Below are 71,472 nucleotides of genomic sequence, written 5' to 3'. Positions count from 1 at the left end.
GTATCTACACCAGTGTTCTAAGCTTGATCTACTACGTCCAAATCATGTTCCATATCCATGTCCTGCGTCTTAGTTTTGTAAGCAAAGTCTTCATCAAGACTCTCCATAGTTTTTCCAAAAACAAATGACTTTGTTCCCATTGTTGTAAAGGGCAACAAGCCCAATGCTCGAGCAGTTTTTATCTCCCTGGCAACCTTTCTTTGAGCCTTTGCACTAATGCCGGTCTATTCAATGATCAAGAAGAAACAGTGTTAAGATCTCACAATATATAACAAGTTTATGAATTCTTCATTAATACTTAATAGAGGAAGAAATGAGAATTTTTTCTCCAAAAACTAAAATCAACTTATACACAAGTTAAAACTATCATGATTCATGAAACAACTTGTATAAATTGACTTGCACATTAACTAATTTTAACTTTTGGAAAAAAATATTATTATTTTTTATTTTCTTCTTCTATAAATGTTTATAGAAAATTTTATCCAAACAAACTCTCTATATATAATAAGCTTGAGTAGGGGAAAAAATACAAGAGGAATCACTGCAGTACTAATTCTGAAATACCCATAATTTATTTTTCCTCCATCATTCTTACAACTTTACTGTCAATATAGTTTTAGAACTTACCTGGCTTCTCTTGATAATAATTCCTGCCTCTGTTAAGAAATTTGCCAGGAATCTAACATTCTGCATGAAAACATAAATACTACTAAGCCATTCCAAAAATAGCATTAATATTTAATAGGAAGATACTTTGTTATAAAGGGAATATGTTATCATAGTTTCACTAGCAAGAATGAAAGAAAAGCTACGGTGACTAGACAGAGTTGCAACATACATTTACCTCGCCTTCATCTGCCTTCACTCAATTTAAAATTGACTAATCCATAAATCGATTACAACTTAGCATACAGAAGCGGGAGAAAATTTTAGGCTTGAGTTGCAAGTGAAAAACTTAACAAGAAATTTTCATACAACTTTATCAAATTGGTTCTAAGAATGCACAGTATTTAGAGCCATGGATCAAAGCAAACTGGAAGGATAACTTTCAGCTTGTTCAAATGAATCTGTAATCTATATCAATTATCTTTTATTTTTATAGTTAACATACAAGACATCTGATTTAATATTAACACACATGGAAGAGGTCATGATGGTATGGTTAAGGTTGACTTAAACACCATTCGCATAAATCCTAAAATGAATATATATGGTGAGAAATGTACACAAACAACCTGACAATCTACATAAGATAGTTGTGATAATAAAAATATTTTTATTCATTTCCAGTTTTGCTTTCACCAAAGACAATGCAACAAAGCACACACGGATTAACAAAACATTTAATGAGATGCGAAAGTGTCTCTCACTATGAGAACGTGCAAGTCGTGAAGTTAGTTTATTTTATCATAATAGTAATATGCAAAAACAGAATATTCATGCAAGTGACAATTTTCACTGCAACACAGAAATCAGAAGAATACGGTAGATGCATTACTATAAAGAAACTACTCTGACATAAGTGCTAACCCTGAAATCTGCTTTCCTAAGAACTTCTTTGGTGGTTACACTGAATTCCCACCTTACGGGAGGCTTGCGTACACCAGGTTTTGTAAGATCCAGATCCTGTATGAAGAAAGATACTGCACAAATTAGAAAACTAATATGTACCACATAATACAAAATAAACATTAACAGAGTAAAGGTTGAGATATCATGAAGTGAATGGGATATCGTAGCCATAGTTGTTTAAAGCAGACAAAATAAGACCGGTGATAGGATCCAAAGCATTTAACATTATTGGTTAATCATACATACCATTGTATATGAACAATCAGATGCTGATAAAAAAAAAAAAAAAATATGAACAATCAGATGTGTATATGTTAATTGATCTAATTTAAACCCTTCAATTCAATAGACTGAAATTATGTGTAAATTAAAAAGGATAAACAAGAGACAGCAAACAGAGTAACAGTATTCTGTTCTGTCAAACGACCTTCTAAAAACCACTGCAACAAAAAAATTCTTTCATGAGGAGAACATCATGAACACCCATTCAAAATTTCCCAAATGCGTATTCCCTCCATTTTTAATTGATACAATCAATAAAGATACCTCCAACACATAAGATATCAAGAAATGCAAATCTCTTTCATTACTATCCAACCATATTCACATGCCTTTATCTTACCCACTCGCATGAGCTCACCTAATGGATTGCTATTTCCAACCATTCCCAACATTTTCTGACACCCACATACTGGTTACTAGTGTCTCTTGCTACTTAACCACAATCACACACTTCCTGGACCATTACAACTGTCTGTTGCTACCCAGTCATAGCTTGCAAATCTTGTTCCTTTTTTTATCACCCTCTATTCTGCTACTCATCCAATCAATACCCATCGTTCTTGTTATAATTATAGTAACGAGGAGCATATCCTATATAATCAAGATTATATATGTATTATTAGGAACGTTATTATTTATTCTTGTACTATATCTTTATTGTTAGAAGATATCAATGTTCTTCTATTTATTGAATAGATTCATTTTTCACAATAGGCATCCGTATTGTCTCAGAAAATACAGTTTCAGCTTAATACCTCTCTTTCTCCTAGAGTTTAACAGTTTTTTTTTTCTTTTAGAATAACTTGTGAATATCTCTTTAATGTTGGATATTTTTTTTATTTTTCAGTATATATAATATACATTATGATTATTTACATCAAAGATCTATAATCTCAACTTTATGGCCATCCTGCTATTCCATTATAGCATTATTGGTGCCAGTCACTTCGTGCTGCTATCAGTATTGAAAAAAATACTCTTCACTATATTTCATTCAATACCTCCTACCAAACATGTGTATAATTTATCACGACATCAATCATCAATTCAGACATACAACATTTGATGCCCTCATGCATATGACAGAATTAAGCACAAACAAACATATAAAATTAAAGATAAATATAGAAAAAAGATAACCAAGGAAAATAGGCATTGTCATTCAACTTACCTTTGTATCATATGTATAACCAAGTGGAAAATTGGCATCATATCGAAAAGCATAATCTTCTTTGTCAATTTCTTCCTCATCAAATTCAAAGTATGAGGCAGCATTCTTCAGTCTTCCATCCATTCCATCAAGTAAAGTGTCATGATTTTCTTCTAGGTTATCCATTATATCAGAACCAAAAGCATTTCCTGAACCAGATCTTTGTCGACCCATTCCCTGTTGGTCAATCTTTTCAATAATGGAATCAAATTGGGCATATCTACCACGATTTTCTCCAAACTTCCCAAACTCCTCAGGAGACCATGACTTGTTAGCCTGATGATCACTACCTATTCCCTGTTGGTTAATCTTTTCAAGAGCGGAATCAAATTGGGCATATCTACCACGATTCTCTCCAAACATCCCAAACTCCTCAGGATACTCTGACTTGTTAGCCTGCTGATCACCAGTTCGATTATCTGCTCAAACACAGGGCAAGAATCATAAGGAATAATTTTAAATCCACAGTACAGTTATGAGAGACAGATAAAAAAGATAAAAAATTTAAAACATCGGTATAAAATTTGGGAAATTGTGATTCTAGCAACAGACCACATACTATTGAATTTATACTTACATGAGTTCGGTAAAGTAATAAATGCTAAAAAATCCCAAATGATATGTTATATGTAACGTGCAGAAATCTGCTAGGCCTATTATATAGAACACATGCAATTCTCATCTGATTAAAGTTTAAATCCATAGAGATTTACTATATAACATTTTTCTTTCCTTCTTATTCCAAAGATTATGTGAACCTTCCCTGATTGAATATTCAATAGAAATATATACTTCCTGTTTGGCCTACTACATACTGTGAAAAATAAAAATTCAGAAGTGGAGTTAACTCTTCTCAGCACTGGAAAACATGTACAAACAAAAACCTAAGAACATGAAGAGAAGCAATTTGCCAGGACCCTACTTCACACGAAAAAAACACAAGATGTGGGTGATTAATCAACTTTAAAAAGAAAAAAAGAAAAAATGCTGCACCTTCAACAAGATTGTAACTCTATTAGAACCAACTCAAGTCAGGCCCGATCCTCCATGTAAAATTTCTCTTACACTCTAGGAGCCCACCTATTCCCCTCCCCTACGAGGTGCTTGCATTTTCCTTCAGAATTACAAACAAATCTCGATCCCAAGAGTAGGATTTTAGAAAAAGGATGAATACCCTCCAAAGAATAAAATTTTCACATCATATACAGAGAATCTTCAAAACTAAAGGCAGTTCATTCAATATTTACCTCAGCCTCAGTGACTCAGGATGGTAATTCCGTATTTTGCTTTTCTCAATATTAGGTTATTGGATCCAGGATGTTGCAATTTCATGCTTTTGATCATATTGTTGATAAGTTGGTAATTCTTCTATCATCCCAATTTTATCTCACAAAAATTATTTAACACCCTTGCAAATGGCCTTGAGATTAAAGCTACAGGCATTGGTCAAGAACTCTCTTCCACCCATACCTTTGGATTCAGTTCTAATCTTTCCTGATTGTCCATTAAATCTAGCTTCAATCAGCCAACTAACCCATTTCCTTAACTGTTAAAATGCCATTTTCTCTAACTCCTTTGACATTCAGGACCAGAGTATGGAAAGATGATTGGTGCATGTTTTTAATCATTCATGCAGACTAATCTCCTTCTGTTGTTACTACTGACACTGAATATAAATCTCCACATTATCTGAACCTAATTAAGTACTAAAGAAGGGCTCTCAATCTCACCCATTTGTAATATTTTGAAATGTGAATCATGTGAGCTAAATAATCGAGCTTGATCTTCTTTTCCAAATAAAGAAATTAGTCAGTCTAAATTTCAACTCAAAACTGTTTATTCAGATGTTAGGGACCATGACATGTTAGTTCTATCATGTGTTAATATTGTAATAGTTAGTTTAGCCCAGTCAGCTGGCATGCGACAACTGGCTGCAACTGTTTCTGTTCCTTGTAGAGCAAGCTATTTGTAGTTGTATAACCTTTGTTGTGACAGAATTCTAAATGCAATGAGAAATAAAATTTCCACTTTTAACAATGGTGAGAGGCAGGCTGGCAAGCCTTGGCCTTGACCTTTTGGTTCATAAGCAGACTTCCAATCATAGAGGAGTTAAGCATAAAACATTCACAAACTCAAACTTCATAGAAACCAAACACGTATACAGCCAAATCATCAAAATCAATTACCAAAATATCAGCAACAAGGTTGAACATAGCTTCAAAAGGAGACAATAAACAGACCAAGTACCTGTAAATCTCCAAGTGGAAAGACTTCTGAGCGTATGAGTCTGATAAAACTGATGTGACAAATTGACACTTAATGACCTAACTGCAACTGCAACAATCTTCATTTTCTTCCTGCTTTAAACAATTGTTTAACACTGTAAATTTATGAGCTTTGCGCTGGATTTTACAGTAGCTAAAATTATAACACCACACAAATCAAAGGGGAAAGTATCTCACTTCGGTTACCCTGAAATCTAAAACCATAAGAGATGTCTCAAATATTTCCATATCCAAGGAGATTGTATCGCAACTTTCAAAATAAAATAATATCTTTCAGTTAAGTACATTCGTAGTACATTTAAGATAAAACCTCTTGCACATCAAAATTTAGCTAGAGAAAGAAGGGTTACAGGTAAGTTGTTTCTAAAGTCAGCATTCAGAAAACACCGATGCAATAAACTTAAATAAATGATATTATCCACACGAGCATTAAGTTCTTATAAGTGTAATAAACCTCAGAGCCAATCATTCTTGATCACACAAGATCAAACATCACCACCCCACCAAGATAATGCATCTTTTTGAGTACTTGTAAACTGCCAATCAAGTAACAAGCTAACCAATTGCTCTACCAGACGACTGAACTGTTTCTAATATCATACAAAAAGCAGTGGAGCAAAACTAAATGTAGTTTCACAAATGCCTGCTATAAGTCACAATTCCAAAAAAAAATACATTTTGAAATATGAAATTTTTTCCTGCAACGCTACATCCGTTTAACTTGGCATGTCTCCTTAATCAAAATTTCCAGGTATCGGACCCAATATAAAAGACACTCTGATTCTAATATTTTTAAATTTGCTTAATTTCTACTTTAACGGCATGGTGTTATTCTGTTCGTAAACTTGTATCTTCGTGGGGGTTTTGTTGATCGCAAACACTGAAAATTTGAATTCAAAAACGAAAAATTCTTATATTTTATTCAGATTGTTCAATTGAAACATGAGAATCAATATTAATCGTCACTTAAACAGGAATATGGTTTGTTTGTTTGTTAGAGAAATCTAAAATATGACCAGAAATGAGGTATGCAGAATATGAAAAAGCAAAGGAGGGCTTACCTTACCTGAAAAATGAGAAGTTTTGGGTGTCCAAATTGAATGGTTCCAAGTAAGGGAAAGTGAGTGTTTATCGTTTGAAGAAGACGGTGGCGCCGCAGCGAGACACTCCCACGACGTCGCTTTACAGTGGTGGCGAGAGCAAGGGCTTCCTTCTTCTGTGTCTGTCTCACACAGGTAGAGCGTCGTCGTTTTGCTACTGGCCCAGGTAACTGAAACTCATCGAGCCGGGCCGGGTCGGGTCGGTGCATGCGAAGCCCGATCCCTAACTTCAAGCTTCGATCCGTTTTGTGTTACAACGTCTCTCCCAGACTGCTTCTTCCTGCACCTCCATCACTTCTTCAGCCACCTCCATAAATTTTCAAATTTCTAGATTTACACTAAGAAATAAAAATAAAAACAATATTTTACACTATGAATTACATAATCTAAAATCAAAAATTACAACTTTCAAATTATGTAATCCTCAAATTATGTAATTCAAAAGACAAAAATTACAACTTTCGAAACCTATTTAACAATTCTCAATACTAGATTACGTAATCTAAAACTTGTTTAAAAAAATAAACTTATTTACGTAATTCATAAATAAAAAATTACCACTTACATAATTCAGAAGTCAAAAATTAAAAAATAAAATCATACCAGATTATATAATCTATAAGTAATGATTTTTTACTTCCAGATTATGTAATCCGCTAGGTTTTTTTTAATAAGTTACGGATTACATGATCTAGTATTATCTAGTATTCTGAGTTGTTAAATGGGTTCTGAATTACGTAATCTAGAAATTATAATTTTTGACTTCCGAATTATGTGATTTGTAGTGTAAAATTATTTCTATTCTTTTTTTTTTTACTGAAGAATAATTTTGAGAATTTGAATGGAGATGGCTGAAGAAGTGATAGAGGTGCATGAAGAAGGAGTCCTCTCCCATTTCCTTTCTCTTTCCGTATCATAGATAGATAGGGTCCACGCAAGATACAAATTAGTAGGTTGGATCATATTAGGCTGTGTTTTACTTATTGCACCCTCATAATTGTTATCTGCACCTTCGTGTTAACAACAAATAGACTAAAATATCCATATAGTATAGTTATTGTTGTCATTGTGTCTTCTTTCTACTCCGATGCACTTACTCTCCTATTATACCATTGTTGCTGAGTTTCGCGACAATAATGAAGACATTATGGGGTGTTGTGGAGAGCTTTTAAAAAGCTTGAAAGTCTTGGTTGAGGAGAGGCTAAAGATGATGGAACAAAGAGAAAGTAACATGTTAAGTTTGTTGGGTTTAGTGGAGATTAAATAGCAAAACATATTTTTTCTCTTCTAAATTATCTAATCAAGAAAACTTTCAAATTCTTTAATTTATAGTAATATTTCTGAATTGTTCAACCCAAAAAGAGAGATGAAGGTTTATGGAGGGTTCTGAAAAGTTTATTTTAAAAAGTTTGTTCTAAAAAACAAAATAATATATTATGAGAAGTTTGTTCTCGAAAAAATCTCATATGTTCTAAAAAAAAACTTGTTTTGAAAGTAATATGCATGTCACTAATGAGTATAGTTTTACTCATACTTTAAAGCTTTAATAATATTGTACCATAGTCATTGATAAATCTATTATTTTAGTTATGATTCATCTAGTTTGGTTTATTTGGGTTTGAATTGTTATTCCTATTAATCTTGTGTTTTTAAGCACAATAGATGGTCTAATATTTTTTAGAGTAAACAATATAACTAGACCGTCTAGTGATTATATGAAGGAAACGGTCCAACAACACATCTGTCAAAACTCAACTGAAGAGAAAACTTCATAAATATCAAGTGTAATGAAAATGAATGTGTAGAAAGAGTCATATGTAAACAACATAGACTAGACGATTTGAAAGAAACGTCTACCACTTCGAGTGGGTCTCATCAAGCAAAAGTCAAAGTTGTTTTTTTAATCAACATAGAAAACAAAATATAAGTAGATGAATAAGATAATAAAATTTATAAAATCTCCAAAACATAAATCATTTGCAAAAATACGAAGAAACAAAGTTCATAGTCAAATTTGAAAGAAAATATGAGAATTTTGAAAATTTGGAAACTGATAAGCGGTAAACAATATTTGAGACAAAATATATTTTCAATTATTTTCTTTGATTGAAGTTCTTAGTTAGTTTGTTTAGTTTCAATTAATCTCTTGTTCACTTAGTTCAAAAGGTACGAGATAAACATATCACGAGTAAACATTTAAAAATGACTGAGATATTGAATATATAAATAGATGTTTGTTTTACTCATTAAGAGATGAGTTTAATATTATTTGACCATATACCCATATGTTTTAACATATTTATTTTGATTTTTGTTTATGAAACATTTATTTTAAAAGATTTTTATAATAAGTAACTCAAAAGTCCATTAAAGTAACAACACAAAAAATAAAATAATCATTTTAAAAATATTGAATTGCAAATGATAATTGTTCTTACAACAAGGACCTGTAAGTCGCTCTGATGCAAAAGTCGGAAAAGATGTAATGTTCATCAGATAAAAATCAGTCTTACGTTAGGGTTTCTTTAATGGATTTCACTTTACCTTTGGATTTTCTTTCTACACCGTTTTATTATTTACGCACCCCCTAACGCAGGTTTCTATTTAATTTGGCCTTATTATAATAATATTTATATTTTGTTTTATTCTTTTATGTATAACCTCTCGGTTATGTCTATTATTTAGCTTCCGGCTTAACCTCTCGGTTTTAGCCTACCAGTACAATAATCATGGAGTGAAGAAAACGAAAGACTTACACTTTTATTTCTTTACTCCTCTTTCCCTATTTTAAATGGCTGGATAAAGTCCAACAATTTTTGTGTGTGAAGTATAATATATAATATAATCAATAAAAGGATAATAATATTAAAAAATATGGAAATATTTAAAGCTAATATGATATAATTAATTAGTAATAATTTTTACATATAAATATAAAAAATTATTTGTAATATCATACAATATTAAATTATTATATTATTTATGTATATTTTAATTTATCTTTTATTCGAAGTAAACGCTTAAAAGAGTCTAGAAAGCTTGTAGTGTAATTGTATGTTAATTCTTGAGTTGTAAATGTGGAAGATGTGAATAAAATTAATATGTATTTTTTTTTAAAAAATGTTTGAATGGAAAAATGAATTGTTGTGATGGTTTGAATATTTTTTTCATTTGTTGATAAAACCAAGAGAAATTAAAAAGGCTAAAAAAATTAAATATTAATTTATTTACATCTCTTTTTTTTGGTGTCATTATTGCACACAAAAAATTTAATAAATTAGAAGATACTAGTCATAAATAGAAAGAAACGACATTGTTTACATTAAGTTAATTATTTTTTTAAAGCAAATATGTATAAAAAATACATGTATTAGTTTTACTTAATTGCTAACTTAAATCACTTCTTCATTAGTTTAAGAATGTAAATAAATAACATAAATCAAAATATAAATAAAATCTTTGTAGATACTCAAATATAAAAAAAAAACTTAAAAAAGCAATATATATATATATATATATATTTTATTTTTTTTATGTGTCATTTGACAAATAGCTCATCGTTTAACACATAAATAAACAATCTATAGAGATTAAAACCGAAATATAATTTTTAACAATAAATAAAATAGAAGAAAAACATAAAGACCATATAAAAATTTGCAAATTTATATAAAAAATAGATGTGTTTTTTTTATGTGTGTTTATGTAAGAGGTAATTTGACCTAAGACATACGCAGTTCTCAACTTGTCACTGTCAAAAATGGTCCCTTTTGAGTTAGGAGAACCCCATGTTGATATATAGCTGTATAGTTTGTCAATAATTAATTAATGAATTAATTAATTAACTAATGAATTGAAAGCTAAAGCATACATTTTTTTAATCTTTTATGCCGTCCCTGTCTATACAGACTAGGGGGAAGTCAAACATTTTGTGTATTTTTATATTTTTTTACAAATAAAAAAAAGAAAAAGTATAGGATAATCATATTTTATATATATATATATATATGAATGTGAGTCACAATTATAATAATATTATAACGATATTATCTTAACGATAAACATTCTTTTATTAGTAATAAAAAAATTGAACGATTTTAAGAGTGATTCAACTCTTATATATGAACTTAATCATAATTTTTCTCATTAGAGTTACTTTCAAGTCTGTCTATACAGAACTCTAAGTTAATTCAAAAGAAAACATCGGGGACAAACAATCATACAACTTAAATGAATACGTCATGAAATTATTCTCATACAAACCAACGGATATATGTACCAATAAAAAAGAAAAATTATGCAAAGTCACATACTAAGCTTTTAATTGAACCAAAACAAAAACTTCCAATACATTTAAAATTCAAACATTTATAAATATAAGAATGAAGAAGAGATTCAAATGAATCATCATTTTATTAATCATTTGAAATATCTATTAAGATTAAAATTATAATATAATTAAAAAAATAATACTCAATATATATATATATATATTAATTGATATTGTGGTAATTTACTTTAACAAAGTTATCAATTGACTTAAAATAGAAACATAATGCTAACTTGAACAAATAAATTACTATTATTTTAATACGAGAGTATGGAATATTTATTGAAATGATAACGTCAAACTCTTAAAAGTCCATAAATTACAAATATAAAATATTTCTTAATTTCTTTAAAAAATATGTATTAATAAATTAAAGCAAACAAAATCATAATATTATTCTGAATTTCAAAACAAATAACATTTTAAATGTGTTATTTATTTTAATAATACATTCATTATACTTGAGCTCATAACATAATGTTGGAGAAAACGATCAAACAAAATACTATTTTTTTTAATATGAAAATATGAAATATTCCATTCAAATGATAATGGGAAACTTTTATGCCCATGAATTACAAATATTTTTTGTTTTTTTGTTTTTTAAATATGTATTAACAAATCAAATAAGTGTACAAATAAAATGGATAGTATTTATATCACAAAGTTTGTGTAAATTTGAATCTTAATGTCAGTATACAAATATGGCATGGTTGGTGAAGGGTTTTGTACACAAACAACAATTAATAGTTTTAATACATATAGATATTTTAAAATGCTTCTACATTTTTCTAGTACTAAAGTATTTTATTTTGTAAATAATTTTATATTAACGCAAAACAAATTGTTTTCAGAAAGCTAAAAAAAAATAGGGAATATTCTAAAAGTTAAAAAAATAGTATTTTCAATTTCAATTTTTTATGTTTATAGAGTAAAATGTATTTATAATCAAAAGTTAGAAAATCATTAATTCCATTTTATATTTAAAGAATTGTAAATATATTTGTATTATGTTTGTATATTTATTTTAATATTTTATATTGATTATAGTTATTAATCACAATAAAATAAAATAGGAATGATTTATTTCAAAATAAGTTTATTTATTTTTATATTTAAGGAATATGACTCCTAAAAATATCAGAAAAAATATTAGTTATAATGTAAATTGACTTTAGTCAGAATAAATTAGTGAGATATAATATTATTTTTGTGACATCTACTTAAGTTATAAAATATTACGAAACAAAGACATGATAAAAAATTGTATAATTATTTAAAAAAGAGTTGTGAATTAAAAAATAATTATAATTTAAAAAGTAATAAATTAGTTCTTTTTTCTAATTTCATCACAATATTACTTTTAAAGATTTTGTTATCTTTCTTCAACCATCACTGAGACTGGTAGGAGAAATATTTCTAAACAAAAAGTCAAAAGTGGATTATTTAAATCATGACCAATGGTTTAAGGAACTCAAATTGAGATGATTTTAAGCAATTAAAAATATATTTTTTAAATAATTTTATTATATATTGTATGATTTTAAGATAATAAATAATCTCAAGATTGATGCTAACAAATATTGAACAAAACTAGATAAATTAATTTGAATTTAATATAAATAGGCTGATAATGTAAGAATTTCTATACAATTATACAATCACAAAATTCCCAATGTGATTATGGAAATTTGTTGACTTTCATAACCATTTTTTACGATAAATGAATAAATAAACGATTTTGAATTTAATTAACATAGATTGATGATACAAAAATATATGTCACGTAACTAAAAATATTAAATGCCAAATATATTTTTTAACAAATTTCGTAATAGATAGTTAAAAATAGCAAACATGAATTTTAACAAGTTGAATTTAAAAATAGAAAACTTTTAAACTCTATTAATTATATTCCTACCTAAAAACGAGAAAGAATAAGGGAAGTTACAAAAGTAGGTGTACGAGTAGAATCATCTTTAATTCAAAAGTGTAAAGAAATTATTTCAAAATTAGAATACTCCTTATCTAAATTTATTGCTCAAAATGTCATGAACAAAGCAAAGTTATATAAAAAGATACATGAAAAAAATATTTTCAAAAATTTATATATGCTTTTTTATATGTTTTGAGATGGATTTATTAGAAAAATTTAATAATAATGGGATGTGAGTTTTTATTTATTTATCAATAATGCTTAAATAAACTATAAATCAAAGTTTAATAAAATATTATGATAACACCTTGATTCAACATTTCAAGATAATAAATCTGTTATTTTTTAATATATTAATATTTCAATCGTCTTCCATATAATTACTTATACTATTATATAATGGGATATATTATTTGATAACTTCTTTTTATATCATCTTTTAATTAGGAAATTTCATTCTTTAATAAATAAAAATTAATTTATTATTTAATAAGATAAAAATTAAATATTTTTTTCTTAATTTTCAAATCATTAAATAACTTCTCTTCTTATACAGAGTTGTTATATAACTTTTTAAATATTATTTTGAAAAACTATATATATATATATATTAAATTGTACTATTTTATAATTTTTAATTAATTAATTATTGTTCTAGTTCAAAGTTTAAATACTCTCCAATATAAGTTGAGTGTTTTTTTATTTTCTAAATCTTAATATAATTTAATCTTTAAAATAGTTCAAAATTTAAATGGTTTCAAATACAAGTTGATGGTTTCTTATTTTCTAAATCTGAATGTAATTTAATTTTTAAAATTATCTTCATCTGTTTTCAAGTACTACCATTAATATTATTTAATTCTTAAAATTCTCTTCAACCAATTTCAAGTAACATAAAAAAGATATTTCTTAATTTTTTCTAAGATTTTAGATAATTTTACTAAATATTTTGGTTAATAATTAATAAAACATATAACAAACTCTTCACATAAATTACATTCTTAAAAAACAAAAGTACACAACCCTCAATCTCAACTTAAGTAGAAGAAAAAATTTATACAACAGAAATAAACTCAAGAATAAATCATAATATAAATTCATTATTTAGATGATACACAAACTTTTTAGATAAATTACATTCACTCTTAATAGTAGATAAGAATACTCAATCTCAAATCAAATAGAGAAAGAGATTTATCTGGAAAAAAAACTCATAAATAAATCAGAAGCAATCAAATTTATAGGAGATAAACACTACAGTTATAAAACAATTTGATTAAATTTTAGTGAGAAATTAAAAGTAAATTTTTCTAAAAATGGAGTAAATGCTTTATTAAAGCTCTGTTCCTGTCTTGTCACAAAGGAAAAGAACAAGAGAAGTTACAAAATCAGAGGGCTGATACAGTAAAGTTTGATGCAACAATGTAAATACACTTAATGTGGGATACAAAAAGGGGCAAGAAAATTTGAGATCAGCTTCAAGATTCTGTATCCTTATTATTATTCCTCACATTCACATGACGAGGTTGCAACTCTGAATAAGAGAAGTCGTAGGAACAGCAACCTTAACAACAAATCCAGATTCACTTTTTTTTTTTTTCATTGATTTATTTCATCAATATCTCCAAAATCCACACCTACTAGTCAATACCATCTTTCAGTACACTTTTTATTGTTTTCACTATTCACTCTCCTTCATTCGCTCCATCTGCACCACCCTTTTCATCTTTGGTTTGGTAAGATCACCAAAAAAGAGAAAATAAAAATCCTACCTTTTGCTTCTATTCTTTAGAAAATCTCTGTTTTGTTATTACCCATGTGCTGTTTTTGTTTTTGTTTTATCAGCAATACCCATGTGCTGTTTTCTTGTTGTTCCGAACATCACATGCTCGAATGTTGATCTGGCACCACTGTTAGATCTCGGGGTTTATGTTGTGGCACATCATTTTCTGAAGTTTTGATGACCATATGATGAATTTAATTCCTTTTTATTCAGTGGTGGCTTCCTTTGCATTCAAAATCGGATCTTACATAGAAGCAAGAGGGTGGTTGCCATAGAAGATTCTGTTTTTTTTTTTTGGTTTTGATTTGTAATTGTAAGCAAGATGCAATCTAGGGGTGTGGCCCTTGAAGAGGGAAAGGAAAGAAGCAGCCAATCGAAGCCTTTGAGACCACTGCGGCTCCTTGTGTTGTTTTTTGCTGTCTGTGTTGTGTTTTCAGTCATTAGCATATACACGGTTAAGCATTTTGGAATTGAGAGTGTGGTGACTACAGTGAATTCCAATTTTCAGCCATGTTATTATGAGGAGCCTGGTGGTTTGGATAAGTGGATTAAGCCACCTTTGAGCCTGATCCACAATATGAGTGACAAAGAACTGCTGTGGAGAGCTTCTTTTGTTCCAAGGATCAAGAATTACCCATATCCTAGAGTTCCCAAGATTGCATTCATGTTCCTGACCAAGGGACCAATGCCTCTGGCACCCCTTTGGGAGAGATTTCTCAAGGGGCATGAGAAGTTGTTTTCCATATATATTCATTCACTGCCCTCATATCAACCTCAGTTTCCTCCTTCATCTGTCTTTTACGGCAGGCAAATCCCTAGCCAGGTATGGCCATATCCATCGTATGTTGCTATTTGTTGATGAAACTGCATTTGTTCTGTTTATCCTAGTAGACACCCCCTGATCTGAAGTTGCCAATGCCAAGTTGTTGCCAGTTTAGTTGTTTAAACTTTTACATGGTTCATCTCTGTTCACAAATGTTATGTCTTCTCTTAAGCTCTGTTTGTGCTTGTTTTAAGTTTTTTTACAAGAATTTAGCTACTTCTGATGGTGGCATCAATGCATTTGATTATAGGTACATCTTACCGTCTGAATTCTGCCTGGTGTAGTATTGGTAATGTTGATTTTCTTATGAGTGTTACATGTTTAGTGCGTCAAGTTGCTAGACTCTTAGGCAAGGAATTCAGGAAGAGTCATATTAGTGGATGCAAAACATGCAGGTTTACCATGTTGTGAATTTAGGTTTCTAATAGGCTTGAGTCAAGGTAGTACTTTTTCAATAGCTGTGTGATTAAAAGAATTATAAATTTTACTTAGAAGATGAAGATGGTTTTAGAATGTGTTTAGATGAAACATGGTTTGTATTAGCCTTGGATGAGTGAGAACATAGAAAACAATAAGTATACTACCTAATTATCTATAACTTGTTACATATTAAGAATTATCCGTTCACGAAATATCATTGTATCTACAAATCTTATGTAGTGTTGCATGTGAAAAACATAAGTTGATAGAAAGGTAAAAAGAAGATTATCCTGGGTATATTTGATAGATGTATTCCTTGTTTCCTTTTGTAATAGTTAGGTAACTCTGTAGCCTGAGTTAAGATAATGTCCTATTGGATTAATCTGCAGATATTTAGGATTTTACAGGAAGAAAGAAAAGTTAGCTTAATAGATTATCATTGAGGACCCTTTTAGTGTTTGCTAAGCTCAACGGCCTACTTTTTCAAAAACTTAAGCTATATAGGTAAAAAGCACAAGATCTGTTCTAGAGCCATTATATGTCCTTAAGGTGTAAACAATACACATAAACACTCTATTTTGTGAAAAAAATCATATTAATTATGCAGGATAAGGGTGGTAAGGATCTAATTCCAAACAACTTGGTCATGGAGGCTTGAATATTAGACAAAGGATTAATGCTCCTAAAAGTTTACACTGTTAGAAGAATGCATGCGATTAGTTTTATATCTCTATTTATGTTAAAGGATTGTGGTTTTCAGATTTTATGTGGTTATTAATCATATGAAAAGGGCAGAGGGAGACCAAGAATGGCACTCTACAGGAAGTCTTCGAGAGAGATCTTATGATGAATATCTCTAAAGGATTTAGTCTTTAATTGAGACCAATAGTATTATATGATCCATGTAGCCAACTTCATCTTGTGGCATAAGACTTTTGTTGTTCTTGTTTGATGCTTTTGGTAGCTACGGGCTTGCAGTCTCATGTATCTGATGTTCTTGGTCAAAGTAACTCCCTCAATGTTAGCTTCCTAATTGGAGGTTAACTACCTTAAACCCGTTACAATTAACGTAAGATTCGGGAAATTCTCTGACTTGGGTAAAAGCTTAGAGCACAACCAGTGATTATAAAAATCGATTTCATAAAAGCCTTCAAAAACATCAACCATGAATTGATTTAACTGGCTGGTAAACAGTAAACCGTTTAGATGACCCTTTTACTTTGAGAATTAGATAAGATATATGTTGTAAACACGTAGACTAACATAGCCAGTAATTTTTTCTGTGTTTTTTAATGTTTTGAGTGTCTTTTTGCTATATCTGTAATGGAATTGTCAATTTGCACAGAATGGTTTAACTTCAAACAAGTATGAAGCAATGTTTACATGTGTCCTCTGCAGATCCGTAGTGGTTGCATTGAATTTTTTACTCAGGTGTTAACATGGTCATGCATAGATTCATATGTGCACATTATATATACAGACATTTTATCACAAATGCGTAACTTGAACCAAAGAGCTCATAAATGCAATGTTGTTAAATAATCATTATAGCCTCCTCACCATATAGAACATGGCATTTTTCAAAATCTTCTCCATAGGCAATTGTGAAGGGAAGGCTCCACCTGTGCGCCATAGGCCTCAATGGCATGTTTATATGGTGGAATTTTGGCTTTCCACCATCGATAACCTTGCATGAATGTATTATAAGCTTTTACTTTTTTCACCATGAATTTGCTACATTTGGAATTCAAGACTTAAGGTTATTCTTGTGGCATTTTTTTTTCTTAACCTCTCTTACAATTTTCTCAGCATTGAGCTTCCCATCCAGCATTTACTGGTTTCTAATTGGCATTAACTTTCTTTTTGAATTTCTTGTGAACATTCATCCAATTTGTTCTTCGCATCTATGATGTTGATCTTTTGGCATTTCTTTTGCAGGTTTCTGAGTGGGGAAGAATGAGCATGTGTGATGCTGAAAGAAGACTCCTTGCTAATGCATTGCTTGACTTCTCCAACGAGTGGTTCATTCTTCTCTCTGAGTCATGCATTCCCATCTACAACTTCAGTTTTATCTACCATTACATAATGAAGTCCAAACACAGCTTCGTGGGTGCATTTGATGATCCGGGTCCATTTGGAAGAGGGCGCTACAACGAAAACATGGCCCCTCTGGTGAACATCACCAAGTGGCGCAAGGGCTCGCAATGGTTCGAAGTAAACCGAAAGCTCGCCATCACCATAGTTGAAGACTCAACGTTCCATCCGATATTCGAACAATATTGCCGGCCGGCTTGCTACGTCGATGAGCACTACTTCCCCACCATGCTCACCATTCAAGCAGCAAATGTTTTGGCCAACAGGAGCATAACTTGGGTGGACTGGTCTAGGGGTGGAGCTCACCCAGCTACATTTGGAAGAAATGACATCAATGAGGAGTTTTTCAATAGAGTTCGTGGAGGTCATACATGTTTGTACAACAATAGAAACTCTTCAGTTTGTGTTCTTTTCGCCAGAAAATTTGCTCCTAGTGCTTTGGAACCTTTGCTACATATGGTGGATTCAAAGGTATTGGACTATTGACACATATTTTCTTGTCACTTTCCATTGAAACTGGAGGGAAAATAGAGATGTAGAACAAACTTCTTAGATACTAGTGAGATTCATAATATGGCATGACATGAGATGATGATGATAATTGCCTTACTGGAGAGTGCTAGGTGGTAGAGTGAACCCCATTTCATACACAAGTTTAGTCATTTTTGAATGTACAAAAGATACATGTTTGATCATACTTTTGTTTAATATTAATTCCATGGATCTTTGTTCTTCTTCTCTTTTTACTTTTTAAGGTTTACAATTTGGAGATTACCACAAGATTGCTCATCTCTCTTGTCCTTTATATGACAAAAATGAGAGAGATATGAGAAATAATGGAGGCACAAAAATTATTCTCATGAAACAAGAAAGACAAACTTTTTGACTCATTATTAAGACTACTTTTAATAAAACTTGGAAAAATACCAATTTTTAGACTACCTCTTTAATTTGAAATTAAACATGTGATTTTTTTTATTTTTATTTTTACATTTCTGGGTTATTTTCTTGAAGATAATTATGTATAAGTTGAAGTCATGTTACAAAATACAATTTCAATTATTTTTAAGACCTAGTTTTCATTTTTATTTTTAAAAATTTAAATTATAGTCATGCTTTAAATATGTTTTCTTATTAGAAGTTGTGTTTTAAAATTCAGCTTCTTTAATAGAATTTGTTTTTTAAAATTCAAATTCTCTGTTGTATTTTAAAATAGGATTTATGATACTCTATAATTTAACTAAAATTGATCTATTTTGGTATGTTTTTGAAAAATTACACCAAAACATAAAGTGTTTATTTGAGAGAGAAGAAAAAAATAGACCGATTGGGAGAGAAGAAAAAGTAACGTATGTCAAATGAATGAAAATAGAGGTTGTTTGATTGAAAAAAAAAAACTCTATATTATTAATTATTTATGTTGTATTTATTATTTTTAAAAATTGTTTAAATTTGTCTATTTGGTTTTCTCATTTTACTTTAATAATATAATTTTTTTGTAGATGTATGGTTATTTCACTTATTCGGAAGACAAAATATTAAAAGATTAGGTGGAATATTTAGCATTACCATAGTTAAGAAATAAAGGTCCTATAATTCTAAGCTGGTAGCTAGAATAAAATACAGATAAATCAAACAAATACTTTAATATTTAATGATAAAAGTGTTACATTATGACATAAAACACTTAAATATTTAATTAATTTAACATATAATACTTTTGCTTAATTTATTCGTCATATAATCACATTACTATTTTTTCCCTTTATTTATTGGTCACACTATTGCATCATTAAATTAATATCCAATTGAAATGAATGTAAAATGTATATACACTTTGAAACTTAGATAATAATGATCATAATGTTCCTAATAATGAAAAATCAACGTTAAATATTTGAAAATTTAATGATAAAAATTACAAAAGTGCGACATTTTAATAATAAAATATATAATTGAAAATAGGATAAGTATTTAATTCTGAAATAGAAGTCACTTTAAATTACTCACGTCATTACATCATTAGTAGTATAATAGTCAATGAATATAAAAAAAAAAATTTAAAATTCAGATGATCAAATCCAGGAAATTGAAAATTTAGAATAAAAATTCAAAAAATATAAATTCTAATGATAGCATATTTAACTAAATATTTATTCTTCTTGATGCATAAAAAAACACCCCATTTTCATTCTTTTATGTTCACTCTCACTTACCCTGTCTTTAATCTAATGGCAATTAGTAGTTATTTCATCTAATGAAAAAAAGGCAATTGCTTCTTGCACCATACCACTGCACCCAATCACATGGAAAAAACTGAAAATACCCTTAAAAAATGGATACATATAAAATTACATTTCGGATCCTCTTTTCCGAAACACAATAATCTCTTCTAGATAAATTTTTTCGGAATGTATTATTTTCAGTTCCAAATTTTTTTATCTGGAATGGGATTTTGATTATTTTTTCTGGATTTTTATATCCGAAACACAAAAATTTCCTTCCAGATTTATTTTTCTAGAATACATTATTTTCAATAATGGATTTTCATTTCCAGAATAAATGATATTTTCAGAGTTTTTAAAATTATATTGGATGCAGGTTCAAAAGTGTTGGTTGCAGAGAGCATTTGCCTGAAATAAATAGACTTAATTGGGGCACATAATTGACGTTTAAACAATGTGATTATCCATGGTTGTTTCTTCCTGCACCCTCATATATTTTTCTCTCACTTTCATAATTTTTCAAATTCCAAAAATACTCCTCTGTTATATTTCAAATTATGTAATCTAAAAGTATTTTTTTCAAATTCGTAATTAGCTTCCAAATTACATAATCTGGAAGTCTTTTTTCAAATGTATGATTAGTTTTTGAATTATGTAATTTGGAAGTTTTTTTAGCTTCCAAATTATGTAATTCGAAAGTCTTTTTTCAAATGTATATTCAAATTACATAATCTGAAAATTACTTTATAAGATGACATAAGAAATATAAAAAAATATTTTCACGTAAAATAACATATGGAGGTGTGAAGGTGCAAGAAGAAACCGTCTTATCCCATCCTATCATTCTCCCTTCTCTAGTTTCCATTCAAACAATTTTAAGAAAAAAAAAAAAAACTGGCTAAATACATTAGTAACTAACCATTTCAAATAAAATACTTTAGATAACTACAGATACGCTCTTCACCAGTTAGTTTATTATTTTAAATCTGATTTCTTATTTAAAATTTCAATTAAAATAGTTCGTGTGTTTATTTTTAAATTTAATTATCTTTATTTTTATCTCGTGATTTCGTTATTTAAATGTTATTAGTTTATGTATATCCTTGTTAGGTTGCCAACAATAACAACACAAAAATAAGATTAAAAAGAAATTATTTTTATTAACATTAATTTTATATATAAAATTTACTGTGAGTACAATGTCAATAAAATTAGTTTCTTTTCAATTTTGTTTTTGTTCTATTATTATTGCAAACCTAAAATATTTGTGGAATAACTTAGTACCATGCTCAAATAAAAGCAAACAGAACAAAAGGATAATAATAATTTTTATTTATATTTATATTTTATAAAATATTTATGGGTATTGTGAAAAAAAGAAGCCATTCACACTCCTTTTATCTCTGAAGTTGGCACATTTCTAACAATTAAATATTTGATTAAAATGATATTGTCACTTCTAACACTTTAACCATTACCTGACTTTCTTATATATATAGACACGCACTAATATTATAAAGAAAAAAATATTCATATGTTGAATATTTATTAGGAGGCCAAGTATTTATAACCTAATGTAGTTAATTTTGTTTTGTTCAGACTTGTTATCACAGGAAAAAACTGGAGATAAAATTAACATAAAGATATTAATACTGAAATTTAAATATTTTATAATGTTAATAACTCATTTCTTCTTTTTGATCATGTCAGAATCCAGTCAGAACTGAAAAGCATACACATTTCAAAACATGAAATGAAAAGTAAACTTCATCAATCACATGGAACTTGAAGCTGTTTTATCCTCTTCAAGAAATACAACAAGGTTAACAAGTAATGTTAGAAAATTCCACAATTTCTTGCCTGATTAAGATGCAACCCAAAGCTGAAAAGCTCATCTAGGAGAGAACAGTAAAATTTATACATCAAGAAAATATTTAAAGAGCAAACCAGTTCTCTCTACTTTGTCACTTCAAAAGTAGCTCGAAGATTGGATATCATGACTGGGCATTCTCCCTTCTCGTCATACTCAGCATATTCTCCACTTGACAAGTCAACATTCTCAAATTTGGTTCCCTCAAGCTTCAAAAGTTCAAGTTGCATTAGTTAGAAATATGACCAACATGCAGAAAATTATGATCTTACCAAAATTTATAGGAAGTCTTAAAAATATGGCTATCGGGTTAAATTACAGGTTTCTGCACCAGGAAATTTCTAATGAAATTTTATTCAAGAGGGTAGAGAAGGGCTGTATCTTGCAAATTGTTATGATCGAAAATATTTTGAACATGCTCACCTTCCCATATATGATATAATTATTGGTTTAGTTTTTGAAGACTGGAATAGAAGATTTTGAAATTAATCATATCAAATTCGTCCCAGTCCTAAGTTTTTAGATAAATACTATAGATAAGTACTGGTAACAGTTAACAAAATAAATTGAATCATTAACACTAAGCATCAAACCAAACCAAAGGAAGCACATGATCATGTGTTTCAATGGAGAAGAGTGGGTATATGAGATATTTACAATACCCAGTATATATATCAGCAAGACTGAATAATCAGAACAGAAGAGATCAAAGATATGATGCCATTAAGCCCGTGATATTTGTTTCAATTGAAAAAAGTGGGTATATGAGCTATATATACAATACAAACTCCTAAGCTTATATGTCAGCAGCAGCAACAATGAACAATCGAAAGAGACCACAGAAATGAGACCAAAAAAATGAAAACATAGCATAAAAAAAGGATACTCACCGACTCAACTTTCCATCCATCACCGAATACAAAATCTACTGGCTCGTATCCCCTGCAGTCAAATAACATCAATGGGGCGTACTTCCCTGATTCACTGATTTCCTGGGTAAGTGGTTTACCTTTGCCTTCGATCATGGTCACAGTGCCATCCCTGCCACAAAATTTGCACTGCATACCAAAGAAAGGATATTAAGAAACCACCAACTGCAGGAGCAAACAGTTCAAAGAATCACAAATGAGAGAAAAGAAAACACTGCATTGAGTGCTTATCATTTTAAGGTTAGGCAGCAGAATCACATAAAATTTCCAGAACCTTTCCTCCTATGTCAGAGACCGAAAAATAACCACATAAGCAAAAGCCCAATCATGCTAAACGAACAGAATTCTTCTGCTCAGTCGGTGTTTCTTTAATGCACTTAGGTCATATTTGGATAAAATCATCCATAAGTATTTATAAGAGAAAAAATAATAAGGTAAAAGAATTAAGTTTCTCAAATAAGCTAAATTAAACTAATACATTTAACTTCCCCAAAGGCTCTTTTCATTTAACTTCTCCAAAAGCTAAAGTACATAATTCTTTCATTTTAGATTATATAGAGAAGTTCAATTCATTTTACCTCTTGTTTTTTTCAACTACAAATATTCATAGAGAAGTTTATCCAAATATAGTCCGATTTCACCTAATTGAAAAAAAAAGTCGACGAACCATAACACCTAATTGCAAATACTAGTATAGTGGATAGTGTCACTTGTCTTTTCTACCATTCACAAATACATAATAAAAGGGAAACACTGACAAATTATATATATATATATATATATATATATATATCCAAAAGTAAACACAGCATTATGAAATGAGAAAAATATGTTATGCATTAACAGTATAATAAGATTACATTAATGGTATGTTTACATTGTCCACTATCTTTCAATCATAAACCACACTAAGTTTGTTCCTTTTTACCATGGTCATCTTAAAAGTCACACCAACAATAGTTTATGATTGGATAACAATGTAAAATTATTTTAAACGTGTGCATGACTACTAAAACTCTTGATAAAATATATAAAGATGAAAATCACAAGAAGTTCCTAAGGCTATTAATTCAGATGAGGAATGCAAGGATAAAATTTATTGGAAATGATCAGAAGAGAATAGTTCAAATAGTAGTAGGACCTTACCAATAAACTATGAGAGAGTATGTTCCTAAAAAGAACTTGAACTAAAAAATATGTATACTAGAAGGACTCACGCGAGAATCAATCACAATCTTTCAGGGAATAACAAATTCACGGATTTATTGAATTGGGTAATGAAAAAAAAATGATTTTGATGAAACGCAAGCAAAGGGCGAGTTGGGTTACCTTCTGAATGAGATGAGTGGTGCCCTTTCCAACCGGAAGAGAAACGGTGTCGTTTAAGACGACGCAGGTTTCTTTCTTGCTGAGTTCTCCGCATCTCCCGCATTTCACCTATTGATTGCAACAAGAAAACGAAATTGAAGAAAGAAAAAAGGAAGAATGAAAATGAAAAATTGAAAGGAACTGAAAAAGTTGAATTTGATTAATTGAAAGAGATGAAGGAGGAAGAAAGAAACCTTGAAGAGGTAAGAGAAATTGGGATCGTCGCAGCCACCTTGGGGTTGAAGATTGGTGAGGTTCTCAAGTTCCGCAGTGATCATCAATGTGAAGTTCACCATTTTTCTCTCCCTCTCTCTCTCTCTCTCTCTCTCTCTGATACAGTAACACTTTTGTTTTGGGTGTTTGAAGCTTTGGATTGGAATCAATGGATTGTTCTAGACAATGTAAGAAAATAATTATTTGATCATAAAAAAAATTATATTTTAAACATTAAGTGTTAAATCTAATTATTTAAATGAATAAAAATTTTATTTAGAAATTATTAAAGTAAATAAATTGTGAAAAAATCATAATTTCAATTAAAATCTAATTATATTAAAATCACAAGGTATATTAATACCACTTATCTATTTCAGTATTTTTTTATAAAATTTTCCACTCACTGACTAAGGTGTGAAATTGTCCTCTTTATCAATAAAACCAAAAGATAATTTCATCCATTTATATTATACTGTATTAGATTAATAGTTTTATATAACTATATTTATAGTTAGTATATATTTATTAAAATAGAAATTATACTGTAATTAAATTGTAATAATATGTTAATTATATTTTGAATTTAAAATGAAAAATTGATTTATTGTAGTTTTAATTTTCTGAGTATATTGATTATCTTATTTTGGTTGCATATACACTCCATTCTTAGATATGATATGATAACGAGTAAATAAATCGTGTGTATCTATCAGTTGCAAGAGAGATAATAATTAAACTAAATGTCTTAAAATAACTACTTAATTTGTTTCATTGCTATGTTAATTATGTTGGTTGGTCAATAAATTGGTGGTGCTTTAGGACAAAAATGAACATCAAAAGGAATTTATTTTCATTATGAAAAAAATTAATAACTTAATTATGGGATAAAATCGTTCTGAAATAAAATAATTTTATATAGAGGAAACTTAAGAAATTCATTTATCATAAATAGAACTTGTGGGATAAAATTACCCGGTAACTATATTTTAAAGATTAAAAGTAAAATTTATAGTGATGTATATAAGATCATTTTTAATTATTTATAATGTTTTAGATGATCGTTGAAATTTAATTTAGAAATAAAGATAAAAAAAAGGATGGAATAAAAAAATGGTTAAATATAGGAATAGAAGTAAAAAGGTTAGTATGAAATAGTTGAAAGAGATTTTTTTTTTAACTAGGATAAAGTGTGAAATATATATTTAGAAGAGAGGAGAAATATGATATTAAAAATAAAGTAAATAGCGAATTTGATTTATTGCTAAATTGGTTCTTAAAAGTATATATTTTAATAATAAAGATTGAGTCATATATTTTAAATTGGTTTGAAGTTAGTTACGATGATAAAATGAATTAATTTGCATATTGATTCTCATTCGTAGAGAAAGTTGGAATTAACTTCAAAATAGTTTTTAAAGGGAAAAATTAAAACAGTCCAAACATATATTTACATAAACATTATGTATCATAATATAAATATATATATATATATAACAATATATTTTATAATACATTTATATTATAACATTTTATTAATGCTTTGAAAAAAAAAGGTTGATGGCATGCTTCGACCCATTCCATCAAAACTATTTTATTGATAAATTAGCCAATACAAGTCAAAACAAATTGGTTTTTTCTTCTCGTATTTCCGATAATTTTTAAATATTTTACCTTTTATAAAAATAATTGATAGATTATTTATTTTATAGAGATATTTCGAAATAACTTTCTAACAAAATTTTCAGACCGGAATATTTAGAAGAGAACTTTTGGAACAAAACTTTTAACCATAACATAAAAAAAAGTGGGTATTTAAAAAACAGATATAACCTATAATCTGTTTGAGAAAAATGTTTGAAAATTTAAAATTCATTTTGAGTACTTACGAACAGACTATAAAAGTTGGCTCAATATATTAAGAAAAATTATATAAAAATATTTTGTCTCTAGAATCATCAAGATTTTAATAGATGTAATAATTTGTTATTTTACTTTTTAAAATATACATGTTGATTAACTCTGTACATTTTGCATTAATTGCAACTCAACAATGTTAATTGGGCTCATGAGAAAAATAGCTCAAACTCATGCATATGGGTCTCCCTAATCTTGATTCCACTTTATCCATGAGTGGCTTCTTCTTCCTGCACCCCTACATTTTTCTTTCTACACCTCCACAAATTTCTAAATCCCGAAACTGACCTTAATCTTTTATTTGAAAAAGGACACCGTAGATATCGGAAATAAGAATCTGGGAGTGTGCTACGGATTCATCAATCCGGAACTTAATATTTTTTTTTCGGATAAGGGGGTATTCCAGAAGCAATTTTTGTATAAATTATTGATTTCTGGATTGCTGAATCTGGAAGTCTAATTCTGTTACGGATTCATGGATCCAAAATGCTTTTTTTTGAATTACAGATTTCTGAATCTGGAAAACATATTTATGTTACGAATTGGTGAATCCAGAATACTTTTTTTGAATGATGAATTTTTAAATGTGAAATGCATATTTTGAATTACGGATTGGAGGATTCGAAATTTTACCGGAAGTACCAATCTGAAATTTTTCCAGACTCCATAATCCATAATGCAAAAACTAAATACAGTTCAAGTACCTCAACTAATTGGGTTGGGTCTTTCAAAGGCAATTACTTCCTGCACCCAATTCCAGTCTGAAAAGACGAAAATACGCTTAAAAAATGGGGTATATATAAAAAATACATTCCGGACCTCTTTTCCAGAATATGTTTCTGATTTTTTTTTCTGTAACGTATTTTTCGTATTGCGTATTTTTTTTTATCTGGATAAGATTTTGATTTTTGTTTTCAGATTCTTATTTCCAGAATATAATAATCTCTTAAGAATTTAATTTTCAGAATATATTATTTTTATTTTTGATTTTTTGAATGAAGAGCATTTTTGGAAATTTAAAATTATGTAGGGTACAGGTTCAAAAAATTGGGTGTAGAAAGAATTTGTCCATGAAAAAGAGAGTAAATTCTTAGGCTCATAAGTGGGTAGATTATTCTGCACCTTATAAATTGTGATGACACCCAATGCATATCGAAATTTCCAAACAATTACCCTTCATTCAGAATTAAAAATCCGAAATTAAAAAAATTTCATTTCATAAAAGTAAATCTAGAATAAATTTTTATGTTTATGAAATGGAATTTTAAAATAGAATTGGAAAATCAAAATTTCATGGAAAAAGTAATTAAACAATTTTAGAATACAAAAATTAAATTCCAAATAAAAAATTTTAGAAATGTATTATGAAAAACTGATTCCAAAAATAAGAAAAGTGTTACAGAAATAAAAAAAAAGTTTATAATATATTTTTATTCATATTTCTCTATAAATAAATATATTTTTATCACTTTACATAAAAATTGAGTACAGGTCCAAATCTTTTCGGGTACCCTTCATTCATAATTAAAAATCTAAAAATTAAAAAAAATCATTTCAATAAAAGTAAATCTTTTTGGGTACCCTTCATTCATTATTAAACCTATGAAATTGATTTGAAGTGTGAATTTGTACATTCTTTTGAATCCTCGTAGTCACGACAATACCAAATATTTCAGCTAAAACTGTTTTTTAAATTTTTTTTTTTTAAGATCCTACTCATGTAATAAATTATGAATAAGAGAAAATGGATGAAATTAAAATCTTCCTATTCATTCTTATTAAAAATGGGAGAGGAATATTAAAAGGTGAAGCTAAAATGCATTTTTTTTCCTTTTATTAATACATATGTCAAAACAGAAATTACGTAATCTATGCATTATTTGAACTTTTTTCCTACGTATTTCTCTCCCCCTTTTTACTCATCCATTTCCAGCATATTTTGCATGTACCAAAGAGATTGTTAAAACTTCTATTCTAGCATCATAATTCCTAACAGGTCTAGTATTTAAAAATTAAAATATAAGAACTGTTGAATTGTGCAAACAATTCTTTTCAAAATCAATTTTTTGAAATTTCTTAACACCAAAGGATCCACAGATATGAACATTAATTTTAGATTCAACAGAAAAAACTCAAACCTTTATTTTCTTTGGTTGGGTAAATGAAACATGCATTTGCATGTCAATGATGAATTCATGATGTAAACATAAGTTGAATGACACAGAGGGTAACTCATGCAGACATCACTAGCTAACTTATAGTTAAGCAATTAATGTCTATAATTCATGACCCCATATCACCAATAAATTGCATGTCTTCAATGTGTATCTTTGTCTTCAATTTCAGTCATTGTTAATTGAATTCTGAATGGGAAAGGTGTTGCACTTTTCTGCCATGAGATCCATAATCTTCATTCTCTTGGGGCTGTTAATCACAGTCCATGGTGGTTCTTTATCAAGACACAAGATTTTGGAAGTTGAAAGAAAATTAAAGCATCTTAGAAGATATTCCTTGAAAACTATCGTGGTAATTAACTCTATATAAATCATCTTTATACTCACTTATATACTATGAAATGTCTCGTGTGTGAAACTATATATTTTTGAGTTGTTAGAATAAACTCGAAAAATGACTTTGATACCATATTAAGAAGTGAACTTTAAGTTTAACTCAACCTTACACAAAGTGGCTAAGGTAAAGTTTTTAAATACTATAAAAATACTATTATTTCTAATCGATGTGGGATCACTTACAATGCATTGGGTACTTCTTTTTAATGTTGTTAAACACCTGATAGTCCTGTAATTTACCAGCATTTGATCAATGAAAAACAATCAGAAATCAGATATATAACAGAGAATCTTATACAGTTTTTAGTGAGATCATGTTTTCTAAGTTGTGGCAGTGTGTGATTGGTTATTTTTATACAAAGTTAAAGTTTGTTTATGTTTTTAATCTTATAGATTAGAGAAAAGTTTCTGATCTTTAAGTACTGAATTTGACTGACTGACACATTTGTTTTCTAAGTTGTTGCAGTGTGTGATTGGTTATTTTTATACAAAGTTAAAGTTTGTTTATGTTTTTAATCTTATAGATTAGAGAAAAGTTTTTGATTTTTAAGTACTGAATTTGACTGACTGACACATTTCATTAAAATAGTTTTTAGTCCCTAAGTAATAAATCTAAGGTTGATGATGTATTCTTTTCTTAGATTTAGCAGATGAACACCAAATGAGTTCCAAATTTTAAAGACTAAACACATAATTAAGTCTTGATTTATCATAACACCATTTTTTTCATGTTTGTAGAGTGAAGATGGGGATGTGATTGATTGCATTGACATCAATAAGCAACCAGCCTTTGATCATCCTGCATTGAAGGGTCACAAAATCCAAGTGAGTCACATTTGATTCTTTGTTTATCTCACCATGATTTTTGTGTTCTATATGATGTAGCTAACTTGCATACACCAGATGGCTCCCACTTATAATTCAGCAAAAGAAGACATACCAGTAGGGACAAGAACTGCTAGAAACAAAAACCATTCAAGGAATGGCAAAATGATGAATCAAAGGGGTGAAGAGTTATCTCTCACTGTGACTTCACAAGTGTGGCAGAAAAGTGGAAAATGTCCAGAGGCAACAATACCTGTTAGAAGAATAAGAAAAAGAGAGCTACTCAAGGCTCATTCAGTTGAAGACTATGGAAGGAAGAAGCCAAGCTTCTATCACCATCAAAATGGCCAAGTGAATAAGAATCTTGATTCCTTTGTTCAACTTAAAAACCACTCTGTAAGTTTTGTTACACTAATTGCACTTCTGAATACAACAAAAGTCTTATATCAGTTGAAAAATAGTATTTTTTGTTTGTTTTTTTCTGTCTCCTTTACTCACATAGTTAAGTAATAAAATGCCTCTATTCATTCTTATTAAACAAAATTCATTTCACAAGTCCAAAAACACTTCTAGATACCCTTTAACACACATTTTGTTATTATAGAGAGTAGTGGTCTTGTAATGAAATGTAGGACTATGATATTTATATAGCTTTATTTCATAATCCTTATTTCTCTCCTCTTAACACATCATATATCCTATAAATCCTACTATTTTTTTCTCTTTCTAAATATATATACATTAAAGTTTCATGAATCATTCTCCAAAAATGAAATCATGATAAAATTTCGTACACCAATTAATAGTAATGTGTTAGAGTGCAAAAGTTGGCACTCTATTACGACATGATTAATATGATAAGATCAACAAACTCTTTAATATATGTTTTAAATGAGTTTGATACCATCTTAAGAACTATACTTTGAGTAAAAGTCAGTCTTACCAAATTGATTTAGAAAGTGAAGTTTATATTCACCTGTATACTATAAAATTTTTTATCTCTAGTTGACGTCTCATCTTCGATATACTCTTGTTATAGATGTGTAAATTCATAGTTTTTGAAGCATGATATTGTTGTAGTTGAAAGAAGAAAGTGTTTGGTGTGTTGATTTGGGATTACATGTATGTGAAACAGAAGGCAATATTGTTCACAGTTGGGTATCGTTACTTGGGAGGAAAAGCAGACCTGAGAGTGTGCAACCCTTATGTTGAAAAGGATGATGAATACAGCACTACTCAAGTGGCTCTTCTAACAGGCTCATACAATGACTTTGAGTGTGTTCAATCTGGATGGGCAGTAAGAACACTTTCTACTTACTTTTCTCTTTTTATGCATCTTTGTTACTTCAAAAACCTAACTTATTCTACCACTTTTGCATGAGCAAAGCCCTCCAACTTAAATTTGTTTTTTAAGTGTAAAATACTGTTCATACTGTACACTACAAGAAAATGATGAAATAGAAACTAATTTTTAAAAACCAAAATAATTAGTTGCAATAGTAACTAAATTAGAGACAATTTTAGAAACTAAATCAAAAATTGGTTTCTAAATTAGTTTCTATTATTTTCTATTATTGTTAAATAGTTTCTAAATTGGTATCTAATTAGCAACCAATGTTTTATCTACCAATTATTTAGTTTCTAAATTTAGTCTCTAAAACCTTGGTTGCTAATTAGAGACCAATTTAGAAACTATTTAACAATAATAGAAAATAATAGAAACTAATTTAGAAACCAATTTTTGTTTTAGTTTCCAAAATGGTCTCTAATTTAGTTACTATTGCAACTAATTATTTTGGTCTCTAAAAAATGGTTTCTATTTCATCATTTTCTTGTAGTGGTATACCAGCCTTCTTGTTTCTTCTTTTTCTTTTTTTAGTTCACAACAATTTTTTTTTGAAAATATATGATTGACAACTTTACAAAAGGAGGATTTTTTTAAAAAAATAAATACTTAGATATGTTTTTAATCTCTGAAATTTAGAATATTTTCTGGTTTTTGTTCTCCAAATTTTAAGAGAATTATTTTTAGTCTTTCAAAATTGAAAAAAAAAAGTTTTAGTCCTTGGCATGAAATTCGAGAGATTAAAATGAGTATTTTGTAAATTATTTTAGTTGCTCAAATCTAATATTTAGATACATGCAAAATTTAAGGTTTTCTTTTAAGTTTATGGACTAAAAATATTTATCTCATGAGAAAAAAAAACATAATTAGAAATTTATAAAAATAAGTAGGTTTTGAATAAATTACACAAATGTATATTTAAAGACTACTCAAGTTTTTTTATTAGGAAAATCACTTTCAACTACATTACATCTTTATTATTGTATATTAAAAAGGGTATTTTGTTTTTAAAAATCCATTTATTTATTTTAAAATTTCATTTTGAAACACAAATTATTATTTTTTAAATATGTCCATTGCAAAAAAATTATCTTGGATAAAAAAAAGTCATACACGATGCCACATATTTTAAAAAAATTATAAAAGTAGTAATACATAAATTGATTTATTTAATTTAAATATATATATATATAATTTTGAACAATTAAATGAAGATAGTGTGAGGATAAAAAAAATTGTGATGGACATAAACTTAAATAAACTTCATGTAATTGTAACTTACTCTTTTATTTTCTAAATTCTTTGTAGTTTTTCATGCTTGAACACCTGAAATTATATATGGTTTAACATGTTTAAGTGTTTAAAATTTGTTTTCATTCTCTCTTTATACAATAAACTTGCACCAGGTGAATCCCAGTGTGTATGGAGATAGACAAACTCGGTTATTTGTATACTGGACGGTAAGTTTGCAATTGCATCAACCCTAAAAAAATTGTGAATTACTAAGTCTTGATTTAGATAATAAGTGTGTTGCATTATATTTAAATTTGTTAATCTCTGTAAAATGAGTAAGCTTTAATTTTAGTTCCTATAAAACAAATTAATTTAGTAAATTTTGAAATAATTGTTTTTTTTCTTGATTTTTTTTTAAAGTTTAAAATCATTAATTTTCATATTTAACATCAGTTTTAAAGTAGTATTTTATAAATCTTGAGTTTTTTTAATGATGTTATCTATTGACATTGTATCATGTAGACATGAAGTAAACTTTGAGTGAGATATCATTTAGAATGATGACTTGACTTTTAGTTAACCTATAAATATTTAGTGAATTATCATAGAGTTTGCCGATAAAAAATCATAGAGTTAAAAAAATATTTTCAATTTTAGATGAAAAAAAACAAATAAAATATTACAAAAAGTCAACTAAAGAGACAGAATATATTTAAATTAATATTTAAATTTATTTATTTATTTTTACTTATTTGTTTAGCAATTGCTTCCTACGCCTAATCAACTTTCAAATTTTTAAAATTGTCTTTATCCCGAAATTGAAAATCCAGAATTAAAAAAATGCATTTAAGAAAAAGAAATACAAAATAGATTTTTGTGTTTCGAAAATTAAATTCTAGAATAGAATTCTAAAACCAAAATATTATTCTGAAAAACAAAATTCAGAAACATATTCTAGAAAAGAGATTTTGAAAAAGAAATTCCAAAAACGTATTACGAAAAATGGATTTCAAAATTAAGTGTTCTAAAATTCAAATCAGAAATGTATTATGAAATATCAAGAATATATTTTGATCCACACCCCTATTATTTAAAAACTATAAAGAATATTTTTATTATTTCACATAAGATACTAGGTGCATGTTCAAATATGTGGGTACAGAAAGCAATTGTCATTTTATTATAGTATTTTGGGCCTAGTAATTTTTAAACACCACTTTTTGCAGGCTGATGGTTCAAAGAAAACGGGTTGCTTTGATCTAACTTGTCCTGGGTTTATCCAAACCAACAATGAAATTGCCTTGGGTGCTGCAATATATCCAATCTCAATTCCTGGTGGCCTTCCATACACAATAACAATTTACATATATAAGGTCACTCACATCTTTCTTTTATATATATTAATAAAAAACTCTAAAAAAAATACTAAATAAAAATATATTATACCATTGAAATTATTCTTTATGAATAAATCCGAAGTTAGCAAGCTTATCAGATGCATTTCCTTCACGTAAGATGTGAGAAATCTTAAACCTGATTTGTCCACAGTAATTAAAACAAGTTTAACCTATTACGAAGCATTAAAAGAACATTAGTTCTAGCAGTAAATGGAACACAAGTATTATTTGACTCATCTTCACCTAATTTGAACTCTTAATTTCACATTTGAATTCCTTATGATTGCTAAAAGATGAAAGATGAACTCTTTTGTAACTTATTTTTTTTCTTTTGGCATTTTTGATTTGCATTAGGATCCATATACCAACAATTGGTGGGTGCAATATGGTGAGAAGACGAACATAGGTTATTGGCCACCTGAGTTGTTTGAAACAATATGTTACAATGCACAGTCTGTGGAGTGGGGTGGTGAAGTTTACAGTTCAAGCATTGGACACACTCCTCACACAGCAACACAAATGGGCAATGGCCAATTTGCCACAGTTTTGGATTTTTCATCTGCAATAACAAGAATGAGAATTCATGACAATTCTGAATTCTTGAAAATCCCAGAATGGGTCACTGATTATTCTGATGAATATAATTGCTATGATGTTTGGTTAATGTCAGATTATATTGATGATCCTCAATTCTACTATGGGGGTCCTGGTAGAAATCCAAAGTGCCCTTAACAAGCTTCTACAACTTACATTTTAGTAGGAAATAGAAGAAGGAAATTGAGTGAATATTTTGGTGACTTTTTTTTACCTAATTTTTAAAGTTAAAAAGTAATAATATTAGTTTAGAAATTTGCTAATAACTCATGAAAAATATATAATAAGAAATTTATCATTTAAATAAATTTAATAATGATGAGATATTAACGTTTTAATTTTACACGTAAGAATGTATTATCGTTAGTTTTTATCCAAAATAATTCATCTTTAAATATTTATCTCTCGTTAAGAAAATAGATTTTAAATTTAACTCAATTTTATTAAATCAAATTAATTAAAATTTATTTTATTTATATATTAGAAAATATTTTTATCTTCAATAGAAGTGATCTTCAGCAACCTATCTTAATTACTCATATTTGTATTTTTTAAAAATATTACTTTTAAAAACTAAAGTGATAGCAATTTAATTGAACCGAAATAAAAAAATATAAACAAAATTAAGAATTCAACCAAAATTATATATTTTCTATAATGTGATAGCTAGAATTGCAAAAAAAAAATATACATATATAAGGACCAAAATCGGGGTTCAAAAATTAAAAAAATACCAATATTACAATTTAACCAATTAAAAAATACCATTCTATCTTCAACTAGTCCTGATATTTTCAAACTTACATACATCACTATTTCTCTATCCATTTTTGCAGTAACACATAGCTGGTTGTAAATACTTTGTAACTCCAAAAGACTGTGGCAAACACTAGTTTCCACATTCCAATCTAATGTGAACCCATAAGGGTCAAAACTCAGATTCAATGAGTAAAATGAAAATGTAGTGCAGAGGGTGACAACATCCACTAGTATTACATTTGATTATTTTTAACATTCCATATAGTTACAACAATATCTACAAACGAATATGCTGTAACAAGAACAAAAACAACAGGAAAAAGTAGAATAAAGTAGCAAGATACTTATAATCAAACAACAACAAAGTACAGAACTTGATGCACTGTACAAACTCGTCTCAAAGCTTGTTTTCTGCTACATTTAGACAACACACACGTCTCATTTTCACTTTCAACATATAGCTTTTGATTTTCACATTCTGAAGCAGAACACAACCAAACACAGGCCCAGTAGTTCCATGTCCATATACATGACTAGACTAAATCATGCTGTTTTCTCTCTTCTTGAATGGATTGGAAAATTCTAGCAGCTGATTCTGTTGCAGATTTCCCGTTATGTGGAACGACTTTGATGACTTGTGTTTGCTGTCTGGCATCAACAGAGTGAAGAGAAAGAGAATGTGCATCACTTCCTTCAGTAATGTTCCGTGCTTTGATTCGCTGTGGTGTTTCACTAGCAGTGCTTGCTGTGCTCCCTTGTAATTGTCTCTCCTTAGACACCTGAAGTTTCTTGACATGTGACATGGCTCCACTCCTCTGAACTGGCAAGTTAGATGAGCTTTGGTTATGGTGAGTGTTAAAGTTGGCTCCTTCCACTGATGAATGACCATTTTGACCATGGGAACCTTGCGTAGCAAACTGGTTCACATGTTCAGCAGCTGACCCTGATGCTGCTTGATTCACTACTGGCATGCCATAGGGGGAGAAGTAGGTGTGGTTGGCAGGAGAAACAAAGGGTGAAACCCCAACTACTTGATGAGAAGCTGGGAATTGATAAGCAGGATTCATGAAAGTAGCACCAAGAGGTGCTTGTCCGAGTGGCCCGCCGCATCCTGCAGGCATCATTCCGGTAAATGCAGGCCTGGGATATGGCTTGTAGATAAGCCCTTCGGAAGGAGACATGATAGGAATTAACCACTGATGTTGAGGTGACTGATTGAAACTCCAGGGACTTGTTCCATTATCAGAAGCTACATCTGTCTGGTGTGGAATTCCTGAAAAGGGGGAGTGATTTGTGAGGTGGCTACCATTTTTTGGGGACGAAAATGAGGTTTTCTTCTCAACTGCATTCTCAGCAGAACATTCTGTTTTATGGTTCGGCTTTTCTGAGTTGTTTTTCCGCTTAGGATTTTGTTGTTGGGGTTCAACGACAACTTGCAATGAAATGGTTTTAGGAGTAGACCCCTCCAGAGGAAATTTTCCCAAGAAAGCACCATCTTCAATCAAAACATTTGGGGATGAAGCAATCAGCTGTTGGACCTGTTTAAATAAAAAGAATTAATGTGTGATTGTGTATGAACAGACTTGAAGGGTGAATCTCCATGTCTGTGTGCAAGTACTTGCAATTAAAGTTAACACTTGACATTTTGGGCTAGCAGAAGAGATCAACTTTACCTTAATCAGTCTGTGCAATTCAAACACTTGGACAGCAAACACTCTCTGTTGACTGTAGAGAGGAATGGGAGTTCAATCAAAAAAATTACACAATACTCATCCAAAAGGTAAAAGCTCCTCTAAAGTAAAAGTATTTACACACTTTCTTACTTTCAAGGAGCCAAGTAAAATATCATACAGGGAAAATAAGAATATAGCTCATTGCAGAAAAACATATTATATAATTCATATGAAATAGTTATGTACTCTAGTTGTTTCTGGTTCACAATAAAGACTACACTCAACCAGGAAGCTTAAAGCGTGCAATGTTACATAATCACCTTCTTTTCTAGGCATACATTTATCAAATCATATAAAAGATATCCTATGCATAGAAACTATTATATGGTTACCAAAGCTAAATCTCCCTCCTTGAACACGGAAAATTAAGACACTGAGAAATAGGAGAAGACAAAAAGAAAAATGTTCCCCTTGTTATAAGTATAACATCTATTAACAACTCATCCCATCATCATATACTCTCCAATTGTCCCTGTACTCTGTGGCATCATCCTGCATTTCTCAGTCCCCTTCTTAGCCCAGGTCCTTCAGTGCAGCAAGGGTAAGCAGTATTGTAAGCAAACTCACCCAAGTGGTCACATGGAGAACCAAGTAAGAGGAAACCAAGAAAGGAATATATCCAAAGAGTGAAGTGATCCGCTGTCAGCCGGTCACAAGGGTAACCCTTCAACACAGTACAATATTTTAAGACTGCTCACCACCCTGTTGTAAGACGATCCAGGATCCACCATTAAAAAATTATTAAGGACTTTGAACATGCAAAAAACCAATTTAGAAGGGACCCCAAGATGATCAGATTTTCTTTCTCAAAAGCCACATTAGCAACTCCTTGAAGGAAATATAAATATACAGGTTATTTACCTAGAATAGAATACAAATCATAAACCAAACCAGTGCAGTTCTACGCTTTTAGATATTAGAGAAAGGAAAAATACCTTCACCGAGTGGCAATAGGGAAAAGGTTCAACACATTTTAGAAACCAAGCCTTATGTATCCAAATTAAATATGCATGAAACAATATGAAAGGGATCAAAATATGAATAACCAAATCAGAAGACAAATCAAACTCAGGGTTTTATTCTATTCTCCTGCACATAGAAACAAGTTGACTTTTTTTCATGACAATATGGTAACTTTATAATATACACAAAACTTCAAAAATCACAAATACAGCCCAGATGAAACATGTCAAAAAGCCACTTATCATAAATCAGAAAGGAATTTCACAAGGAAATAATTAAAGTTTGGAATCACCACACCACAGAAAAAACCTGCTGCTAATCATCAACATCACTTACTTGGCAATTTTTCGCCTTGCTTTCCAGAAACGTTTTTGACCTAATATCCCAACAACATCATCAGGAGAAACTACCTGACTTGATAAATTTGTTACCGTGGAGATCTTGGAGACATCACCAATTTCATCAAAAATTCCCTTCTGCATTGGACCTTCAGTACCAATATCATGATATTCAACATCACCGGTAGCCTCAACTGGACAGGTTTGGTTTGCTGCTGAATAAAAACAGCTTTTTGGTACAAGAGCATTTCCATTATCCATATCCCTTGTAGAGCTAAGGAGACCATTTCTATGTTCAACGTCATTGGATTGGGGCCCAGCCACACACTCCTGTTGTAGACAAGCACCATCCTGATGTGACCTGCTTAAACTTGGCACAGAACAATCTTGATCCTCTTGATTTGGAATCACCTTGGCTTGCATCACTAGACTGTCAATAACTTCTCCACTTGATTTGTTTTTGACAGACATTTTCTGTTGCTGTCTACTTGAGCTTACATGTGGATGCGCCTCATTCCCACTCCTCACATGTTTTCTCATGTCAACAGGAAGGGAACCAAATAGTGTTGGACCTCTTTCACCATCATCTTGCACTGAAACTGAGCAAAAATTCCTAGCACCCAAAGGAGTGATTTTTTCCCCATTGAAACTCTTCATCGTTTTATCATTAGAGTGACCAATCCTCGAGCAAATGTATGCATGAACATCATCTTCATCTGCTCTCTTTCTCCGTTCTAGTTGCACCGATGAAGTGTTTGATCTCGATCCATCAGATTGGCGAGAAATATAACTTTCTGCTCGATGAGCAGGTATTTGCGAAGGCAAACGAACTGGGTAGGCATAACTTCTCTCATGCCCATTCCCCTGAATATATATATTGATTCGTATTAGAAACATACACAGTCATTTGCAAACCTTCACCAAACAGCTTAAATCATTGGCTTATTTGTTTCAAATCTCATACGAAAACAACAAACTCCAAGGCATATCAACCAAACCAACACAATTCGTTTCAAATCTTATCCTAAAACAAAGAAACTCCTAGACATGTCATAATAAAAAGTTTAAGCCTAACTCAATCTGATAAAACCCAACAATAATTATTAAAATAGACTCTCATAATATCTTAGAATTTGAGATTTGACCTAACCCAATCCTGCAAAACTGAGTTATGCTATGAGACGAAGGCTACCCCTAATTACATACTATTTTAAGGCTTTCTCTCTAATTGAAGTTAGACTTGCGATTTTCCCAATTATCTCAAGCTAAGAGCAAGTTAAGCAACTAACCCACAACAGCAAAAACATTTTCCAACTTAAAAAAAAAAAAAACAAAATTGAATGAAGAACAGATACCCAAAAGCCAATCCTCACCTGGGTTGAGGAAACTGGTGGAGCAACTAAGTTAGAAGATGAATTTGGTTTGAGTGGCAGAAGGCGTGGATTGAACCTCTGAGATGGAACACTGAGCTGTTCATAGAGGGCCATCTTGTTCCTCGGAGGTGCTCTTGGCCCTCCTTTCTCTGCATCATTTACATGCAGCCTCGGGAACATTGGCCCCGCCACCTTCTCATCCTCGTTCCCTCTCTTCATCCTATCCCAAAATCTCGTCTTTTTCTTATCCCAATTGGCACACGCAACGAGAAAAGGAGAAGGAAAAATCTGAATCGAAATCTAAGAAGAACCCAGATGGGGAAAGATTGATGGGGTAACGAAGTGTGATCAGAAAGCAAAAGTACGGAAGAAAAACCGAAGAGATGAGTTAGGGATTCTCCTCAGACATGGCTCCGAGGTAATCGAAAGAGAGAAATAGAAGAGGAAAAAAGTGCGTTCTTGTGGGCCCCACTATAGCATATCTCTACACTTGTTTAGATTTTCTTGCCTAGATTGTTCTCTTCTTTCTTCTTTCCCCTTATCTAGTTACTGTCATTTACTATATTAATTAATTCGCTCTTTTTGCTTTTAAAATAAACTAAAATAAAACACCAGTTTTTTTTTAAGATCAAATTTACCTTCACTTAGTTGAATTATCTCATGAGTTAAAATTGTGTTTTTTTTTTAATTGAATTTTTGTATTTGTTTAGTTTTTAATTGAATTTTTTTTTTATTTTGAATTTTTTACTTCCAGATTATAGGAAATCCTTTCTTTAACTTTTCAACCTCTTAATCTAATACATATATATAGATAAATGACCAAATAATTAAATATTAATAGTGAATTAAGACCACTTGGTCATTTATACCTTATTTATTTTCCTGTGATGAAATGTGAAAATGACACCAAAATTGAGGATGGATTCTACGCAAAGTATAAAATATTTAGTGATTGCCAAGAAAAAAAAAATAAGTTAAAAATATTTAATTGTTTTTTAACATTATTTAATTATTTTTATAATAATTTAAATATAATATTACAAATATTTTTTATTATTTTCTCTTAATTTATTATTAACAATGTCCTTCTTTACAAAAAATTATTTCCTTTTTCATTACTTTAAATCATCTCCTCAGTCTACTCACGAACTTGAAATAAAAGTTCATTAAAAATTATAAATAATATAAATTTAAATATATGTTATTCATTAATTACACGTTTATTGTTACACTTAAAATATTTTAGTTACTTAAGATTACAGGGTTTTACCATGCACACTATTTAAATAAAAGTTGGAAAAATATATTTAGAACATGAAAAAATACTTGTAAAATTATTGTGTAAGAAAGGAGGAAAACATCACTCTCTTATAATGTTATCTCAGATGTTGTAAGAACTAAATGTTAAAAGTATTACTTGTAAAATTATTGTGAGAAGAAGTTTTATGTATGAAAAAGTAACTAGTTTCGTTAACTTTTCACTTAAAATAATAATTATTTTATTATAATACAATATTTTATTTCAAAAATAATTGTAAAGGGATTATTTTTTATCATAAAAATATCAAATAAACTTTCTTTTAAATATAAACAACTGAAAATATTTGTTGAAAAAATGAGAAATCGAAGGTTATAATATGCAAAAATTAAAATATTGATATGGAGTAGAAAGAATAATAACACTCACTAATAAAGGAAGTGAACTTTTTCTTAAAATGGGATTTTAAAAATACGGTCTACCTTTATTTTAAATTTAAAAAAATAATTTTAAATCGTTAAAAAATACTTAGAATATATATTCAAATTAATTCTAAAATATATTAATAGTACGAAACTAAAAACAATTACACTAATAATCAATAACAAACAAACAATATATAATAAATCTTTTATTTTTATAATAATTATTTTTAAAACTATAGTTTAAATCAGTTTAGTTATTTTAATCAGAAAATATATTGTACAAATAAGACATCAAATAAGATTCTTAGTTTTAATATTAAGTTTATATTTGAAAAATTGCAATATTAAAAATAAGAAAAACTATGGATAATTGTAAATTGAACACAAGTTGTTGTGAAGGGTTACCTACCACCCAGCTGTCGTTTCCCGTACATTCCTCTCCTTTGATTGCAAGATAACCAACCAAACACCGAAATAAACCAAATAAAGATTTATTTCCCTTTTTAGTTTAGAATAGTAACATATTTTGGTGAACTTGAAACAGCAGTTTTTTATTTCCATTAATCTTGTGAAAATTAATAAGTAAATTGTTATTTTCCTAATAACAAATGCTTATAAACATTCTCTTAATGGTATAATAAGAATGATTTTAATGTTTTTATTTATTTTTTACTTATTGTTTTGTTGGTGTTGGTGAGTTGTCAAGGGTTTGAGTTTTATGTCAATGACTGGTTTAGATTGGGATGATTCTCTGGGTCAAGCATGAGATCTTGTTGCGAAGTAGATTGAGAGTGACATTCTAATCCAATTTGGATATGAATGTGTATATTTTTGTGTGATCGAGTACTTTTAAAAGTATTGGTGGTCATCAATGATGGGTCCTTTGTCACCAATGTGCCTATGTTGAAAAAGGATGTCGAAGTGAGTATAGTTTTTGTGGAGCGGTGTAGTGTCATTGATAGCATATGTCATGACTGAAAGGGGTTTTTGTATGAATTCTTCTATATGTATACATATTTGTTTATGGATGTTCATGCCCACTTTTCCTTTCGACTAGTTTACCATGAGCGTCTTTCGCCCCTACTCAATTACATCCAAACTCTTGAGTCTCGTTGCAAGCATTCCGCTTTATATGCAAGATGTTAAACCTACACCTTTCTCCTCAAGTCTTTTTTTCATTTTTATAATGCTTGACCTCCCGACCTAGTCAGTTAGTTGTCTCTTGTAGATAGTCGGGTACATGTTTGTTAACTCCATATACTTCTTTTGACAATAATTTAAAGGGAGATTTTTTTTTAAGTCATAGTGGAGCCTTGTGTCATGAGTTTTTATTTGATGGGGATAAGCTGATATTTTTGTTTTATTGGACTATGAATCTCATCCATTATCATAGTTGGTCGAGGTTTATGATGACCTCAAAAAATAATAAGATTTTTTAGGTATTGGATAAATTGACGTGAAGACTACCCACCTGAAAGATCCTTGTCATTTATCTTTCCCCCAACTGGGTGGACTTGATCAGTATGTATAGTTTTTTTTTTCTTGAACTTTGATGATACATGTGTCTCCTCGTCTAACCTTCTTCTCATCTCCTTGTTGTCTCGTCTTAAATGTTGATCTCCTCTTCATTCTTCCGTCTCATTCAGGCCATCTCTTTTTTAAGGGTTAAGAGTAATGTCACATGTCCTATCTCGATCAACCTTGCATCTGTTGGTTTATGGTGGTCGTTCTTCATATTCTTTTATAATACCATAAGTTTCCTCATTGTCTATCTCGACCTCACAGTGGATGTTAAAAATTTTCTTAAACGAGTCAAGTAGGTTTCTTCCTTAACTTATTGCTACACTGGTGTCAAGGTTATTTAGTTATGAGGGTTGTGTTTATTCATTTTAGGTCTGAGAGGGTGGCAGGACATTTGTAAGTGAATGTAATGTTTACCTAACCCATGCTAACTTATTTATAGAATTTGAATTGTGTCTCCGTGTAGATGGACCTCAATCAGTACAAATATGATAATTAATCTTGTATCACTCTAACAATACAACAATATGATAATTAGGGATTAGAGATATTCTTAATTAGATATCATGTTAGTTTTCCAATACATGTTCAATAATATTTTTGATCTTACATGCCTAAATTATACTTATTCTTACTCATATGTAAGAGTCAATTTCACAAACTATATGTTTTTTTTACATTACTTATATATAATGGTTGGTTTCACGTAGCGATATATTATTCGTAGTAAATAGTACATTATCTAGATGATGTTATAAATTCACTTTAAAAAATAATTTTTATTTAAAAATAGATAAATAATAATTTGTTTAAGTCATCAGTGTAGTAGACTGACTAAATATTTCAAAGTTACACCTTATAAAGATAATTTATTTAATAAAATATTTTATATCTAATTATTTTCAAGTGCAAAAATTATTGGGACCGACATAAGAATATCAGGAATCTGGACCACCTGTTAGTGGAAAGTGAGGGATATGCTTTCTTTTCTCATATTGAGGATGGAATATTTTACCCTTTTTTTTAGGAAATTGTCATAATGTATTTTTATTTATTTTTTCCATAAAAATGCTTTTACGTTATTACAATGTATTTAATTTCAGGAGTTTGTTAAGTCATTTGAGAGAGGAAAAAAATTAAATACTAACAATAATTTATGAAAAAATTATTTAAAAAATATCACATTATTTCCAATCCATAATCTTAAAATAAAATGAATTTGTAACTTTTGTTTATCTTAGAACAAAGAGAATCAGGTTACTTAAAGCAAGAAAGTTATGCACGATTATTTGAAAAAAGTTATAGAAAGTGAGATGGAAGAAGAAGAGATGAAATTGAATAAGGAAATTGAGTCATATAAATTAAATTACTTATAATTTGGAAATTTAAAATTCTACAGAATTTGAAGTTCTTTTTATTTTCTAATTTATATATTTTGATTTTGTATTATCAGTTCAATTTGATTTTGATTAGAGTATCCATTTTTTTCTAAATTTAAAATATTATTAATTTATTTAGACTTTATTAACTTAGTCGAAGTTTGAATGTTACAATATATAATATTGAGACATATTTCATACTAAAAGTCGATTGTGTTTAAATTTTAAAAAATGCGATCAAAGTTTTTTATTATTAATATAGAATAAAGTTATTTTCTGACTACTCTTTTTATTTTATTAAACATAAAAATTTGAAAAATAAAATAATTTCAAATAAAATTAATTAAAATTTAATATATTTGAATGTGTTAAAACTATTAATATTAAATTCATAAAATTCTGAGAATTTTTAAAATAATGATTTAGAAAAGTATATCATAGAAATTTTTGAATGGACTAAGCATATAAATTTCTGTACTATTAAGCCAAGTTTTTTTAAAATAACCAATAATGTAACTAGATTTTGTTCAGGTAATTCTTTTATAAATGCTTGTGCAGGACACAAAATTCATAAATTTAGTCCATTTTTTTGCTTAACAAAGACGTATAAAAAAATTTAGATTATAAAAAAAAACAATGCTACTTTTTCCTATTTTTCTTATATATCATTTAAAAAAAGCTTATCCAAACACCTTTTATTCTATTCCATATTAAAACTATATAAGAGTTATAAACACATAAGCATTTTTGTGTCAAAAATTTCTACTCTCTCTCTCTCTCTATATATATATATATATACACACACACATATATATATATATATATATATATATATATATATATTCTTCTTAAATAATTTCACTAAAATTGTTTTGCTTAATATTTCTTTTTATTGTGTCCATTGAACATGCTAATCAGGGATTAACATTTGTGGTTATGAACAAAAGATAATTAGGCTTGGCAGTGGTACCAAATTAAATTAGGTCAAAATGCACCTCCTAATTAGGAAATGTTAACTTCAAGACCCTAGACAAACAAAAAATCTTTAAATTTCAGATATTTCTTATAGAAAATAAAGTGTTTTTTTTTTAAATAATTTGTGACAGTATATAATAGCTGAATTACAAAAAAAAAATATTATCTGAGATTATATCTCTTTTTGATATCTAAATAATAAAAACTTAAATAAGTCTTTAAATTTTTTTAGTTTTCTTAAAGTCCATAAAACTTTTTTTATCCTGATCTCTAGCTTGGAAACCTAATAGGTAATAATAACACATCTTTAAATAACAAAAGGAAAAAAAAAAGTTAATTTTAGGAACTTAAAAGAAATAGTAAAAAATTTCCAAAATTTTGTTTCAGATTTTCTTAGTTTCAATTCAACAGTTACTATGATAACAAAATACAGTAACTAAATTGTTCAAAAATATTTTTTATTTTTAATTCAAAGTAAAGATAAATTATTGAAAAGATAAATTAAAGAAATTAGAAATTCCGAAAACCAAGAAATTGCAGCAACAATTGAACAAGTTGCAGAAGGAGAGTGACACCATATTTATGTAACAAATATAGTGATAAATTAAAGAAATTAGAAAAATTCACTATCAGAATTTATTTTTTTTGTGAGACTTTTTAAAAATATTTCGTCGGACTTGACAAAATTCATAATTTTTTTACACTAAACGAAATTTTATATAAATTTTACAAGAAAAATATCGTATTTTTTTTAATTTATTATTAATTTTTAGATCTATTTTTTATTGATTTGACTTTGAATACTCTTAATTATAAGTTTGAGTTTTATGGATGAAAAAATAGTTAAAAAAAAATTATTTATATTTTTTTATATCCTTTTTCAAAATATTTTTTAAAAAATAATATATTTTAAAAGTATTTATGATTGTAATTAGTTATTAAAATGATTTAATTTTTATATAACACAAAAATTGGGATTATGGTTTCTCTCACTCTCAAAATGGAGTCATCATCAATCATAATCAGTCTCAATTGTTAATCAAAAGACCACTTGTAGAAAAATGTTTTGATATGGATAAGTTGTCATTTAAATTAAATAGTAATAATAATAATAATAATAATAATAATAATAATAATAATAATAATAATAATAATAGTAATAATAATAATAATAATAATAATAATATAAAATGTTAATATTTGGTTATCCAATGGCGTTTTGAAGCAATGTTTGTTGCGTGACGTGGTTTTTCATTCTCTGGAAGGTTCATCGATGGAAGGTGTGGAAAGAGCACTAAATAAAGCAAGATTCGATGTGATCTCGTTGTAACTGTCATTGCATCACCACATCTACTGTGTGGATATTCACCACTGCAAATTCCGAATATTGCGTACCATATTTACACTCCATTTAAATAAATATCATATAAAAAAAATATGTCATTACATTTTTTTAAATATTTATTTGCTTTTGGGATTTCACATAAAATTCAACATCTAAGTCGGATTATATAAGGGTTTAATATAAATGTTAAATTTTATGTTTTACTCTACAAATTTCTGTCAAAAAATTGTATATATTAGAGTATAGTGTTCTTTATTTCTTGTATATTTTCGATTGAGTGTGATTTTTTTTTCTTTTTATTTGTGATTTCTTTTCTGATAGTTACATTTCGAATGGATCATCTTTTTCGGTATTTAGATGAAATGGATGAAATATTTTCATAATTTAATTTAATGTAAAATAAAAAACCTTGAAACTTGATATGTTTTCTTATCAAACACATTGAAGTCTATTGGGAACATCTTTCACGTTGAAACATTTTAATTATGGGTCTTTTAAGTCATACTATATTGTCTGGGTTTTTCATATTATAATAATTACATTTTCATTATGTTGGATACACAGGTAGGTAGGTAAATTGAGTGTAGAGTATAACAAATAAAAAAAGTATGGATTTGTTGAGCTTCAATCCATCCCGAAATTTAGAAGATAATGGTTAAAATCAATACTTGCAAACATGGATAAGTGACTCATGAAGACATATTTATTGGATCAAACACTCGTTATTTAGTTTGGATTTGTGAAATGGTGGAATCCATATAAATTATTCAACAAGCTTTGTAAGGACTTCCCAACGAACCATATGAAAATTTAGAAATTCATTGCTTTCTTGCTACCTCATTGAAAGATAAATGTCTTGAACAACTAGTTGATGACCACCATTATACTATGTTCATAGTATGAAAAAGATTTTCTGCTCTTTCAAAATTTCATAGAAGTTATTTATTAATTATTTATATTTCAAAATTTCTTTTATTCAATTCGTAATAAGAAAAAGAAAAGTAATGTTGAAATAATTTTTTTTTTTTATGAAATCTATTGGTTTGTTACAAAGGGAGGTTCAAGCTTCATTTTTGTCATTTATTATTAATACTAAGATTTGATAGGTAGATTTATATTTAAAACTAAGTAACACAACTCTCTTTACTTAAGAACGTAACAACTCAAGTGTCACAATTTAATAGGCGCCTTATGGACAAAATTGTGACGGAGCACTGATCTAAAAAACGAACAATACCTCAAATGCAATGATTGACCATAACGAATCAGGTTGAATATTTTGACATAATTTTTTAAAATTTGTATTTAAATTTGTTTTTTTATATATAATTTTTAAAAATATGTTTAATTATGTAAATTAATTAATTAATATTTTTAATAAAATCAAATAAAATGATTATTATATTTAAATATTAAATTATTTTATTAACTAATAATTGAAATTTAATTTGTACCTGTTAAAATAGTTATTCTTATCGAGAATGGAAATAAGAGTTTCAAGATGGAAATAAAATGTTTTTTTTCCTTAGATCGAGTTCTCTAGATTGATTGATTAAATAAGAATATTATATATTCGAAAATGTAAGTGAGTGTATATAATTGAATAAGTAATTCCTAAAGAGTACCTATTTTATATATCCTAAAAAAAATAACTATAATGATCATGATGTAATTGTTTGATTTATGAAGAGTGTTAATTACTTGGTCATAATATTAAATACTTAATTACCTAGTTAAATATGATAGTAAGTAAAAAATATATCATTCATTAATCTCGACTAGAAACAATAATATTCAATATTTTCATTATTCATACAATGCAATAAAAAGGTAATATTTTAAATTATTATTTTTTATTTTAACTTGTAATTTAAAAAAATTATATTGACGAGGTAGTTTAATTCATTTCATCTTTAACTTATAATTTGACAGATTAGACAAAGTAAGTGAAAGCAAACTCATTTTATCTGATTTTATAGAATTGAGTTAAATTTAAATATTATTTTTTAATCTTATTTTTCGCTTTATTTTTTTTTATCTTCTTTCCTTTTTTTTTTCAACCCCAATCCATAACAAACTCTTAAATAACACAAACTCAAATAACAAGACAAATCTTAAAATTGTTCTTCTATTTTACCCACTTTTACACACCTGTTTTTTCTTTTCTTTTGCCTTTTTTTATTTTTATTTTTTATCTCTAATCATAAATGCCTTGTTTGTGAAGGATTCGAAAATGCACGAATGGAGAAATGCAATGAAAAGCAAAGAAAATTGTAAAAAAACGAGGAAATTAAAATATTAAAAAAATACCAAAGGTGAAGACCATTTTAAAAGTTAAACTCATATAACAGATATTTTTTTGCAAAGAAAATTTACAGTTAATCATTTATTTTTGCAAAGAAAGTTTACAGTTAATCAGTTATTTCTGCAAAGAAAGTTTACAGTTAATTATGTTATGAATAATTTATTAATATTTATATATAATCAATTTGTATTAATATAACTTATAACTTATTAATATTTTTTCTATTTTAATTATTTTATATATTTCAATTTTTTTTTACAATATTAAGTTATTTTAGAATTATTTTACAAAATCACATTTTGGATTTAATAATCGAGATAGTTTAAGTCCATACAAGTATTTTTTTTTTAATATTTAGTCAAATTTTACTTTTGATATAAAGACGGTTCGATTATTTTTAAATATTTTATTTTACAATATGAACTTTTTATTTATTTATTTATTTTTTTGTAATCCTAACAATAAAGAAAGTGTTGAATATTGGGTAGAAAAACAGTGTTCATTTCTTGGGTAGAAAAAAGAGAGCGAGCAGAGAAGAGTGCAGAGCAAGCTTAGAAGAGCGAAGTGTGTGATGTGGTTGAACATTCACTCCCAATCACATGGCTTCTTCTTCACCTCCTTCTCCCTCTTTTCTCACGCACCTTCCTCTTCCGCTTCAACCTCCTTCTTCCTCTCTCCAAGGTCACTCTTCATTTCCATCGATTTAGGGCTTCGTTTCTTCATCTCACTCTTTCTCTCTCGAACGAAGAACATATCAAGAAATTTTGTTCGATAACTCTCTAAATTTTAATTTCCAACTGTTTAACACTTGGATCGTTTGTTTTACGCCATAATATCTGTGTCGTTTGAGTTTCCGTTCTTGTTTGCTGTATGCGTGTGTTATCGGTAACGGTGGAAAGGAATTTGTAACGAATTCGATTTGCGATTGATTAGGTGAGAAGCGCGTGAGCGAAGATGAACCGCGAGTTCCGATTCACGTCGTGACGGAGGCGTCGCAACTTCCCGCCGACTTCCTGGAACCCTCGCCTCAGTCGGAGCTCATCATTGGCTTTGACTGCGAGGGTGTTGACTTGTGCCGCAAAGGCACTCTCTGTATAATGCAGGTCGATTCTCTCGTTCGTCGTTTTAGATTTCGGTTTTGGTAACTGCAATGATGAATTTATATAACTATATGCTATTCTAAAGTTGGAATGTTATATACGTCAATGTGAGGAACTTTTGTGGTGTACGTTGTATATGTTAATGATAATTTAGGTGATTATGTATTATATGCTGAAGTTGGAATGTTATATGCTAATTTGAGAAACTCTTTGGTATAACAAGTATCTAAGTAAATAAATAATTAAATAAATAAATAGGAGTGCAAGTAGTAGGAGTAAACCTATTTTAACTCTGTTGTTTTTGTGATTTTAGTTGTGTTGTGATTTTTCGCTGGTGATTATGTTCTTTTAGGGGCTTAATATTTTTTTTAATGTCATTTTGTGAGATGAGGGTGTGGAGATTTACTTGTATTTTACGTTGTTGGCGTAGAATTTGTTCTGAGGTTCTTGTTTCTGCAGCTTGCATTTCCTGATGCTGTGTACTTGGTTGATGCGATTGAAGGGGGAGAAGAGCTTATCAAAGCGTGTAAGCTTGCACTTGAATCTAAATACATCACAAAAGTGATTCATGATTGCAAACGAGACAGTGAGGTCTCTGATTTATTTGATTGTCTGCTTCCTTACCCTTTCTTTTACCTCTCTTTTGTATATGTTGAAATTTGCGCAATGTGAATAATCAGTGGAAAAAAATGTTTCAGAGGCTTGACATCTGGTCTTAGCATTTAGCTATTTTTTGTCTGGCCATATAAAGCACTTATAAACTTTTTGTTGTTTACCAGGCACTCTTCTTTCAGTTTGGCATCAAGTTGAACAATGTGGTGGATACTCAGGTGAGCTTTCTTGTTACTGGGTGGGCCACATCTTTTCGGTTCTTCTTTCCCATTTTATTTGCCTTGTTAAGTTGGTAGAATGAATTATATGATTATATCCACTTCCAAAAAATCTCATATTTCTTATTATATGAACCCAATACAATTTTCCCTCGAGCCATGGTTGTTGATATTAGAATCAACATCGTATGTCAGCTTACAATTTTCTTATATGAACATCGTATGTTTTTCTTTTATAATATTTTATTCAGTTACTTAGGCCTGATTTATATTTGATGCTTTTAACAGTGATATGATTATTATCTTGCCAAAATGTACGAGATTTGTGCTTTCTCGTTCTATCTTCAATATAATCTGCATTAGTGATATTGTTTGGATAATTTTTTATTTTGTTGCTTTTTGTTAGATATTATAGAAAGTTTGGTTGGACAAATGCAATGGAAAAGTTTGTTCGTTCATATTATTTAAGTCATTGAAGATAGCAAGAATATAATATAGAAGTTGCTAGCTTTATATAGAATGTTTAGGTTTTGAAATGCTTTTGGTCTAGCTGTGTGTTCTAACTACTCCACCAATACACACGCATACATGAAATGGAACATGGTGAAAGAGAAAGGTCAGAGATTGTTTCAATTCTTGGTTAGGGATTTCTGCTATTTGACCTGAATGCCAATCGTAGATGTTTAGACATTTTTTACCATTAAATTAGTCATGTTTATATCATGTGTGTCATTTTTTCTTTGGGAATTAACAATTTCTCTAGTAGAGGTGTTCTTTCGCACCATTTATATTAGAGACTGATATATGATTTTTTTAAACATTGAGGACTTTTATGCATACAGCCTAAACTTTAACAGGTGATGTGTATTTTTCCCTCTTCAAATGTTTCATTCTTGAAGTTGGACTTCTTTGCTTGTCTCTCATATAAGTGATCATTTAAAATTAGGAAAGGTCAAAGGTTGGAAAGAGGTGGAAACTGTAATACAAATAAGTTTCTTTAGCAATCTTCACACTTCTATTAGTGTTAACTAACAATTCCATAAAATTCTTACACTTGTTTATTATATGTTCATGTCTTCATCTATGTCTCTTTGTTGATTGGTTAATTATGTTTCTTATTTGGTTCAGATTGCTTATTCACTAATAGAGGATCAAGAAGGACGAACGAGATTGCGAGATGACTACATTTCATTTGTTGGCCTCCTTGCAGATCCACGTTATTGTGGTAGTGTGGTACTATTTGACGTTGTATCCATTGAAATTGTTGATAGTTGTTATTTTTATAACGACCTCAATTAGACATAATGATTAAGAATTTTGAATAAGTTCCTGAGTCATTTGATTCACTTTGAGGGTTTACATGTAGGCATATCATATGTTGAGAAGGAAGAAGTTCGTGACCTCCTTCGACAGGTTGGTTTTAGAATAGTCTTGATTGAAAGAATAATCTACATTGCTGTCTACTAAAAGTAAAAGTCGTTTGTCCTGAATGCTTTCATTTCATCTAGTGATATTGTGTTTAAGGTTTGATTCATACCAAACAGTACAAAGCATCTGATTGATGATTGAAATAGTTTCTATATGAGCGAAAAATAAAACACCATTATTTTTTGTCATATCATTTTCATTTTTGTATGTCATAATTTATGACTTTACATATCCACCTGTATATATTGATTTGTGTTCAGGTCAAGGTCAGTGAGAAGAGTATAGTGATGTTATTTGTAAATGTTTTGTCAGGACCCTGAGTTTTGGACACACAGACCATTATCTGAACTAATGGTCCGTGCTGCTGCTGATGATGTTCGTTTTCTTCTCTACATTTATCACCGAATGATGGAGAAGTTAAATGAGCGGTCCTTATGGTATCTTGCAGTTCGTGGTGCCTTGTATTGCCGATGTTTCTGTTTGAACAGTAACGATTTTGCTGATTGGCCATCTCTACCTTCGATTCCAGGTTGATATAAAATCTGGACGAGAATCTCATGGAAAACATATTTCCTTATTCATTTTATTGGCAGTTGCCATTTTACAATTGACAAGTATAAATTTTTAGGTTTTATGTTATGTTTTGGGCCAGGAAAGCGAATTTGATTGTTTAAAGAATGTGCTTCTACCTTGTAGATAGCCTGAATGCTGATGATAATGGTCCCGATGAAGAAATTCTTTCAGTTCTTGATGTTCCCCCAGGAAAGATGGGACGTGTTATTGGGAAAAGAGGGGCGACAATTTTGTCAATTAAGGCTGCTTGCAAGTAATAATTTGCCTCTCCGGACTATTCTCTTGGTTTAGTAAATACATGCCTTTTTTGGTTTATTAGTGAATGGTATAATGGCCAACTCGGTCTTGAAAAACAGTTCTCGTCTTTCACATTTGTCTTTTGGACAAGTCTCTGTATGTTATTTTGAAAATGTAATTTAATTCCCAGGAGATAAATTGCATTTTAATAACTAAATACAGGACCTATGAAGGACGGACGTGAAAGAAATAAAATACTTTTTAGGGACTTCTCTTTAAGTTCGTGATGTACTTAGATTACTGAGTGAATAATTTGATCAATTGTTCGATATTTTGTATTAATTTTTCAAATGTGTTCATTGGCTCAGTGCGGAAATTCACACCGGAGGTCCCAAGGGCCCACCTGACAAGGTTGGTATATCAGCATCATGTTCCATGTAATTCATAAGCACCAGCTTTTTAGATGCTTTTATTTGCCGGTTCAATTACTATCCTTTTTCTTTCTCTGGTACTTTTCGTGTAAGTCATAGATTGTTTATTTTTTATTGCTGTCAAGGAATAACACCATCTGAGGTGAAAAAGACATGAAACTGCACCGTTAATTTTTTCAAAATTCTATTTCATGATTAAATTATTTTTATATAAAAGGGAAATTAATGAAAGGTTAGGACCCTCTGCAACCTATGATATTGTTGGTTATTTATTCTATCCCTCTTACCCTTTAATCTGTTATTAAACTCTATCGACTATCATCTTTTCCTTTATGTAGGTCTTTATCATCGGACCAGTGAAGGAAGTGAGGAAAGCCGAGGCCATGATTCGAGGTAGATTCTTGGATATGTAGTAAGGAAATGCCCCTGCTGTGCCTTTCAACTAAACTTTTGCAATAAATCTTTTTTCTTTTCCGATGCTTCCTGCCTTACTGCCTCTCATAGTTGGACTTGAGTTGTGGGGGCAGGGATGTGATACTCTAATACTTGAGGTTCCTTTTCCTGTATCTAGTGGAAAAGTGAAAAAAAAAGTTAATCAACAAAAGTTCAAAATCAATCAACTATTTCAACTCTTGTTTAGTTCCACTATTAATCCTAAAAATGAAAATTGAATATGAGCTGCTCAACGTCAATTATTTGGCAACTCAACAATCGGTGACAAGTAATTTTCCAATAAAGTATGCGTTTTAGTGGGCGATGGTCTTCAGTCTCCCTCTTTTATTTCCTACTGATACTCACGTAAACTTAAAAAAGGTTAAATCATCTTATAAAAAATGACGTTTTAAACATTAAGACTACGATTCAAATTAAATTATTTTAACTTTTAAAAATTTGAATTTCTTACAAATAAATACAACTTTATAATAAATGCTTAGATTTATGCTGCAGTAATAAATTAATTTCGATGATAAAATAAAGACGAAAATTTACGAGAAGGTCAATTTCCAATGGATCTGATTTAGTGAAAAAAGGAAACCAACGCACGAAATCAATTATTATCGGTTTAGTACGAGTCCATAATAAAATGTTGATTAAAGAATATATATAATTGAAGAATATGATTGTTTCCCAATGCAAAATATTAAGAAACAAATATAACCTCTCCGTCACCCAGCCACCCCATTCCATTCTTTTAAGTTTTTGTAAATGTTTCAACACACAAGGGAAGAAGAAAGTTCTTGTAAATCTCTAACACATCATCAACAACACCAACCACTTATAGTTGACACGGATATTTTACAACTCAAAGCAGTGCCACCATGTATTTCGGGCACTTTAATCCGCTGGATGGCATTTTATACGCAACAGTAGCTTAAGATTTAAAATAACTTAATCACAAAATATTGAGAAATATATACCAACAAAATCATGCCAAAAAGCTTAACAAGCTCTGTAATGCCGACACACAAAGAATGAGTGAAAATGTGATGGGATGAGTCAGAATTTTTTACTTTTGGAACCCACCAAATTGATATTGTTGGGTACCAAGGTTTGAGAAAATGTCGTCTCCGGGTGCTGGTTGTGAAGGAGAGAATCCAGGCCTACCAAGTCCAAGACCAGAACCTGAACCCATAGCTCTACCCATAAAAAATGAAGGTGGAGGGCCTTTCTCCTTTTCGTCGGATCCATCGCTCAAGCCACCCACAATTCCAACGTCCGCAAGGTTTACTTTTTTAGCTGCAAAACAATACCAGAAGCTACTGTAAATAACCAAAGAAACAGAACAATTTGCACTTTTTGGAGTACATTTACTACATGAAAGCACTCAATCATATTGCACAAGCAAAATAAAGCAAATGGGAAGTGGATGAACACACTATGTTACTAAGATCATCCAATCCAACTAATAATGTACTTATATCTTTTAGCAAGGGACTATTGCATCTTTAAGATGACATATACGAGAACACAATGCATTAATTGTTACACTTGGAGGAAAAAGGACCATAAAACAATAGATAATATAAAGCTAGTAGTCATGATAATTAACTTACGGGCAGTTATATTGAGATCAATCAGTCCCCGACTTAGTGAATCAGCCCAGACACCAGACTTCACCTGGAAAGTATCCTTTTTGGGTAAAACTTTAGAGTCTGCTAAAGATTTACCAGTGATATTATCATGTTTGTCATCACTGACAACTTTATCGGAGGGCTGGGAAGACACAGAATCAGATTGAGAAGTAAAATCACCAAAAATATCAGATCCATCAAAATTATTAAGAGGAACAGCAGCAAAGGGATCAAACGAGCTGTTATTCACAGGATCAGATTTCTCTGGCTTGCTGTCTGGTTGCACTACCGGTTCAGGAATGGAAAACAAGTCAACTGTTGGTGTAACTGCAGAAATGGCTGGTTGTGAAGCAAATAGATCCACCTCAGCCTATACACACGATCAACAAGATACAAATGAAATTTTAGCACTGTGGCAAAAATAATGTACAGAAAGCCCCCGTGAGTAATTCACAATCACAATTTAAAAATTTGAAGACAATTTTTCTCACATGCAATTAATACACTTGGAACCATGTGAAAAAACTGCACAACACTAACATTACAAAAGGTGGACCTTGCCTTCCGGTCTTGATTCACCTCCATGACCACTTAAGCATGCCAACTTTTACAGTTAGCCGGAATTAGAGTATCAAACATTATTTTGCAAATGAAACTGATATTATAATTCAACATAAAGAATAGACCAATATATTTACTTCAATGGTGTATGGTCAAGTAAAATTATCATATTTGAGCAATATTGGCAGTATCCTCACTTTTGGGGGCACCAATGATCAAGGGAGAAGTAGGTATTGTGCTTAGGGCGTAACTACCAGTGGACATTCGTTCCATTAACCAAATTGGGTGACTGGAGGCTGACATGAAAAAAAAGTGTAACACTAAAAATATAGATGATAAAATCTAAATCTAACCTGTGGTTGAGAACTGGCTCCTTTGTCCATTTGAGGTGTTGCTGATACAAATGATGCATCTGCAAAAAGATCAACCTCTGGCAAATTACCAGTTGCTGGCTTCTCTACAGGAACAGATGTTGGAGCATCCATGAAGTCACCAATTAAATCTTGTCCAAAGAGATCAACTTGGTTAGAGTTTCCTGCTGAAGTTTCTGTTGCAAGAAAGAAATTATTCCGTATTATTTAAAAGGTAAAATAACCTCGCTACTGAAAAGTGCATACTATATTTATGGAAAATTAGAGGAATTTAATGTATGCCGTAAGTGTGTTAGTATTTGATTTCATATTTAATCATATATTAATACTTTCTAATTAATTGCCATGGGGATTTTTTTTTTGTGACATTTTCTTATTTGAATCATGACTACCCATTCCTACTCACCTTTCCATCATTTGCACAGGTATTTTATTGTAGTTGGAGAAAAGGTTTTACAAGCATTGGAACAAATGGCTTGAACATTAGCACACCGAAGGGGAGTTACATGAAAAAACTCAGTTATCACCTCCTGTGCATTACCATGCAGGACGAAGTGTGTTGAAACACTCAAGCCCATTAGATTAACACTAACAACAACAAATCACACTATAAATACTTAGATTTCCCTGAACATTGTAACTTTTGAGTTTTGACTTCAAAACTCAAACCTCTTCCTTTGAACTCTCTTATTTATGACATTATGGTTTGGAACTTCAAGTTTGAGGATCACCTTGCATAATTATAAAATTCTAATGGAGTTTTTTCTAATCTCTCTTTTTCTATCCTCTATTTTCTTTCCAAACCATGCGTAACTAAACATTTATGTTAAAGGAATGAGGAATTTCATTCCAATTCTTCTGTGATTTGATTCTTTCCATTTCAATTCAATCTCCTTTCTTTTATGCTTGAATTGAGTGGTCCCTTCCATGCTTAATGCTTTTTTTAGATTGGTCACCCTTGGCTGGAACTTAAGAGTCAATTTCACAATTAGAAGATTGGTTTGAGTTGAAATTTGAAGAGAATCGCCATAATTGAGAAGATTCTAGGAATAGCAGTAGGCAGTTCAGAGATCTCAAAAATTCCTTTGCTTAATACTTGTTTGATTTAGGGGCTACTAAGCTAGGATTCTTGAATTGAACAAAGCAGCTAAATGCCAAGGAATTGAGTTTAACTTGATTTGGTAAATTTTAACTTTGATTAAGAGATTTACATCTTGAATTGGGAGTGGAAACAGCTTATTACATAGGAAGAGGAGTGAACAGATTCTAACCCTAAAGTTTGTTAACCATTTTTTACAATTTTTGAGTAAATATTTCTTGATTTCTTTTAATGCAGTGCTTACCTGCTTTTAATGTAATTCGTGTCAAAAAATGAAATTCGTTCACTTCAATTAAGTTCAAATAATTTGCACATGAGTTTTGTTATTAAGAACCAATTCTTGAGAAGAAAATACTATACTCATCTTTTACTACTTGAGACATAAGCCAAATGTTTTTTATCACCGCATGCTTAATTAGGTTTTCCTTCCTTTTTTTTAGGCCAGTGGCTGATCCTAGAGGGTGTAAAACTTACAGAAACCTTGTAAGTTTCAGAAGCAAATGGCCTTAGTCTGAATAAACAAAGCAGGGCAAAATCAAAGAAAGAAAAGTAAAGGCATGCAAAAGGCGAACATCAAGTAGTATGAAATGCTCAATGGAATACTCACTTAAGTGGCCTGGCCTCTTGAGAACTAACTAAGGGAGGGTTCTACTAGTGTTTGAGTGTCCATGATAGAGACGTATTATGGATAGTTGACATTGAGTAGTATAGGATGCTCAATAGAGTAAGTAATGAAGTGACTTGTTCACCGGAACAACTAGCTTTTAAGGTTGAATTTTGAAGATTTGTATGTTCAAAGTTGCATGTGCATCACACATTTAACAGTAAAATGTGCGCCACAGTACTCTATACTTAACTTGAATAAATAGATTACTATTTATTTCAAATGAATGGAATCAAAGCAAGTCACAGTCAAAGAATCACAAGAAAGGGGATTTACTATAGTTTGTAGTGAACTTAATGGTGAGAGCGATTATTGATTCTACCACCGATACGTTGGCCTTGGAAGGCTTGTAACTCAAAAGTACAAAAGTTGCATGGGCATCATACATATATAACAATAAAATGTGCACCATAATTCATATTCCACTTAAAGGAACAAAATAGTAAAATGAATAGATCAATAAAATCAGCAACTACAATATTGGAGACTGTGTTTTCAGAATACTTACTGGTAGAGGTTCCTCTTGGATCAAAATCATCCATTTCATCCTCAGTATTGTTTGCAGGTACACTTGAACTTTGAGAAGGAACTGAACCGTAATTATTTGCATTAGTTGATGACTTTGATACTCTAGATGACTTGTTCTCCTGACTTTTGCTGCAAGACAGACATTCAGGAATAAGGATAGAGCAATAAAATCATTGCAGTATGAAGAGGGAAAATTTGGCTAAATAAAAACCAAAGCCAAGTAAAAGGTTAAAATTGAGATAAGCATCTAATCAACCAACCAAGTCCCCATTTAAAACTAACATGTATCATGCACAGGTTACATGTCTCGGACCCTGACACAATATTTAACTTCCTTTCTGCTTCTATAATCTTTTGTGTATGTACGCTTCTCTCTAATACTTTAATTGATCCACAAGATAAAATTTCTTCTGAAGTCAACAAATTAAGAAAACCTTTTGGAAAGTAAACAGGGGCAAATTACAATTAGTGTTAATCTTAATCTTATGTCATCAATATCTAAAGTGGTGCTTTTCTAATTATTATTCATCTTTCATCTAATACTTTGCTTCTATGAGTAATAGTATCAAAATTAGTTTCATTTTGCACCAAGGCTACTCCATGGTAAAGGAAGATATCAATTAAAATATTTTTTTAGCACATATAACTGAGTTAAACTTAAACATGCAGATATTTATTTGCATGATGCTATGCTTAAAATGAATTAATTGGCCTCCAAAAATTTTTCATACACCTTTTGTATATACAACAAATAAAACTAATACTCTAGTGCCAAAAGGTTCCTCACTATGCTAAGGTATGAGGAAGGGAGGGTCATTGTACACAACCTTACCTTTGCACATGCTGCTGTTTCGGGATTCAAATTCTTGATCAACTAGTATCAAGACACAACCTTAACACTACACCAGGACTCGCCATCTGTATACTTTTTTTTTCATATGTACATATGCCATTTTATTCTATTATAGTCACATTGCTTCCAGCATAAGCCACAATGCCATCCATCATTAATTAAATTCACAGTAATATACACTGAGTTGTAAAATCATAAGTTGCTCTAAAAAAACACACCTAAGGATATGGCAATATACTCAGTTTATAGAATGGAACGGTCATAAAAATACATTTACAGTTATTTGCCAACCATAACAGCAGTTAGATTTGTCCTACCTGACAGAGCGTGAAGAACCCTTCTTGAAGGAGTAGTCTTGATTGTCACTTGCAACGGAATGGTGTGATTTCCCCTGGTAATCTTCATCATAGGATCCCACCTTGTCTCTATTGTTATCACCAAACCTGTCACCATCTCTAGATCCAAAGCCTCCATACTTACCACTGCTCTGAAAGCTGCCACCACTACTATAAGAGGAGGACCCACCAGACTTGTATGTAATACCACTAGAAGAAACACCAATATACCTACATTGAGCACCCAAAAGAAAAATAAGAAAACTATTTTCTGACTACACATTCTATTGTAGTAGTTTGTTGACCTGATAATTCTAGGATGAAAAAAATTGACAAATTTGACCTACTTGTCACGGTTTGCAGCAGCTTTATTTCTGACATCATGTATCTTATCTCTATCATTCAAAAGGGACACAATGTTTTCAGCCTTCTTCCTTACATTGAGTCCTACGTCCTTCCCACTTGGCTCAACATATTCAAAACTAGAAAGTGCCTTAACCAATCCAAAGTAAATTAAGATAACATCAGAAAATACTCTTTTATTTTACTTGTCAGCACAGTTGTTAATTGCAAGTATGAAATTAGCTAAATACAAGAGAATTTCCCTTACTGAAATCTGAAAAGTATGTTCTATAATGTCGTCAACTGCACGTTCAGATCCATGTGCTACCAAATACTCTATAACCGCTAACGCCTGAATTAACATAATTCAAGTTATTGAAAGAAAAGCAAATTGTATGTATCAACACAGAAAATACCTCCAAAAAGCCTTCTCTCTGTATCTTAAAATCTTAGGAAATTACATGATTATTTGGAAAGCATTACCTTGTATACATATCTCCAATCTTTTCCAGTTTCGCCCAGTCTTGTCCAAAGGACATTCATGACCATTTGACATTCAGTACTAGTATAGAAGAGAAGCAATAATTTAGTAGAACAAGTATCAGAAATTTTCTCCAAATACAAAAACAAACAAAAATAAAAGTAATATAACCGGAAAAAAAGATAGATAGATAGTTGTTTACAATTTTTTGGTAGCCTGGGAAATCTCTGCCAGTGCAGTACCATGAGGACCCCAAGGTTCATTATCAGTGGCATCGAGCACCTAATTTGTGAAAAATGGTAAAACAGTCAATAAAATAATACCAGTGGCCAATACTAGTGACTTTATAGTTTGTAAATATATAAAATCTGGCAGTCATCCAACACCATTGCATCTACAAATTATTCAAAAATTACTTGATAATAGGTAGAGAAAGGAGCACTATGCCGAATTCAATTCCAAAAACGCATTCCATTAACGTCAATTCTAGAGAAACGCAGAAATCCACAATATTGTACTTCTCGTACTCTAACAACGGAGTTTCAAATCGAAATAGCACGAATTGTAACATTTTCAATGAACTCCACACAAATAAAACAAAAATCACAACAGTCGGAGTGTAACCTTCTGTTCGATTTCCGGAACCTTAAGCACCTTCAGATTCACCTCTCTCTTTCTGTTTTCCCATAAACAAACATTGTAATCGTAAGAACAGGGCGAACTAACATTTTCGAATAGAAGATTGAAATAGATTTTGATTTTCTCATTAAAAAAAACGAAAATCTCAATGCAAAAAGGATGAAGGAAGGATCGAGAAGCTCGCTCACATTTCTCGAACGGTTTGATCGAAGACCTTCATGAAATCCATGGCGGTGGATCCGCGAAACGAGACGCTGTGGGTCTGATCTGTTCCGATCTGAGGAGAAAGGTTGGAAAACGGTTAAATTAATTGCAGCGATTTGGATTAATGCAGTTTCCGATTTCCGGTAGCAACTATTTCAGATCTAATAAATTCAGAGAGAATTTTTGTTCATTTGTTTTCCAAAATTTCTTCATAACCCTGCTTCTTTTCACTCTTCAGAATAAATAAGTATTTTTATTCACGTGAATATAATAAGTTTTATTTTAGTTTTTAATTCTTTTGCTTAATTATCATTTTTGTTCTCATAGTTAAAACGGTTTGTTTTAATCTACACAATTTAAAATGTTTGATTTTATCGGTGCAAAAAATTGATTTTATAATCAGTATAGATAAAAAAAATTATATTTTTTTATCTTTCTCTTCTAAATTGTTTAATACCATCATAACTCGAAACGTCACAATAATTTATAATTTTAAATGGCATTATTCAACGCATAAAAAAGTGAAAAATGATAACTACAAAAACGACAGTTTTTTAAACTATAAGAATAGAGAATAATTAAACCTATTTTTTTTATAAATAATATTTTAGTTGGTAAAAAAATAACCAATATTTTTAGCTTGCTAATTATATTTAATTTACCAATGACTTATATTTCAGTTTTACAAGGTGATAGGAGTGTTTAAGATCAGACAAGAGAGAGTTTAAATTTAGACCATAAATTTAACTTATTTAAGGTGAAAGTATAAAGATGATTTCTAATTATAAAATTAATTATTATAATTAATTTAAAATTTTGCTAATTATATTTTATATATTTGATTTTATCGTAATTTTAAGTCAGTGATACATGCCCAAAGTATTTTCTGTAATTGCATTGCATTATGAAATTGCATTTCATCAAACCATGGAAGCTTTGATTGGCACTTTCATCTCTTTATTTCAATGTTGTGATTGAAGTTAAAGGACAATGAAGGTCCTTCTCATTGCATTCCTTGACGTGGTGCACTTCTCAATCATCTTTTGTGGTTCTTTCCCTTTGCATTTCCATCCTAACTCAAATAAAACATTAATCCTCTTCTATGTACAAATCAATCATTAGTCAAATTGCAAGTTAAAATCAATATTAGTGGCAACCAAAAGTTATTGTCTTTTGACTATTTAGAGAATAAAAATATGTCAAACATATTGTCTTTGTTGTAGGGGATCGATTAAGAAAGATTATTCATTTCATGATGTTATCTCGTACTTACATAATAACCTATGTGGTTTGATCTTTCATGGATCATATATTCAAAGTTCGTAGATTTCTTGTTAGTATCAATAGAGAACAAGTATTCATTAGCAACTTCTATACAAATATTATGACCTTTCAAGATGTGCAATTGCAACTTTCTTCAACTTATAACCCATAAACCAATGACCAAATTAGAAGTGGTAAATCGTTGCTTAGAGACTCGTCTTTGACTCATCTTTGATGCAATATTTAAGTATAATATTACATGTTTATTAATTTCTTTATACTTATAAATACAAAGGATAATTTGTATGACAATGGCAAAATTATACCTATATTAGATGATATGGTATCTGCTTTTTATATTTTAAATTTGAAATACTTCTTCTCGATTGATGCAATTGGGTTTGATCGATGAGAATGCATTTTTAATTGTCAAATGGTTGATAATGCAAAAAACATACATGATGTAAGAGCGAGTAAAGATACAAATACAACTCATAATACATTATTTTGTTCTCCTAAATAAGTTGAAAATTGTGGGTTGGTCGTCCTGAATTGACCCTCCACACGTAAGAAATATTGATTGATTTTATTGGCATGCCTTGCATAATAGCTGACTCGCGAGCTTGTGGGTTAGCCATAATTCTTTTTAATTAATAAAAAATAAAATTTCAAATTATAAATCTTACTTATTAAATTAATTTTTTTATTTATTTGCCTTTTTTTAACGGGTCACAGACTATCCGTCCTGACTCATGACTTTGCAAAACCATAAAAGAAAATTGCCTCATGATTTTGCTATGTTTCATGCGTTATCATTAATATTTAAATATTGATTAAATCAATATATACTCTATGTTGCAACTTAAATGCTATTAATTATGACTATTTTGTATATGTTGGATATTTGATCCCTCGTGTTTCTAATGAAGAAACAAATTATCAACATCAAGAACCATGATTAAATATGTTCTTTAGTTTTTCATTATGTCTAATTCTATGATCGAGAACAAATGAAATTGTAATGTTTCATTGATTTTAACCTTTTAAACTTTATTGTTTATATGTTGTATACTTTATTGTTTGTTCCTTTTATGAATATTACATTAATTATAAATACCGAAATTTTAAAATATTTTCCTTTTATCATTTTTCAGTTGTTTAAGAATTTATGTGCACTAAAAAACACAACAAATAAAATTAAGGAGATTTAAAATCATTGGAAATAAAAGGAGTTTCGAAACTGGTCGACGTAACAAAGGTTTAGAAATTTCTGGAAGTAATAAGGTTCAACAACCTGTTAAAAAGTTAGAAAATAATTGCTCCTTTAGAAGTTAGTAAAACTCGTTGATAATTCATTAACGACAATGACTCTATTCGAAAAAAATAAATCACAGATATCAACTTAATAGGATTAAAATCTTTAAAAACACTAAAAATAATTTTAGTTAAATATTATTTTTCTGGATGAACAAATTTTTTTATTTATTTAAGCAATTCATTTTTAAAACATGGTTACAACACTAATTAAAACAATTAGAGATTTAAAGTTTTTATTAGAAAGTGTAATGATAATTTAATTTTTAATACAACTCTAACAATAAGAAATTTATATAATTAATTAATGAAAGAAAAAAAAACAACTAATAACATTTCCCATAGAAACATCACAATAGGGGTTGCTTTATATATTAAAAAAATGAATTTATGATCTCTATTCCTATTCTATCATAAGTAATTTATATTTAATTATCTTTTAATGTAAGAAACTCTAAGAAATTTCAAATGCCTCATAATTTATACTTATAATTTAGATTTAATTATTATACATAACAAAATTTATTATTCTAATATATAAAATAATAACTTTTATTCTTAAATTTAGGTTATTGCTTAAAAATATAATTAAACATTTTCTTAAATACTTTTAGAGACTTAATAGAAGAATCACCCAATAAAGTATTAAACATCTTTAACTCAACATCCCAAAGCAATTTTCATTTGGGGGAAGTTGTCTCTTAAGGCTGAAATCTAACATTGTCAAAGTTGTGAATGATGAAAATGGAGAATAATTTCAAAGGTGGTGTTTCCATTTTTATATGAAAATACAAGCATGTCTCATATAGTTCAAATGTAAAAGTGAATCGTGTTTAGAAAAAAGAATATAAGGTTTTGGTCTTTAGTGTTTATCATAGTGTTCATCTTTTTTATATTAAAGCTATTTGTCAAAGAATATTCATCCTTGCATGTAAAGCCACGAGGAAGCAGATGCAGAACATCATACAAACATGTGTTTAAATTGTGAATAAAGAAGTTGTTCTGGCCAGCATTATTCAAGGCATTCCAAATTTTGTATAGGAGTTACTTTTTGCATGATTTTTCAAAAGGTGTCACTCTTTGTTTTCTAATCTCAAAATTTCAGTTTTGGAATGTGTTCATCTTTCTTTAGTTTGTGAAACATTTAAAAGAGACATAAAAAAAATTTAAATCTAAATTTGAAAATATGAATTTCATATTACACTAAAAAAAAATCATTAAATAAAAATCAGTCAGTTAATATATTGACTAAATTAAATATTATTTTAAAAACTAAAAAAATTATCGATATCTATAGTAGTTTTTATTATTAATAAAATTTATAAACTAATTTCTAAATCGGCATCTAATTATAAAAAATAATTAGTTATTATAATGACTAGATTATATATTTTGGAGACTAAAAACATTTTTGGTATCTAAAATATTTTTTATTATTAATAGTAGTTTTTAAATTGATATTTAATTATATACTAACTACTTTAGTTTCTAAAGTTGGTAGCTAAATCCTTGATTGCTTATTACATATCAATTTAAATACTAATAATATTTTTAGTATCCAAAATAGTATATACACTACAAGAAAATCATGAAACAGAAATCAATTTTAGAAACAAAAAATAATTAGTTGTTATTATAGTGACTCAATTAGAGACTTAAAAAAATGTTGGTTTCTAAATTAGTTTATATTATTGTTAAATAATTTATAAATTGTTATCTAATTAGCTATCAAGGTTTTAACTACCAATTATTTAGATTCTAAATTTGGTAGTAACCATTTAACAATAATATAAATTTTTTAGAAACCAATTTTTTTTAGTTTCTAAAATAGTCTTTAATTTAATCACTATAGTAATTAATTATTTTTTTTAAAAAAATTATTTCTATTTCTAATCAATATAATAAATAATTATTTTTATATATAAAATTGATTTATATTTAATAATTTTCTTGTAGTCTACTCTGTACAAATTTATTTTCGAAATATTAAATTATCTTTCAAAATTGTAAATTTATAAACATTATAGAACTTATAAATTTAAGATAAACAACTTATTTAAATACAGTGCATTGATGTTGTGAAAAATATATATAGAATGCTATATATATTAAAAGCAATGATCAAACATAATAAAGTTTTGGGTGCCTATGGTTGGCACATGAACAATGACATTAGTAGTGTTATTCTATTTTTAAAGGATAAGATTCCTGAACTTTGTAGTGATTAAAGTAGTCATCAAAGTCACAAAAACTCTGGTTTTGACTCAGAAAACAAGTAGCAACTCAATTGTGAGACAATATGGCAGACATTGACCTAATTATAGAAATGTTATTTGCAAACTATGGAAATTATTTTAAGGGAAAGAGATAGAGACACATATAACTTTTTTTTTTGTCTTAGCACATTTTAAAGTCATATTGGGATGTGACTAATTATATATATATATATATATATATATATATATATATATATAAAGAAGATAAGGTTATTTCAACACCTATATGTTTTTTACTTAATTAAAATATTCAAATTCTTGTTAAGAAAATCAAATTCTTTAATACTTGAACTAACAAAAACAATTTTTGTTTAAATGTTAAAATGAAATTTTAGTCAAGCCAATAGATTCTTATAAAATTAATTAGCATTTCATTAGTTTTTTAAATACTTACAAAATATGAAATTTGCCCCAAGTTTAATATGGCTTGTAATTTCATGATAATATTGTCTAATTGAATATAATTAGTTAATAAAATCACATTTCAAATAATTAATATTATTTTATAATATTTTTATTTGACATTCTTTATCGAATATGAAAAATATGTTATTTAGTAAGAAACCTATATAGTGTAAGAAAATCATGCATCCGTTTAGAATTACATTATTATTTATAAATTGTATATATAAAATACACAAATCATTTTCTTTTATTTTTAATAATATTTTACAAAACCTACTATAAGTATAATGATAAAGATAACGATGAATGAAAATTATAATAATAAAATCTTTTAAAAAATAACTTAATATATACACTTTATTTATTATATAATTAATATAAAGGAAAGATATTCATCATATATATTGTTATAGATTAAAAAAATATATTAAGTAGATTATTCCATTATATATTTATATAATAAATAAAGTAATCTAAAATAAAATAAATAATATATATTATAAATATTAAATATAAATTTTTTAAAATAAAATAAAATTTATAATAAGTAATATTTTGGAAATTTTTGCATTAAACTAATATAATTTTTATATTTTTTTTACGTCCATTCCCACTCACTTTTCTTTTAATTAGTATTCAATTTTCATTTCATCCTTTGCTGAATGAAATATTCACTCCATTGTTTAAATCTATTAACTTTTAGAGTCATCATATCCAAAAAAAAATTTACACCATCCACAACAACACTGCTAATACTATTATTTTAATTAATAATAATATATTAACAATCCTATTTTTTTATACAAATACGTTATCATCCTCAATATTATTATTTTAATATTTTTTAAAATTATTTAATTATAAATTTATCATTTATTATATGTATTTATATATTAATCAATCATATAAAGTTAGATACAGTTTTCACAGTTGTCAAATGATCATTTCTCTATTTTAATTAAAAATAATAGTTTAACGATCTTTAGAATTATATATAATTCTTATATAATGAGTTTAGAAATAAATATATATAATAAAAGATAAATTTAAAATTAAATGATATAAAAAAGTATTAAAATAATAGTATTGAAAATTGTATAAAAAATATGAGTTCTCAATCATTATCTATTTTAATAATTTTTTATATTATTTAATTATAAATTTATTTTTATTATATATTGACGAGGGAGTTGTCAAATATAATTTTTCTAACTTTTATTTCTCTCTCCTCTTTTATCCATTATCATTTATTTATTATTGATGAGAGTACATCACGAGGCAGAGAGAGAGAACAAAAAACAGAGAATCTTTTGTGGTTAATGAACAATGCAAGAAGAAAGACATAATATTCAATTCTAGGGTTTGAACTGGTCACCCCTCCATGCAACTTTCGTGACCAACTTGATTGTGTCATCAACACACATGTACATAAAAAATTCCTCATATAAAACAAAAAAGCAAATAAATAACCCTATTTCTTGGCCCCACAAATAAATACGTACCATGCATATAATTTAATAACAAATAACACAATAGCATCTAGTCAATAATCTTTATCATTTTTATTTGCTTAATTCAAACTTTGACCTAATTAAACTAAGTAGTTCCTATCTATGAACTGCATATTAATATACTAAACTTGATCATCAACGAACTAGAAAACTAAATGTCACCTAAGTCTTCACATAAGATTTTGCATTTTTTTTTCTTACATTGTGTATGAATTTGATTTGGTCAATGTGGCTTAATGTCAGCATAGCTAAAATCAACCCATTCTGGAGCAAAAACTTCACCAACTCTCTCATAATGGCAGTTAGCACCATTGGCAAAATCATAGGGAAATCCAAAGCCAAAATCCATGAACTTGTCCATGGATTCATCACTTTGTTGCTGCTGTTGTTGTTGAGGCTGTGACACGACACACTTGTTGTAATTCATTGCAATTGAAGATGAATCCGAAATGCTGCTTGAACCTTCTTGAGACAGTGACACCATGTGACTGTTGCTGTTATTATCATTGGTGTTTTTGTTGATCCTTGAACTTGCAGCACCACCATGCATGACTTCATGATGATTCGTTTGATCAAAACTAATGAAGCTGTTTTGATCAATGGTGAATGCATTGTTATCATTAGCTTCCAAGATTGGTGGCACCAAAGTTTGATTTGGTGAAGCATTGAAAGGTGAATTTTGAATGTTGAGACTTTGGTTGGTTGGTAATGGGGTTGAAGTTGAAGGAAGAATTCCATTTTCAGTAAATGTTTTGAGACAAACTTTTCCTGCTATCATCTTCTTCTTCAGTTTTGTGTTCCAGTAATTTTTCACATCATTGTCGGTTCTGCCATGAAGCTTAGAGGCTATGGCAGACCATCTGAAAACACAAATTTTACCAGATTATAATTGAAAAAAAATAATTTTATACTAACATGAAATAATTTTAAAATTATATTAATCAAATTATTGTTATAAACTAGTGTATTTCAGTTTATATTGTCAAAGTAACATTTTCTTTATATATAACCTAAAAATAATTAATCACGCCATCATTAACTCTAAGATATGGTTTTGGTTTGTTAAAGATTTCATTAGAAAAATTTATGAATGTACAATGACAAAAACAAAATTTAAATCGAAATCTCTATTTAAATTTTTCATCTTAATGAAACAAACATATTATATAAAAAATGGTGAAAACCGTGTGGTCCCTGTCCATAAAATAATTTATTCTAAAATGGGTATCTCCAGTACACAAAATAGTTATAAAATTAAAAAATTTAAAAAATATTGTTCAAAAAAATTTATATCCCTAAATAAAAATCAAACAATAACGTGTTGGTCGAAACCGTGTGTGATGAGATCCCAAATTATACCATAATTTTGTTCTGAACTAGATTTTTCTAATACATAATTATATTTATCGTTATAAAATTTAAATATGAAATATTACTCAAAATTCTCATTAAAGAAAAAACGACAAAGTGTATGTGTGTGTTATATACAAATTAATCGAAACCGCGTGATGAGTTTTTCCAACACATGTTATAATTATAATTATAAAGTTTTTTTTGGTTATAAATATAAATCTTAAATCTGCAACTTTTCATCATTAATTAAAAATGACATGTTATATTAAAATTGGTTGGCACCACATGATGTGGTCCAAGCTAATAACTTTTTCTAAAATGAAAATTTTATTATAATTGTAATTTTAATAATATCACACACATATATACACCCAGTGAATAAAAACATAATCACAACCATTGGTTAAATTCCAATTATAATAATCTCTTATGGGTGTATTTTATTAATATATCTGTTGTTGATTATTTTTTTAATGGATGGTGAATATTATTATAGTGTGAAATTGAAGTAATAATTTGAAAAAAAAACTTGCCTGCTTCCCATCTGGCCATAGAGATTGCAAATGATGTTGTCTTCTTCCTCAGTGAAGCCTCCATGTTTGATGTCTGGTCTCAGATAATTCAGCCACCGTAGACGGCAACTCTTCCCACACCGTCTAAGGCCTGCATATTAAATAATAATAATAATAATAATAATAATAATAATAGATGGATGAATATTTTGAATTAAAATAATGAAAAATGGCTAGAAATGGAGAGAATAATTAAGAGAATAACAGGGGAAAGTCCCATTCCTTGTTTGATGCCTTGTAAGGTGCAAAAGCTATTTATGATTTTTGACCAGAAGGGTTCAAAAGAAATAATGTGATATGCAGAAAAACTGTGTCTGCTAGTGGACTTGGAAATTGAACAAACTGAGGAAACTGAAATGGATTGAGAAAACAGCTGCATTTGTAAATGTATTTGTAACTCAAATTAATGTATCATAAATGTAGTGAGATGAGTTTCTACACAATTATGGTCTTTAACCATGCAGTTTGTAAATTCAATGCTTGCAAAACTCAGGCTTTAACTTTTGATGCAAAATGAAAATGATAATTGAAATTGGAATTCAGTCTTCATAACACAAAACTCACAAAGAATTTGAGATATCAGTCTAACTGAGATGTGAAGTTGCATAATAATGCTTAACATAAACAAAGTAAATAGATTAACATGTTTGGTTGAGATGGGTGTTCCAGAAAAGTCCTTCATTTTGATAAAACTTTGATTTGATCTTCAATGGATTGAAAAAGCAAGGAGCAAAGGATGAACAAACAAATATTCATGTATGTATAAATGAGAAAAAGGGTGGGAAGAAGGTGTTGGAAAAATGTGTGTATGATGTTGGGAGAGAAGAGAGAAAAACCAGCTTTTTTGGGCAATGCAATCCAATTTCCACCAGTTCCATGAGAGTCCACATAGGTTTTGAGTGCTGCATCTTCTTCAGGGGACCATGGTCCTCTTTTGACATTGGCTTTGTCACAACAAGGAGCTCTTCCCATGGCCACACTACTCTCTCAGAGAAACTCCAATGATCACAGAAAGAACAAAACAAATGAGACTTTGAGACTTTTTTTTTCTGGTGAAGGTGTTATAAAGTTGGTGTCATCTGAGGCAGGGGGACCCAGTCAGCTACTAGACAAAACATTGTATTAACTTGTAATAATTAATAAGATAAGATGAGACCGTGTTGAGACTGTTACAAGTTTGTACAAAATAGGGTTCAAATTCTAGGCCTGTTTCTTGTAGGTTCAAAAAAAGGGGAGTTTGCACACCATTCTTCTTTGGCAATTTTTTTTTCTTGCATCATATCAATTTTATTATACACTCTATCCTTTTTTTTTTAAAATTTCTAAAATTAT

General features: G+C 29.3%; 8 protein-coding genes across 17 annotated transcripts in view; 3 read left to right on the top strand and 5 right to left on the bottom strand.

Moving 5' to 3' along the window:
• The window catches only part of LOC137816607 (uncharacterized), a 7,006-nt gene extending 267 nt beyond the window's left edge, over positions 1 to 6,739 (bottom strand). Inside the window, exons 1-7 of one of the 9 annotated variants that reach the window (XM_068619816.1) lie at positions 6,419 to 6,592; positions 5,530 to 5,546; positions 5,315 to 5,447; positions 3,029 to 3,486; positions 1,534 to 1,629; positions 631 to 690; positions 1 to 224 (exon numbers count right to left, since the gene is read on the bottom strand). The exon at positions 1 to 224 is cut by the window's left edge and continues 267 nt beyond it. In XM_068619816.1, coding sequence (XP_068475917.1) covers positions 18 to 224; positions 631 to 690; positions 1,534 to 1,629; positions 3,029 to 3,486; positions 5,315 to 5,417 — 924 coding nt within the window. In that variant the 5' untranslated portion in view covers positions 5,418 to 5,447; positions 5,530 to 5,546; positions 6,419 to 6,592 and the 3' untranslated portion in view covers positions 1 to 17. Of the gene's footprint in view, positions 225 to 630; positions 691 to 1,533; positions 1,630 to 3,028; positions 3,487 to 5,314; positions 5,448 to 5,529; positions 5,547 to 6,413 lie in introns of all 9 variants that reach the window. The other 8 variants (XM_068619815.1, XM_068619814.1, XM_068619813.1 and 5 more) reach the window with 8 other exon arrangements.
• Positions 6,740 to 14,198: 7,459 nt separating this feature from the next.
• LOC137816614 (glycosyltransferase BC10-like) lies at positions 14,199 to 18,576 on the top strand. Of its 2 annotated transcripts, none has more exons than XM_068619827.1 (3): positions 14,199 to 14,454; positions 14,564 to 15,324; positions 17,683 to 18,576. In XM_068619827.1, exons 2-3 carry the CDS (start codon positions 14,824 to 14,826, stop codon positions 18,322 to 18,324), a joined length of 1,143 nt encoding a protein of 380 aa, XP_068475928.1. In that variant the 5' UTR covers positions 14,199 to 14,454; positions 14,564 to 14,823; the 3' UTR covers positions 18,325 to 18,576. The 2 variants fall into 2 exon arrangements, with proteins under 2 accessions (XP_068475928.1, XP_068475929.1); XM_068619828.1 differs by having other exon boundaries at positions 14,286 to 14,454; positions 14,715 to 15,324.
• Positions 18,577 to 21,802: 3,226 nt separating this feature from the next.
• Positions 21,803 to 24,631, bottom strand: LOC137816613 (uncharacterized). Its single transcript, XM_068619826.1, has 4 exons — positions 24,425 to 24,631; positions 24,192 to 24,299; positions 22,824 to 22,991; positions 21,803 to 22,142 (listed from the first exon to the last, which is right to left on the bottom strand). Exons 1-4 carry the CDS (start codon positions 24,524 to 24,526, stop codon positions 22,020 to 22,022), a joined length of 501 nt encoding a protein of 166 aa, XP_068475927.1. The 5' UTR covers positions 24,527 to 24,631; the 3' UTR covers positions 21,803 to 22,019.
• Positions 24,632 to 28,737: 4,106 nt separating this feature from the next.
• On the top strand, positions 28,738 to 34,522 carry LOC137815406 (protein neprosin-like). Its single transcript, XM_068618547.1, has 7 exons — positions 28,738 to 28,886; positions 29,669 to 29,755; positions 29,834 to 30,151; positions 30,891 to 31,052; positions 32,507 to 32,560; positions 33,560 to 33,706; positions 34,085 to 34,522. The coding sequence occupies exons 1-7, from the start codon at positions 28,755 to 28,757 to the stop codon at positions 34,460 to 34,462; spliced, it is 1,278 nt and encodes a 425-aa protein (XP_068474648.1). The 5' UTR covers positions 28,738 to 28,754; the 3' UTR covers positions 34,463 to 34,522.
• Positions 34,523 to 35,298: 776 nt separating this feature from the next.
• LOC137816612 (protein EARLY FLOWERING 3) lies at positions 35,299 to 40,034 on the bottom strand. The gene is made up of 4 exons (XM_068619825.1): positions 39,491 to 40,034; positions 38,116 to 38,981; positions 36,757 to 36,808; positions 35,299 to 36,621 (listed from the first exon to the last, which is right to left on the bottom strand). Exons 1-4 carry the CDS (start codon positions 39,707 to 39,709, stop codon positions 35,617 to 35,619), a joined length of 2,142 nt encoding a protein of 713 aa, XP_068475926.1. The 5' UTR covers positions 39,710 to 40,034; the 3' UTR covers positions 35,299 to 35,616.
• A 9,124-nt stretch (positions 40,035 to 49,158) lies between these two features.
• LOC137816604 (uncharacterized) lies at positions 49,159 to 53,913 on the top strand. Its single transcript, XM_068619806.1, has 10 exons — positions 49,159 to 49,379; positions 49,632 to 49,801; positions 50,258 to 50,389; positions 50,578 to 50,628; positions 51,757 to 51,853; positions 51,995 to 52,041; positions 52,369 to 52,585; positions 52,753 to 52,882; positions 53,235 to 53,277; positions 53,636 to 53,913. The coding sequence occupies exons 1-10, from the start codon at positions 49,298 to 49,300 to the stop codon at positions 53,708 to 53,710; spliced, it is 1,044 nt and encodes a 347-aa protein (XP_068475907.1). The 5' UTR covers positions 49,159 to 49,297; the 3' UTR covers positions 53,711 to 53,913.
• Positions 53,914 to 54,521: 608 nt separating this feature from the next.
• On the bottom strand, positions 54,522 to 61,720 carry LOC137816603 (clathrin interactor EPSIN 1). The gene is made up of 11 exons (XM_068619805.1): positions 61,431 to 61,720; positions 61,228 to 61,279; positions 60,806 to 60,885; positions 60,606 to 60,684; positions 60,391 to 60,474; positions 60,128 to 60,273; positions 59,763 to 60,011; positions 58,573 to 58,721; positions 56,284 to 56,477; positions 55,352 to 55,739; positions 54,522 to 55,034 (listed from the first exon to the last, which is right to left on the bottom strand). The coding sequence occupies exons 1-11, from the start codon at positions 61,469 to 61,471 to the stop codon at positions 54,805 to 54,807; spliced, it is 1,692 nt and encodes a 563-aa protein (XP_068475906.1). The 5' UTR covers positions 61,472 to 61,720; the 3' UTR covers positions 54,522 to 54,804.
• Positions 61,721 to 68,244: 6,524 nt separating this feature from the next.
• On the bottom strand, positions 68,245 to 71,178 carry LOC137816601 (transcription factor RAX2-like). The gene is made up of 3 exons (XM_068619804.1): positions 70,977 to 71,178; positions 70,102 to 70,231; positions 68,245 to 69,075 (listed from the first exon to the last, which is right to left on the bottom strand). The coding sequence occupies exons 1-3, from the start codon at positions 71,110 to 71,112 to the stop codon at positions 68,439 to 68,441; spliced, it is 903 nt and encodes a 300-aa protein (XP_068475905.1). The 5' UTR covers positions 71,113 to 71,178; the 3' UTR covers positions 68,245 to 68,438.
• Between the last annotated feature and the right edge of the window lie 294 nt (positions 71,179 to 71,472).

This window comes from Phaseolus vulgaris, chromosome 1 (assembly GCF_000499845.2).
Source record: "Phaseolus vulgaris cultivar G19833 chromosome 1, P. vulgaris v2.0, whole genome shotgun sequence".
In the NCBI taxonomy this organism is placed as follows: domain Eukaryota; kingdom Viridiplantae; phylum Streptophyta; class Magnoliopsida; order Fabales; family Fabaceae; genus Phaseolus; species Phaseolus vulgaris.
Note: the sequence above shows the minus strand (reverse complement) of the source record. Positions and strands in the feature narration are given on the sequence as shown.

Coding starts and splice junctions, on each gene's coding strand:
- LOC137816614 (XM_068619827.1), top strand. CDS start 14,824: ATGCAATCTAGGGGTGTGGCCCTTGAAGAGGGAAAGGAAAGAAGCAGC. Junction 15,325..17,682: donor GCAGGCAAATCCCTAGCCAG/GTATGGCCATAT, acceptor TTTCTTTTGCAG/GTTTCTGAGTGGGGAAGAAT.
- LOC137816613 (XM_068619826.1), bottom strand. CDS start 24,526: ATGGTGAACTTCACATTGATGATCACTGCGGAACTTGAGAACCTCACC. Junction 24,300..24,424: donor ATTTCTCTTACCTCTTCAAG/GTTTCTTTCTTC, acceptor TGCAATCAATAG/GTGAAATGCGGGAGATGCGG. Junction 22,992..24,191: donor CCACTCATCTCATTCAGAAG/GTAACCCAACTC, acceptor TTTGGTATGCAG/TGCAAATTTTGTGGCAGGGA.
- LOC137815406 (XM_068618547.1), top strand. CDS start 28,755: ATGAGATCCATAATCTTCATTCTCTTGGGGCTGTTAATCACAGTCCAT. Junction 28,887..29,668: donor ATTCCTTGAAAACTATCGTG/GTAATTAACTCT, acceptor TCATGTTTGTAG/AGTGAAGATGGGGATGTGAT. Junction 30,152..30,890: donor TTCAACTTAAAAACCACTCT/GTAAGTTTTGTT, acceptor TATGTGAAACAG/AAGGCAATATTGTTCACAGT.
- LOC137816612 (XM_068619825.1), bottom strand. CDS start 39,709: ATGAAGAGAGGGAACGAGGATGAGAAGGTGGCGGGGCCAATGTTCCCG. Junction 38,982..39,490: donor CACCAGTTTCCTCAACCCAG/GTGAGGATTGGC, acceptor ATATATATTCAG/GGGAATGGGCATGAGAGAAG. Junction 36,622..36,756: donor AATTGCACAGACTGATTAAG/GTAAAGTTGATC, acceptor TTATTTAAACAG/GTCCAACAGCTGATTGCTTC.
- LOC137816604 (XM_068619806.1), top strand. CDS start 49,298: ATGGCTTCTTCTTCACCTCCTTCTCCCTCTTTTCTCACGCACCTTCCT. Junction 49,802..50,257: donor GCACTCTCTGTATAATGCAG/GTCGATTCTCTC, acceptor TTGTTTCTGCAG/CTTGCATTTCCTGATGCTGT. Junction 50,629..51,756: donor ACAATGTGGTGGATACTCAG/GTGAGCTTTCTT, acceptor TATTTGGTTCAG/ATTGCTTATTCACTAATAGA.
- LOC137816603 (XM_068619805.1), bottom strand. CDS start 61,471: ATGGATTTCATGAAGGTCTTCGATCAAACCGTTCGAGAAAT. Junction 60,475..60,605: donor ATTGGAGATATGTATACAAG/GTAATGCTTTCC, acceptor ATGTTAATTCAG/GCGTTAGCGGTTATAGAGTA. Junction 55,035..55,351: donor TGATCTCAATATAACTGCCC/GTAAGTTAATTA, acceptor ATTGTTTTGCAG/CTAAAAAAGTAAACCTTGCG.
- LOC137816601 (XM_068619804.1), bottom strand. CDS start 71,112: ATGGGAAGAGCTCCTTGTTGTGACAAAGCCAATGTCAAAAGAGGACCA. Junction 70,232..70,976: donor TGCATTGCCCAAAAAAGCTG/GTTTTTCTCTCT, acceptor TTTAATATGCAG/GCCTTAGACGGTGTGGGAAG. Junction 69,076..70,101: donor TATGGCCAGATGGGAAGCAG/GCAAGTTTTTTT, acceptor TTGTGTTTTCAG/ATGGTCTGCCATAGCCTCTA.